The sequence below is a fragment of the Saccopteryx bilineata genome, chromosome 4, assembly GCF_036850765.1.
Source record: "Saccopteryx bilineata isolate mSacBil1 chromosome 4, mSacBil1_pri_phased_curated, whole genome shotgun sequence".
NCBI lineage: Eukaryota > Metazoa > Chordata > Mammalia > Chiroptera > Emballonuridae > Saccopteryx > Saccopteryx bilineata.
This window is the reverse complement of record NC_089493.1, coordinates 206,696,083-206,768,171: the sequence shown is the minus strand read 5'-3', so window position 1 is coordinate 206,768,171 and position 72,089 is coordinate 206,696,083. Positions and strand designations below refer to the sequence as shown.

The 72,089-nt window shown below is 40.4% G+C and overlaps 2 protein-coding genes across 4 annotated transcripts; one reads left to right on the top strand and one right to left on the bottom strand.

The window, feature by feature from the left end:
• The first annotated feature begins 18,386 nt into the window (after positions 1-18,386).
• Positions 18,387-53,534, top strand: ACOT12 (acyl-CoA thioesterase 12). Its single transcript, XM_066276805.1, is given in 10 exon segments — positions 18,387-18,501; positions 36,009-36,110; positions 37,576-37,757; positions 45,663-45,794; positions 47,253-47,266; positions 47,800-47,916; positions 48,433-48,461; positions 48,464-48,537; positions 48,797-48,873; positions 48,875-53,534. Coding segments are annotated over 10 exon segments (906 nt in total). The 3' UTR covers positions 48,939-53,534.
• Positions 53,535-54,475: 941 nt separating this feature from the next.
• On the bottom strand, positions 54,476-67,647 carry ZCCHC9 (zinc finger CCHC-type containing 9). Of its 3 annotated transcripts, none has more exons than XM_066273694.1 (6): positions 67,470-67,647; positions 65,739-66,145; positions 61,258-61,408; positions 60,924-61,016; positions 58,443-58,511; positions 54,476-55,060 (listed from the first exon to the last, which is right to left on the bottom strand). In XM_066273694.1, the coding sequence occupies exons 2-6, from the start codon at positions 66,117-66,119 to the stop codon at positions 54,942-54,944; spliced, it is 813 nt and encodes a 270-aa protein (XP_066129791.1). In that variant the 5' UTR covers positions 66,120-66,145; positions 67,470-67,647; the 3' UTR covers positions 54,476-54,941. The 3 variants fall into 3 exon arrangements, with proteins under 3 accessions (XP_066129791.1, XP_066129789.1, XP_066129790.1); XM_066273692.1 differs by lacking the exon at positions 67,470-67,647 and adding an exon at positions 67,181-67,400; XM_066273693.1 differs by lacking the exon at positions 67,470-67,647 and adding an exon at positions 67,062-67,186.
• Positions 67,648-72,089: the final 4,442 nt, after the last annotated feature.

The window sequence follows — 72,089 nt, the reverse complement described above, 5'->3', positions numbered from 1 at the left end:
GATCACTTTAGGAATTAATCCAATTCTGATTATAGCAGGATGGTGAATTTAGTGTCTGGAAAAAACTAAAATTTCTGGATAAAATATTTACAAACATCTTTACAAACATATCTCAGCAGGTAGAAGGCTAGAAATAAATGCAGCAGTGTGAGGAGGCACAAGGACTGGCATTTGCTTTTGGGAGGCCCTGTACCTGTTAGAAGACCTTGAGCTTGTGTTTAATGGGCCTGAAAGGGCTCCAGACTCTAAGCCAGGGGTCTGTGTTAGCTGGAGAGTTGGATCAGAGGGCCTTACCTGAAGCTGCAGCCCCAAGAGATGATATCCTCAGTGAATCAACTGTAGAAGTCCCATCCCTGGGAGAGCTCTGTTAGGAATGTTTTCCTGTCTCAGATTTGGCCTAAGTGAAATGAGAAAAAATAAACAAACTGATTCTCTTTAAAAATCCAGTCAAAAGCACGTGCACACGACCTGTTTGGCCAGAAGCAGACCGAGTGAAATTGCACTGTGTGCAGGTACCCACAGGTGACTGCAGCCACAAATGCTTATCTGCTGTGCAGAGATGACTTTAAAGCCAGCCCTCAAGAACTCCCACAGGTGCAGGTCCCAAGAATATGAGCTTCTAGTCAAAAATCATAAAAAATAATCAAGTCACCCAAATCCAAAAGAAGCATCAGACAATAGAGTGAGGCCCACAAAGACTACAGATGCTGAAGTTATTACATAAACAATATAAAGTGAGAACTTTGAAATATCTTAAGAAGTAAAAAAAAAATCAAAAGTATTTTGCTGCAACAAGAAAACAACCTAGAAGACTTGACAAAGAAATAAAGAGAATGTCAATACAAAAAGAATATGTAATAATTAATATTTAAAACTCAGTGAATGAATTAAACAGCAGGTAAGGCAGTGAACTAGAATACAGGTCTGAAGGAGTTACTACAATGGCAGATGGATAGGCAAAGGATGGCAACTATACGAGAGGTCAAAGGCCATTGGGAATGCAGTGAGAAATCTAACAAGCGTCTAATCAGACTCCCAGAAGGAAGGACAAAAAGAGTGGGAGAAAAGTAACGTGAAGAAAATGCCATAGATATTTAAGTAAGAGTTAACAAGCAAGTTTAAGGTACACATGAAAAGGTGTCAGGTGTCATTATTAATCAGGGAAATGCAAATTTTAACCAACATGAGTTACTATTTCATGGCCACAAAGTTGGGGGAAAAAAAGCGTCTACAATACTGTTTAAGTGACAATGGGGAACAGCAGAACTTTAATAAACAGACAGAAGTATAACTCAGTCCAATCATTCTGTTACCTAAAAGTATTCTGTTGATAGTAAGGACTAAGAATGTGGACTGTATCAGCCAGGTTAAGTTTATTTATCTCTCCATTCAATAAGTATTTACTGAACACCCATATTCAGGAATTATCTTAGAATTTAAAAAAAATCAATCTTTCTTCAAAGGAGCTTAGGATGCAGGGGTCCCCAAACTTTTTACACAGGAACCCAGTTCACTGTCCCTCAGACTGTTGGAGGGCCGCCACATACAGTGCTCCTCTCACTGACCACCAATGAAAGAGGTGCCCCTTCCGGAAGTGCGGAGGGCCGGTTAATGGCCTCAGGGGGCCGCATGCGGCCTGCGGGGCCGTAGTTTGGGGACGCCTGAAGTGGGTCAGATAATCAAAAATCACACAAACTTAAATCTATAACTGTGGAAGAAAGGAGCATGTAAAAACTCTAAGAGAGGGTGATGAGCTGTGGAGGTCAGAGAAGGCTTTCCTGGCAGGGTGATGACTGTGATGATGACCGGGAGAGACTAGGAGGTAAAAGAGAAAAGGGGGGGGGGGCGGCGCTAGGGCAATTGCTACTGAAAGAGAAGAGGGACTAACGTGTGTAATTGCTCTGATGTTGAAGGCAACATTTAGTTGCATGAACTGAAAAGAGGCATTGTGGCTGGAACAAGGAGAGGGAGAAATGGAGAGAGCATATGCTGGGGGATGGAGAGGGGCCAGTGGTGATCAGACCAGCTGGGGCTGGAGAGGGAGGCAGAAGCCAGACCAAGAAGCAAGGGCTTGGGGCAGTGGGAAGGGACTCATACTGGGGCAGTGGGAAGGGTCTCATACTGGGGCAGTGGGAAGGATCTTATACTGGGGCAGTGGGAAGGATCTCATACTGGGAAGGGTCTCATACTGGGGCAGTGGGAAGGATCTCATACTGGGGCAGTGGGAAGGATCTTATACTGGGGCAGTGGGAAGGATCTCATACTGGGGCAGTGGGAAGGATCTTATACTGGGGCAATGGGAAGGGTCTCATACTGGGGCAGTGGGAAGGATCTTATACTGGGTCAGTGGGAAGGATCTCATACTGGGGCAGTGGGAAGGATCTCATACTGGGGCAGTGGGAAGGATCTTATACTGGGGCAGTGGGAAGGATCTCATACTGGGAAGGGTCTCATACTGGGGCAGTGGGAAGGATCTCATACTGGGAAGGGTCTCATACTGGGTCAGTGGGAAGGATCTTATACTGGGGCAGTGGGAAGGGTCTCATACTGGGGCAGTGGGAAGGATCTTATACTGGGGCAGTGGGAAGGGTCTCATACTGGGGCAGTGGGAAGGATCTTATACTGGGGCAGTGGGAAGGATCTCATACTGGGGCAGTGGGAAGGATCTTATACTGGGAAGGATCTCATACTGGGGCAATGGGAAGGACCTCATACTGGGGCAGTGGGAAGGATCTTATACTGGGAAGGATCTCATACTGGGGCAGGGGGAAGGATCTCATACTGGGAAGGATCTCATACTGGGGCAGTGGGAAGGATCTCATACTGGGAAGGGTCTCATACTGGGGCAGTAGGAAGGATCTCATACTGGGAAGGATCTCATACTGGGGCAGTGGGAAGGATCTTATACTGGGAAGGATCTCATACTGGGGCAATGGGAAGGACCTCATACTGGGGCAGTGGGAAGGATCTTATACTGAGAAGGGTCTCATACTGGGAAGGATCTCATACTGGGGCAATGGGAAGGATCTCATACTGGGAAGGGTCTTATACTGGGGCAATGGGAAGGATCTCATACCGGGAAGGATCTCATACTGGGAAGGACCTCATACTGGGGCAATGGGAAGTTACACACTTCTTTTTAAGTGGGGGACTGAAATGATCAGTAGGATGAAGGTGAAAAGAAAAAAAAACCATCAATGAATTATACATTCTAAAATTCTGTTAAGAAATGGAGTTAAAAGTCTCTATAACCGACTCCTTGGCTCATTGATATGTGACGGCAAAGAATGGCCTCATTCACAGTTCCCAACAACAGGTAGGCACATCTGTGCTCTCACACTGCAAGTTCAGCTCTGCCTCTGACTGGACAACTGGAACGGTACCCGCTGATTTGGAAGTCTTCCCCCACTGCCTCAACAACAGCAAGTGAGATTTAAGCCAAGCTGGTGATTCACTTGATGTAGAAAGCATAATTGAACACATTTATGGCTTTGTAGCCAGAATGAATGATTTCTCCATTGTTGAGAATAAAAACCAGTTCTTCAGTAAATGAAGAAGATATGATTCAAAAGAAACAGAAGGACACTGAGAAGTACAATGTATTGTGTCTTTTCTGTTTGTGACTGTAAGTGACTGAATTTGTTACAAAACACTAATAATGGGAGGGAGGCAACGTTCCTGTTCTGAAGTTTATATAGTGCAGTAAACTATTCCAGATTCTCAGTATCTTTGGCCCTTTATAGCTCCAGGTTCTTTATTTTGAACAACTTTATTGACATGATATTTAAAGTGTACAGTTTAATAAGCTTCGAGTGGTCACCTAATGCAATTTGGTAAATTTTGAGACATGTATATACCCATGAAGCCATCACAGCAATCAAGATAATGACATATTCATCAATCCCCAAATTTATTTCTGTCCCTTCCTGACTTGATCTTTTCTGATCACCCCAACCAACTCAAGTTTAAATTTAATCATTTTTAATCAAAGTTTTGGTTGGCTCGTAAAGTAGGTAGGAATCTATTCTCTGAAAAGGCCTTTCTAGAGAAATGACGTCGTGAGAAGAGCGACAGACAAATCTCCCCAAATTTTCAACAAGTTCATCAACCTGAGACAGAAAAATCTATCCTTGGAGCGTCTTGGAGTCCCACACACTGAAAACAAAGGTATGATCAAGCAAAAAATTGACTAAATATATAATCAACTCTGAAGGAAATAAGACGGAGAAAGGAACACTCTGCCTTCCTCACTAACCTGAGCATGGGCTGCTTTCACTTGGAACTGAGAGTCAGGGGGCTAAGGGTGTGGAGGGAGCTAGGCTGCAGCACAGACATTTGTTCAAACTGAGGAAAGAGTGTGCCTGTGGTGAAAAAGCCCACGTGAGCAACCGCCCACATACGCCACAAGCAGCAACTGCCAGCAGCATGCAGGGAGTGCGCCAAAGCGAACTACCCTATGCCCGAGCTTCTCTGGGCCAGCGGGGTGCCTCACCCAGCCATTCAGGCTAACAATCAAGTGTCGGGGGAGGGGCGCACAGGCAGCTTCAGTCCTTCTTAGAGCATTTCGGCAGATACAATTGCTGAAATTAGCTTAACCCATGGTCTGCTCAGCTCCCAAATGACCTACATGGCTCTAACTGACAAGATTTCTCTCAGTTCTACGATCTAAGACAAGAGGCGTGATATTGTTTAGTGCCTCTTGCTAAAAGGGTGGGGGAAATTCTGATTGGCAGAGCTTTCATACTCAGGGATGTACGCTAAAAAAAGGGACTTGACAGCTGTTAAGACCTCTTGTACTGAAGGCAGCGACTAAGGCATCTTTTTCCCAGCCAAAACAGGTTACAAAGTGCAAAAAGCCTGGGGAGAGTGGTCCCACAGAGTGCTAGGCATGCTGAACAGCCCTGGAGGCTCACAGAAAGTCATCTTGAGAGCAATTGGCTCCCAGCCCCGCCTGATTACGCTGGCTGCTCTGACTGCCAGAGCCTTACCCAGAGCCCTGGGTTGAGTGGGGATAGAGTGAGGATTTGCCAGCTCTTTGAGTCTCTTACTCCCCAGGCAGAGGCAGCAGCAACCTCATAGCTGGATCATCAGGCTGCTAATTCAGGAAGGAGAGACTAGGAGAGAGGCTCCAGGAAAATGAACTCTCTCATTGTTGGAGCCTGCAAACGCTAACAAGCCTTGACTACCAACGAGACTAAAGCCTAATATATGACATCGCCGTAGAGTCTCAGCAACTGCAAATCTCTACCTAAGCGTGCCACAGGGGCAGAGCCTGGGGAACAGAGTCACCAACCAGGAAGAGAGAGAGGAAAGAAAAAGGAAGACGTTAACCTCTCAAAATCAAGAAAAATCCACAGACTTTATAACTTGTTCCATTATTTTTTTTTTGTTTCTTTCATCTTCTAGCCTTTATTATTATTATTTCTTTTTCCTCCACCTTGGTCCTTTTATTGTCTGCCTGTCTTATTCTTTCCTCTTCTTGAACTACACTACCCATAAGTGTTACATTTCCCATTTTATTTCTTTTCTTCTTCCTTTCTCTCCATGAGGGTTACACTCCAAAACCCTTAATTCTCACTCTCTCTCTCTCTTTTAGTTTTATTTTTATTCATTTCCTTTTCCCCTTTTTCTTTTTTCTCCCTCTCTATTGGTTTCTTCTTTTTTCCTTTTACTTTTCCTCTCATTCAATCCTCAAACACGAACAAATTATTTTATTTGGGACTCAACTTGGGGTTTTTTTTGTGGCATTTTGGGTGCTTTTTACTTTGCTTTTTAACACATTAGCATTCCTCCCAACCCAGGCTCTCCATTCTATTTAGTTTTTGCTCCACTTAATACAATAGTAATTTTTTTTTCCTGTTTTCCTCTTATTCCTCTAATTATATCTCTTAGTCAACCATCACTTACAAGCAAATCATTTTATACTTGACCCAAATTTTTTCCTTTTTTGCATTTTGTGGGTCCCTACCTCCTTTTTTGCCCCTTGAACACTTCCCCCCAACTCAGGCCTTCTGTTATAAGCAGTATTTGTTACATTTAACATAATATAACTCACAGTTAATCATGATATTTTCCTAAGGAGGAGAGGAGAGGAGGGAAAGAGAAGAAAAAAAAAGAGGGAAATAATAAATTATTATTATTTTATTATTATTATTATTTTATTCCAATTTTTTCCATTTTTTTTACTTTTTATTCTTTATTAATTCTCCTTAGTGCTATCAACAAGACCACTCTCAGATGCCATTAAGAGAAAGGAAATCGAATATCATGGATACAAAAGATAGAGCAGTAGCACAGATAGATGTAGAAAAATCTATGGAGAAAAAATTTAATATATTGGAAACCTTGGAGCTAAATGACAGAGAATTTAAAATAGAAATTCTAAAAATACTCAGAGATATACAAGAAAACACAGAAAGGCAATTTAGGGAGCTCAGAAAACTCAACAAACACAAAGAATATATTACCAAGGAAATTGAAACTATAAAAACATAATGAAACAGAGATGAAAAACTCAATTCATGAACTGAAAAACAAGGTAACAAGCTTAGCTCATTGAAAAGGCCAGATAGAAGGTAGGATTAGTGACATAGAAGATAAGCAACTTCAGACACAACAGAGAGAAGAAGAGAGAGACTAAAAATTTTTAAAAATGAGAAAGCCCTTCAGGAATTGTCTGACTCCATCAGAAAGAATAACATAAGAATAATAGGTATATCAGAGGGAGAAGAGATAGAGAAAATGGAATGGAGAATATATTCAAACAAATAATAAACGAGAACTTCCCAAGCCTGTGGAAAGAACTAAAGCCTCAAATTCAAGAAGCAAACAGAACACCGAGTTTTCTTAACCCCAACAAACCCACTCCAAGGCACATCATAATGAAATTGGCACAAACCAACGACAAAGAAAAAATTCTCAAGGCAGCCAGGGAAAAGAAGAATACAACATATAAAGGAAGGCCTATTAGTTTATCATCAGATTTCTCAGCAGAAGCTCTACAAGCTAGAAGAGCTTAGACCCCAATATTTAAAGCCCTGAAAGAGAGGAATTTTCAGCCAAGAATACTCTATCCATCAAAGCTATCCTTCAAATATGAAGGAGAAATAAAAACATTCACAAATACAGAAAAGATGAGAGAATTTATCATCAGAAAACCCCCACTCCAGGAAATACTAAAGGGGGCTTTCCAACCAGATTCAAAGAACAAAACAAAACAAAACGACAAATAAAAGCTCCACCAAGGGACCCGGGTTCGATTCCCAGCCAGGGCACATAGGAGTAGTGCCCATTTGCTTCTCCACCCCCCCTCCTTCCTCTCTGTCTCTCTCTTCCCCTCCCGCAGCCAAGGCTCCATTGGAGCAAAGATGGCCCGGGCGCTGGGGATGGCTCCTTGGCCTCTGCCCCAGGCGCTAGAGTGGATCTGGTCGCGGCAGAGCGACGCCCCGGAGGGGCAGAGCATCGTCCCCCTGGTGGGCAGAGCATCGCCCCTGGTGGGCGTGCCGGGTGGATCCCGGTCGGGTGCATGCGGGAGTCTGTCTGACTGTCTCTTCCAGTTTCCAGCTTCAGAAAAATACAAAAAAAAAAAAAAAAAAAAAACTCCACCAAGAACACCATAAAACCAAATTTAAACTGTGACAACAAAAAACAAAAAAAGGGGAGAGGATGGAGGCTAACAGTAGCAAAGGATGATGGAGTGCAGAAACACTCATAAGATAGAGTACTACAATGAATATGGTAGGTACCCTTTTCATTATTTAATGGTAACCACCCTTGAAAACACCACCACAGAAGCACATGACTTAAAAAAAAGTAGAAAAAGAGGAAAGAAGTATGGAATACAAACAAACAAAAACAAAGGATAGAAAAACAAAAGAGAAGAATCAAACAAGACACAAAACAAACAGAAAGCAATTTATAAAATGGCAATAGTGAACCCACAAGTGTCAATAATTACACTAAATGTAAATGGATTAAACTCACCAATAAAAAGACACAGAGTAGCAGAATGGATTAAAAAAGAAAATCCAACTGTATGCTACCTAAAAGAAACACATCTAAGCCACAAGGATAAAAAACAAATTCAAAGTGAAAGGCTGGAAAACAATACTCCAAGCAAATAAAAAGCAGGTGCAGAAATACTCATATCTAATAATACTGATTACAAGACAGCAAAAGTACTCAGAGACAAAAATGTTCATTTCATAATGATTAAGGGGACACTGAATCAAGAAGACATAACAATCTTCAATATATATGCACCAAACCAAGGAGCACCAAAATATATAAGACAGCTACTTATTGACCTAAAAACAAAAACTGACAAAAATACATTCATACTTGGAGACCTCAATACACTGCTGATGGCTCTAGATCGGTCATCCAAACAGAAAATCAATAAAGATATATTGGCCTTAAAAGAAACACTAGAGCACCTGGATATGATAGACATCTACAGGACACTTCATTCCAAAGCGAAAGAGTATACATGGAACATTCTCAAGAATTGACTATATGTTGGGCCACAAAAATAACATCAGCAAATTCAGAAAAATTGAAATTGTACCAAGCATATTTTCTGATCATAAAGCCTTGAAACTAGAATTCAACTGCAAAAAAAGAGAAGAAAAAACCCCACAAAAATGTGGAAACTAAACAACATACTTTTAAAAAATGAATGGGTCAAAGAAGAAATAAGCGCAGAAATCAAAAGATATATACAGGCAAATGAAAATGACAAGATGACATATCAGAATCTCTGGGATGCAGAAAAGCAGTAATAAGAGAAAAGTTCATATCACTACAGTCCTATATAAACAAGAGAGAGCCCAAGTAAACCACTTAACTTCACATCTTAAGGAACTAGAAAAAGAAGAACAAAGACAACCCAGAACCAGCCGAAGAAAGGAGATAATAAAAATCAGAGCAGAAATAAATGAAATAGAGAACAGAAAAACTATAGAAAAAATTAATAAAACAAGGAGCTGGTTCTTTGAAAACATCAACAAAATTGACAAACCCTTGGCAAGACTCACCAAGGAAAAAAGAGAAAGGACTCGTATAAACAAAATCCAAAATGAAAGAGGAGAAATCACCACAACCATCATAGATATATAAAGAATTATTGTAGAATACTACGAAAAACTATATGCCACCAAATTCAACAATCTAGGAGAAATGGATAAATTCCTAGAACAATACAACCTTCTTAGACTGAGTCAAGAAGAAGCAGAAAACCTAAACAGACCAATTAGCAGGGAGGAAATAGAAAAAACTATTAAAAACCTCCCTAAAAATAAAGTTCAGGCCCAGACAGTTATACTAGTGAATTCTATCAAACATTCAAAGAAGACTTGGTTCCTATTCTGCTCAAAGTCTTCCAAAAAATTGAAGAAGAAGCAATACTTCCAAACACATTTTATGAGGCCAACATAACCCTCATACTGAAACCTAGCAAGGACGGCACAAAAAAAGAAAACTACAGACCAATATCTCTAATGAATACAGATACTAAAATACTAAACAAAATGCTAGCAAATCGAATACAACAACATATTAAAAGAATAATACATCATGATCAAGTAGGATTCATCCCAGAATCTCAAGGATGGTTCAACATATATAAAATGGTTAACATAATACATCATATCAACAAAACAAAGAACAAAACCACATGATTTTATCAATAGATGCAGAAAAGGCATTCGATAAAATACAACACAACTTTATGTTTAAGACACTCAACAAAATGGGTATAGAAGGAAAATATCTCAACATGGTAAAGGCCATATATGATAAACCATCAGCCAACATCATATTAAATGGGATAAAGCTGAGAACTTTCCACCTTGAATCAGGAACAAGACAGGGTTGTCCACTCTCTGCACTCTTATTTGACGTGGTGCTAGATGTTCTGGCCAGAGCAGTCAGACAAGAGAAAGAAATAAAAGGCATCCATTTTGGAAAAGAAGAAGTAAAGGTATCACTTTTGCAGATGATATGATACAAGCTGGGGGTATTACAATATCTGACTTCAAACTATATTATAGGGCCACGACAATCAAAACAGCATGGTATTGGCAGAAAAATAGACACTCAGACCAATGAAAACCCCAAAGACTCCACAAAACATTACTAATAACAATAAACCAATACAGTAAGGTCGTAGGATACAAAATTAATATACAAAAGTTCATAGCCTTTCTATATGCCAACACTGAAATATTAGAAAGTGAACTCAAAAAAATAATCCTTTTCATGATTGCAACAAAAAAAATAAAATACCTAGGAATAAACATAACAAAGAATGTAAAGGACCTATATAACAAAAACTACAAAGCATTGTTAAGGGAAATCAAAAAAGATACAATGAGATGGAAAAATATTCCTTGGTCTTGGATAGGAAGAATAAATATAATCAAAATGGCCATATTACCCAAAGCAATTTATAAATTTAATGCAATTCCCATCAAAATCCAATGACATTTTTTAAAGAAAAGAAACAAAAAATCATCAGATTTTATGGAACTATAAAAAACCCAGAACAGCCAAAGCAATCCTAAGGAAAAACAATGAAGCTGGGGGTATTACAATATCTGACTTCAAACTATATTATAGGGCCACGACAATCAAAACAGCATGGTATTGGCAGAAAAATAGACACTCAGACCAATGGAACAGAATAGAAAACCCAGAAATAAAACCACATATATATGGTCAAATAATTTTTGATAAAGGGGCCAACAACACACAATGGAGAAAAGAAAGCCTCTTCAACAAATGGTGCTGGGAAAACTGGAAAGCCACATGCAAAAGAATGAAACTCGACTACAGCTTGTCCCCTTGTACGAAAATTAATTCAAAATGGATCAAAGACCTAAATATAAGATCTGAAACAATAAAGTACATAGAAGAAGACATAGGTACTAAACTCATAGACCTGGGTTTTAAAGAGCATTTTATGAATTTGACTCCAAAGGAAAGAGAAGTGAAGGCAAAAATAAATGAATGGGACTACATCAGACTAAGAAGTTTTTGCTCCGCAAGAGAAACTGATATCAAAATAAACAGATAGCCAACTAAATGGGAAGTGATATTTTCAAACAACAGCTCAGATAAGGGCCTAATATCCAAAATATAGAAAGAGCTCGTAAAACTCAACAACAAACAAACAAACAAACAATCCAATAAAAAAATGGGAAGAGGACACAAACAGACACTTCTCCCAGGAAGAAATACAGATGGCCAACAGATATATGAAAAGATGCTCATCTTCGTTAGTTATTAGAGAAATGCAAATCAAAACTACAATGAGATACCACCTCACACCTGTTAGATTAGCTATTATTCACAAGACAGGTAATAGCAAATGTTGGAGAGGCTGTGGAGAAAAAGGAACCCTCATTCACTGTTGGTGGAATGTAAAGTAGTACAACCATTATGGAAGAAAGTATGGTGTTTCCTCAAAAAACTGAACATAGAACTATCTTATGACCCAGCAATCTCTCTTCTGGGTATATACCCCAAAAACTCAGAAACATTGATACGTAAAGACACATGCAGCCCCATGTTCATTGCAGCATTGTTCACAGTGGCCAAAGACATGGAAACAACCAAAAAGCCCTTCAATAGATGACTGGATAAAGAAGATGTGGTACATATACACTATGGAATACTACTCAGCCATAAGAAATGATGACATAGGATCATTTACAACAAAATGGTGGGATCTTGATAACGTTATACGAAGTGAATTAAGTAAATCAGAAAAAAACAAGAATTGCATGATTCCATACATTGGTGGGACATAAAAACGAGACTAAGAGACATGGACAAGAGTGTGGTGGTTACGGGGGGTGGGGGAAAGGGAAGGAGAGAGAGGGAAAGGGGCAAGGGTAGGGGCACAAAGAAAACTAGATAAAGGGTGACAGAGGACAATCTGACTTTGGGTGATGGGTATGCAACATAATTGAATGAGAAGATAACCTGGACATGTTTTCTTTGAATATATGTACCCTGATTTATTGATGTCACCCCATTAACATTAATTAAAATTTATTTATAATAAAAAATAAAAATAAAAGGCCTTTCTGATCTGTTATCCAATTCACCATAAATATCCACCATTCAGATGAAAGTCACTCTATAGAATAAAACATATTTATTTCCTCAGGAGTTTTAAGTCTTTGGGAATAATTTAATTTTGCTAAAAATTTTATGACTTGAAAATACTATTGAGAAGAAAACGCTGTGTACTCAAGTCCTGTGGGGAATTTCGTATCATGAATGTTTACATCCACCTTTCACATCTCATTTGTGATGAAGAGGAAGGAGCAGTTTCCACCAATCACACCTCTGCTCCGAGCACTGAAGTGGGCCTCTGACCTCTTGCAAACCAACATGAAAGTACATTTGGTGTCCAGATTATGGTTTGGATGGAGATGGTGGCTGCAATTTCTGCAAGTCCTTGGTTTTGACCTTTGGTATGTGACGTTGGAACCAGTGGAGAGAACGTAGAAAGGGTCTGAGATCCAGTAACTGGGCAAGTCAAGGTGACCAAGAGAGGACAGTGTTTATCTTTTAGCAAAATGAGAAAATGATAAGTCATTTACCTGTTTAGCTTCGGATTAACCTATCCTTTTGTTTGTAGGTGGATATTTAAGTCCTTAGTTCAAAAATCAAAATAAAATAACAGTTCTTTTACTTTACTCTGAATTAGGAATGTTGATCTTGTGACATTGCGACTTCCTGTAATAATACAGTGTGTCCGTAAAGTCATGGTGCACTTTTGACCGGTCACAGGAAAGCAACAAAAGGTGATAGAAATGTAAAATCTGCACCAAATAAAAGGACAACTCTCCCAGTTTCATACCTATTCAGTGCAGTTCGATGTGGGCTCACACACAGATTTTTTTAGGGCTCCTTAGGTAGCTATCTTGTATAGCCTCTACAGACTCGTCACTGACTGATGGCCTACCAGAATGGGGTTTCTCCACCAAACTGCCGGTTTCCTTCAACTGCTTATCCCACTGAGTAATGTTATTCCTATGTGGTGGCACTTCGTTTTAAACACACCGATATTCACGTTGCACTTTGGTCACGGATTTGAATTTAGCGAGCCACAGAACACACTAAACTTTCCTCTGTACCATCCACATCTCGCCTGGCATGGCTGTGGGCTTCTCCGCTGTATACATGGTGTTATGTCATCATCTGCGCATGTGCACATGCTGCCACATCATCCTACAGAAACTGGTAAGGGTCTCCTTTTATTTGGTGCAGATTTCACATTTCTATCATCTTTTATTGCTTTCCTGTGACCAGTCAAAAGTGCACCATGACTTTACGGACACACCGTAGTTATGACAAAGTAGATGCAGAATAGAAAGAGAAAACAGCCTTCATACTTAAAAATAGTCAAGTTGCAAACTTTTTTTTTTGTATTTTTCTGAAGCTGGAAACTGGGAGAGACAGTCAGACAGACTCCCGCATGCACCCGACCGGGATCCACCCGGCACGCCCACCAGGGGCGATGCTCTGCCCACCAGGGGGACGATGCTCTGCCCCTCCGGGGCGTCGCTCTGCCGCGACCAGATCCACTCTAGCGCCTGGGGCAGAGGCCAAGGAGCCATCCCCAGCGCCCAGGCCATCTTTGCTCCAATGGAGCCTTGGCTGCGGGAGGGGAAGAGAGAGACAGAGAGGAAGGAGGGGGGGTGGAGAAGCAAATGGGCGCTTCTCCTATGTGCCCTGGCTGGGAATCGAACCCGGGTCCCTTGGTGGAGCTTTTATTTGTCGTTTTGTTTTGTTTTGTTCTTTGAATCTGGTTGGAAAGCCCCCTTTAGTATTTCCTGGAGTGGGGGTTTTCTGATGATAAATTCTCTCATCTTTTCTGTATTTGTGAATGTTTTTATTTCTCCTTCATATTTGAAGGATAGCTTTGATGGATAGAGTATTCTTGGCTGAAAATTCCTCTCTTTCAGGGCTTTAAATATTGGGGTCTAAGAGAGGAAGGGGGGGTGGAGAAGCAAATGCGCGCTTCTCCTATGTGCCCTGGCCGGGAATCAAACCCAGGTCCCCCGCATGCCAGGCCGACACTCCACCGCTGAGCCAACCGGCCAGGGCCAAGTTGCAAACTTTTTAAAAGGCAATTTATGACTGGGCCTGACCTTCAAAGGTTTGTTAGAGTCATTTTGGCCAAAGGACTAACTGGAAAATAAGAGGAGAAAGAGGGAAGAGCTTAGAAGAATACTTTAAAATATACCTCAGTTTCAAAAAAGGTTATTTTATTCTTAGTAGAACATGTAGGCAATTCAGCAATTTTAAAGAACATGTGTAGTCTGAAAATGCAATTGAACAATATTTGCCCTTCTGACAATTTTTGTAACCACTGAAAAATGTTAAGGTTTTATTTCCTTCAGACTACAAGAATTTTATTATAAATGTGCTGGTAGTTATGATTATAGTTAGAAACCTGTAGTTATCCTTCCTATAAATTATGCACAAATTAAAGAGAGCTTGTTTTTAAAATGAGACTGTCATTCTTAATGACCGTGAAGCATTTGAACCTGTTTACAGTAAAAGCTTACAGTATAATGAACTGTGGCAGAGCCTGTTCTCTGAATGTTTGCACAATTCTTTAGAGTAATTGAATGACTACAGTGGGGATCTAAGATGTAGAAAATAATGGAAGTAACTTTCTCAGCTAAAATATTCTTTATAGATATTTCAAAATTTCACACACACACAAATTGTAAAATGTGTACTTGGTAGCCTTTCAGGCTTTGTGCAGCAATCTAGGCAATTTTCCTGTGGGGGAAAACAGTCTTTTGTTACGTGGAAGCTAAGGGACTGGTGTGAAAGGCACCGACTGGCGGTTCTCTTCACTGTGCCCCATTCCACCCTAGAGTCACCGCTTCCTGTGATTGTGGTCATGAGCTGCCAGGATGAATATAAACCTCAAATTAGATTGAAAGGCACTGGCTTGTGTTTTTGGAGAGACTTTCATGGGGAATAAAACAAAAACAGGACTGTTACCGCAAGAGCAGAAGCACCAGCATTTTGGTAAAGACTCCACAGCTTGGGGACATAGTATTTCCTAAAATATTTGCAGGAACTGTACAGAACACTCAGGCACAGGATCCAGTCATTTAGCTCACTAGAGTTAAAAGATGTTGACAGATAGTACACTGGACACTGGTTGGTGCACCTGTTAAGTGAATCAGCAGTTACTGGAAATATTTTGGAGAATGATCCATTTCTTCTCCCTCTCCTTCCTTTTGTTTCATCAGGTGCCTCTGAGGAGCACATCTGTTTATGAAGTTTATGGATGTGTTTCACTTCCAAGGACCGTCTACGATGGGAGACCATCTTGTTTTCAGTGCCATTGTCACCAATACATTTCGGACCTGGTAGAGTGTGTCTAGTGCTCTTAAACTGCTATAGACGAATTCAAACTTGCACATAAATATATTTTTACTTTTTATTTCAATTTGGAAGTGAATATAAGAATATAAGGACTCTTTTCTTTTGAATTTTTCTATTGATTTAAGAGGAAAAGAGAGGGGAGGAAACACAAGAGAGAGAAGCATCAACTCATTTCACATAGTTCCAGTTGGTTGTGCATTCATTGATGCTTCTCATGTGTGCCCTGACTGGGGGTGGGGGGTAAACACCCCACCTCTGGTGCACCCAATCACCTCTTTATCCACTGAGCCACCCTGAAAATAGGGATTTTTTTTGAGAGACAGAGAGAGAGAGAGAGAGAGAGAGAGAGAGAAGCATCAACTCATTGTTTCACTTAGTTGTGCCATTGATTGCTTCTCATATGTGCCCTGACCAGTTGGAAGAAGCCCGTAATCTCAGGATCAGTGGCTCTGGACTAAAGCCAGTGACCCTGAGATTAAACATGGGATTGAACCAGTGACCTCCATGCTCCAGGGCAGTGCTCTATGCACTCTGCCACTGACCAGGGATGGACTATTTTAAAGTATACTTTTTCCTTCTATTTTTTTATTACTCTTTATTACTCATGTTCCTTCTATTTTTTTCATTACTCTTGATACAAAATGAAAATATTTAATTTAGTATTTTTTATTTTTGTTTATTTATATATCTTTTTTGAGAGAGAGAAAGGGAGAGAGAAAGAGAGACGCCTCAACTCATTTTTCCATTTAGTTGTACCATTGATTGCTTTTCATATGATCGCTGACCAGGGCTCAAACTGGTGACCTCAGGGTTGAGGCCCTGACCTGGGGTTCAGCTCCCACTCTTGGGATCAAGCCAGTGTCCTTGGAATCGAGCCAGCGACATGAGCCAACCTAAGATCAAGCCAGTGACCTTCAAATTGGTGACCCCAGGGTCAAGCCAATGACCCCAAGATTGAACCAGTGATCTCAGAACTACGGATGACATTCTATTCACTACACCACTGGCCAGGTCTAGCATTTTTTATTTTTAAATGTAAAAAAGAGTGTCTGTATTTCCTGTCCAATTTCAGTGTTTGGATACTTTTTAATTATAGAACTATTATTTCAAAGGGAGAAAGCTTGACTTCGTCACAATTTAAACTCCCCTTCTCGTCACCAAAACATGTAGATACATAAAGTCACAACTGGTCTTTTTTCCACCTGAAAGTGGGAAACTAATGCAGATATACCCAAGGGCTTGCACACCAGACCTATCAACCTGGAGAAATGGATTTTAACAGTTGCATAGATTTGCAGACAAAGAGGAAAACCTAGGGCCATCGTTCTCTTCCCTGGATGAAGGAGTAGGTGTTGGTAGGAGGCAGACAAAGCCCAGCATGCCTCTGCAGCGTCAGAGTGGGGTGCAGGTGGAGGCCTTTGACTGCCAAGTTGTCTGAGGGCCAGGGCGCCACATCAACAGTGTTTTCTCATCTATAATGCTGTCAGTGATAAGGAGGAACTGGTCACATTTCCCAGAATCAAACCCATGTCAAAGGTAAGTTATTGGCCTAAGGGGCTTTTTATTTTTTTCCAAATAACTCTAATCCAGTGGTTGGCAGCTGCGGCTCATGAGCCACATGCGGCTCTTTGGCCCCTTGAGTGTGGCTCTTCCAGAAAATACCATGTGCGGGAAGACAAGATGGTTCTGGAGTAGGCAAATGTACCAACTCCCACCTCCCAGAACCAAAGTGGATTACAAACTAATTTTAAGAACTATCATCTGGAAAAACCAACTTTGGACTAAACTAAGAGGACTCTTCAAACAAGGAACACTGAAGAAGACACACTGAGACTGGTAGGAAAAGTTGAAATGCGGAGAGGGCTGCCCAGCTCCCTGGAGCGAACGGCAGCCGGTAGAGACTCGCATGGCGGGAAGTGAGTTTAGCAGAGAGGGTAGGGTCCTGAGCCCCAGGAACAAAGCCCCAGCCTGCAGCCCCAGAGCCTAGAAGAGGCATATGGACAGTATTTAGCTGGAAACAAGACAGGATACCGTTTGTGAGAAAGAGACTGATTTCTCAGACCAAGGATTCTTCTTAAAGGGACCGCACAGAAAATCTCTCTCACAACCACTCATCCGGGGAAGAACGGGGAAAGAGGAGAGGACCAGAGTAGCAGGAAGAGAGTGTAATCTAGGAGGCACAGGGAGAAACATTTTGGGAGACAGCCACCCTAACCCCTGGGAGGAGTCACTCCCCAAATCTGAAGTGAATATTTCCCCTGGAAACAGCAATACCAGCAAAGGGAAGCAGGACACCAGCCAAACGAGCACTCCTGTGGCACTCAGAGCAGAGTCACTTAGAAGGAGAGAAGTTTCAGGTCTACAGTAGTGAGTGTTAGGGTCTGAGCTGCAGCGCCCCCACCCACACAGCTAAGGGCTCACCAGAGGGTGGGCGGCAGCGGGACGTGGAAGTGCGGTTTTTTTGGCAAGGGTGGAAGCCGGCTGGCCACCACTGAGGCCCAGGTGTGAGCTCCGCCTTGCCTGGCTGGGGAGGAGGGGGTGTGCAAAAGTGGTCAAGCCCAGCTGCAAGCTGCCTGTAATCCAGACTGTGGGAGAAGGGCGGGAACCCCAGAAGGGGTGGAGACCAGCCCTTGAGCAAGGGTGCAGGAGCATAGCCTTGCCCCGCCCATGGAACCGAGGCTTGTGGCCTGACTTGGGAGCCTCCTGGAGGGTGGAGACAAAACCCAGAACAGGCAGAGTCCCACTACTGAGCGTGGACACACAGTCCCCCTGGCTGGTAGAGCCAAGGCTTGCAGCTGTCCCACAAGCAGGCTCCTCCTGCAAGAGCGGGTGAAAGCCCTGAAACAAGCGGAGACCCGCAACTGAGCAAAGGTGCTGCCACTGACCTCAGGGCCAAACGGGGGTGGGGCAAAGGCCAAAGCCACCAAGGCCTGTACACCCAAGCACGTGATCATAGCCACCCCATGAAGGAAAGGCGGAAACCACAGCAACAGCCCCAGTGGGAAGGCATCAGCAACCCCCATACCCAAACGCCCTATGCAGCAACAGCAGAGGGGGTGGCGGACCTGCAGACAGACCGTACCTAGGGAACAGAGGCCTCACCCAGTGGACTCCAGTGGCCAAGACCTTCTTTTACACAGAGAAGATAAGAAGGCAGAGAAATGCAATACAAATGGATCAAGAGAAATCCCCAGAAAAGGACCTGAATAAAACAGATATAACCAAATTACCAGGTGCAGAGTTTAAAATAACGATTATTAGGATGCTCAAAGATATTAAAGCAACAAGAGATGGTCATTACAAACACTTAAAGAGAGCAGATATAAAAATGGACATTGAAATAATAAAAAAGAATCACTCAGAAATGACAAATACAATATCAGAAATGGGCCCTAGCCAGTTGGCTCAGTGGTAGAGCGTTGGCCTGGCATGCGGGAGTCCCAGGTTTGATTCCCAGCCAGGGCACACAAGAGAAGCACCCATCTGCTTCTCCACCCCTCCCCTTCTCCTTCCTCTCTGTCTCTCTCTTCCCCTCCTGCAGCCAGGGCTCCATTGGAGCAAAGATTGCCTGGGCGCTGAGGATGGCTCTGTGGCCTCTGCCTCAGGAGCTAGAATGGCTCTGATTGTGGCAGAGCATCGCCCTCTGGTGGGCATGCCGGGTGGATCCCAGTCGGGCGCATGCAGGAGTGGGTCTGACTGCCTCCCCGTTTCCAACTTCAGGAAAAAAAAAAAAGATAAACAATATCAGAAATGAAGAACACAATGGAAGGAATTAAAAGCAGGATGGATGAAGCTGAGAATCGAATCAGCGAGTTAGAGGACATGATAAATAAAGGCACAGAAACAGAGCAGAAAAAAGAAAGAGACTCAAAAAGTCTAAGGAAACTCTAAGAGAGCTCTGTGACAACATGAAGAGAAATAACATCCGCATCATAGGGGTTCCTGAAGAAGAAGAGAAAGAACAAGGGATAGAGACTTTGTTCAAGTATATCATAGCTGAAAACTTTCCTCAATTTAGGCAAGAAAACATCTCACATGTTCAGGAAGCACAGAAAATTCCATTAAAGAGAAACCCAAAGAAATCAACACCAAGACACATCATAATTAAAATACCAAAGCTAAGTAATAAAGAGAAAATATTAAAAGCTGCTAGACAAAAAAAAGACTATCACCTACAAAGGAGCCCCCATAAGGATGATTTCCGATTTCTCAACAGAAACACTTGAGGCCAGAAAGCAATGGCAAGAAATATTCAAATTAATGCAGAACAAGAGCCTACAACCAAGACTACTTTATCCAGCAAGACTATCATTTAAAATTGAAGGAGAAATAAAAAGCTTTCCAGACAAAAAAAAACCCTCAAGGAATTCACTACAACCAAACCAAGGCTGCAAGAAGTGCTAAGGGGCCTGTTGTAAACAGATCTAAGGAAAAAAAGAATACAGCAAAACAGAAATACAATTTTAAAGAATAAAACAGCAATAAAATTACATATTAATAATAACCGTAAATGTAAATGGATTAAATGATCTGATCGAAAGACACAGGGTAGCTGCGTAGATAAGAAAACAGGACCCATATATATGCTGTCTACAAGAGACACACCTTAAAAAAAAAGATGCACATAGACTGAAGATAAATGGATGGAAAAAAATATTTCATGCAAATGGAAATGAAAAAAAAGTTGAGGTACCAATACTTACATCAGACAAAAGGGACTTTAAAACAAAGACTATAGTAAGAGATAAAGAAGGTCACTACATAATGATAAAGTGAGCAATCCAATAGGGAGATATAACCATTATAAATACCTACACACCTAATATAAGAGCACCTAAATATATAAAGCAGACTTTGATGGATTTAAAGGGTGAGATCAACAGCAATACTATAATAGTAGGGGATTTTAATACCCCACTAACATCACTAGATAGATCCTCAAGAAAGAAAATTAACAAAGAAACAGCAGACTTAAAGGACATACTAGATCAACTTGATTTAATAGATATCTTCAGAACCTTTCACCCGAAAGCAGCAGGATATACATTTTTTTCAAGTGCTCATGGTACATTCTCTAGAATAGACCACATGTTAGGGCACAAAAGCGGTCTCAACAAATTTAAGAAGATTGAAATCATATTGAGCACTTTCTCTGATCACAATGGCATAAAACTAGAAATCAACCACAACAGAAAAACTGAAAAATACTCAAACACTTGGAAACTAAATAACACGTTATTATATAACGAATGGGTAAGCAATGAGATCAAAGAAGAAATTAAAAAATTCCTAGAAACAAACAATAATGAGCATACATCAACTCAAAATTAATGGGACACAGCAAAAGCAGTCTTGAGAGGGAAGTTCATAGCATTGCAGTCATAGCTCAAGAAGCTAGAAAGAGCTCAAATAAACAACTTGACCCTACATCTAAAAGAACTAGAAAAAGAACAGTAAGTAAAGTCCAGAGCTAGTAGAAGGAAGGAAATAATAAAGATCAGAGCAGAAATAAATGACATAGAGGCTAAAGAAATAATACAGAGGATCAATGAAACCAGGAGGTGGTTCTTTGAAAAGGTAAACAAGATCGATGAACCTTTAACCAGACTCACGAAGAAAAAAAGAGAGAGGACTCAAATAAATAAAATTAGAAACGAGAGTGGAGAAATAACAAATGATAAAACAGAAATACAAAATATTGTAAGAAAATATTATGAAGAACTGTACGTCAAAACACTAGACAACCTAGATGAAATGGACAAATTTCTTGAAACTATAATCTTCCAAAAATTAATCTGGAAGAATCAGAAAACCTAAACAGACCAATTACAACAAATGAGATCAAAACAGTTATCAAAAAGCTCACAAAAAAAAAAAGTCCTGGACCTGATGGCTTCACAAGTGAATTCTACCAAATAGTCAAAGAAGAACTAACTCCTGCCCTTCTCAAGCTATTTCAAAAAATTCAACAGGAAGGAAGACTTCCAAGCTCCTTTTATGAGATGAGCGTAATTCTGATTCCAAAGCCAGGCAAAGACAACACAAAGAAAGAAAATTATAGGCCAATATCCCTGATGAATTTAGATGCTAAAAATCCTCAACAAAATATTAGCAAACTGGATCCAGCAATATATGAAAAAAGTCATACACCATGATCAAGTGGGATTTATTCTTGGGAGGCAAGTCTGGTACAATATTCACAAATCAATCAATGTGATTCATCAAATAAACAAAAGGAAAGATAAAAACCACATGATAATCTCAATAGATGCAGAAAAAGCATTCGATAAAATCCAGCACCCATTCATGATCAAAACTCTCAGCAAAGTGGGAATACAGGGAACATACCTCAACATGATAAAGCCATCTATGACAAACCCACGGCCAACATCATACTCAAGGGGCAAAAGTTAAAAGCAATCCCCTTAAGATCAGGAACAAGTCAAGGGTGCCCCCTTTCACCACTCTTATTCAACATAGTTCTGGAAATTCTAGCCACAGAAATCACTCAAGAGAAAGAAATAAAAGGCATCCAAATTGGAAAAGAAGAAGTAAAACTATCATTATTTGCAGATGATATGATATTGTATATAGAAAACCCTAAAGTCTCAGTCAAAAAACTACTACACCTGATAAATGAATTCAGCAAGGTGGCAGGATATAAAATTAATACTCAGAAATCAGAGGCATTTTTATACACTAACAATGAACTGTCAGAAAGAGAAATTAAGGAATCAATCCCCTTTACCATTGCAACCAAAAAAATAAAGTACCTAGGAATAAATTTAACGAGGGAGATTAAAGATTTGTACTCGGAAAATTATGAAACATTGATAAAAGAAATCAAGGAAGATACAAACAAGTGGAAGCATATACCGTGCTCATGGTTAGGAAGACTAAACATCATTAAAATGTCTATATTACCCAAAGCAATTTATAAATTCAATGCAATACCAATTAAAATACCAATGACTTACTTCAAAGATATAGAATACATATTCCAAAAATTTATATGGAACCAAAAGAGAACACGAATAGCCTCAGCAATCCTGAAAAGGAAGAATAAAGTGGGAGATATCACACTTCCGGATATCAAGTTATACTATAAGGCCATTGTACTCAAAACAGCTTGGTACTGGCATAAGAACAGGCATATGAATCATTGGAACAGAACTGAGAACCCAGAAATAAACCCACACCTTTATGTACAACTGATATTTGACAAAGGAGGTAAGAGCATACATTGGAGTAAAGACAGCCTCTTCAACAAATAGTGTTGGGAAAATTTGAAAGCTACCTGCAAAAAAATGAAACTAGACCACCAACTTACACCATTCACAAAAATAAACTCAAAATGGATAAAAGACTTAAATATAAGCCATGAAACCATAAGCATCTTAGAAGAAAACATAGTCAGTAAGCTCTCTGACATTTCTCGCAGCAATATATTTGCCGAATTGTCTCCACAGGCAAGTGAAATAAAAGACAGGATAAACAAATGGAACTATATCAAACTAAAAAGCTTCTGCACAGCTAAAGACAATAAGAACAGAATAAAAAGACAAACTACACAATGGGAGAATATATTTGACAATGCGTCTGATAAAGGATTAATAACCAAAATTATAAAGAACTTGTCAATCTCAACACCAGGAAGACAAACAATCCAATCCAAAAATGGGCAAAAGAAATGAATAGACACTTCTCCAAAGAGGACATATAGATGGCCAATAGGCATATGAAAAAATGCTCAACATCACTAATCATTAGAGAAATGCAAATTAAAACCACAATGAGATATCACCTCACACCTGTCAGAATGGCGCTCATCAACAAAAGAACACAGAATAAGTGCTGGCGAGGATGTGGAGAAAAGGGAACCCTCCTGCACTGCTGGTGGGAATGCAGACTGGTGCAGCCACTGTGGAAAACAGTATGGAGATTCCTAAAAAAATTAAAAATCGAACTGCCTTTTGACCCAGCTATCCCACTGTTAGGAATATACCCCAAGCACACCATAGCACTGTATGAAAAAAAGAAATGCACCCCCATGTTTATGGCAGCATTGTTCACAATAGCGAAGATCTGGAAACAGCCCAAGCGTCCGTCTGAGGACCAGTGGATTAAGAAGCTTTGGTACATATATACTATAGAATACTACTCAGCCATTAGAAATGATGACATCGGATCATTTACAACAACATGGATGGACCTTGATAACATTATACTGAGTGAAATAAGTAAATCAGAAAAAACTAAGAACTATATGATTCCATACATAGGTGGGACATAAAAATGAGACTCAGAGACCTGGACAAGAGTGTGGGGGTTACGGGGGAGGGGGGAGGAGAGGGACAGGGATGGGGAAGGGGGAGGGGCACAAAGAAAACCAGATAGAAGGTGACAGAAGACAATTTAACTTTGCGGGAGGGGTATACAGCACAATCAAATGTCAAAATAATCTAGAGATATTTTCTCTCAACATATGTACCCTGATTTATCAATGTCACTGCATTAAATTTAATAAAAAAATATTAATATTAAAAAAGAAAAAAAGAAAACCAGTTCGAAGGTGATGAAAGACAGTTGGACTTTGGGTGATGGGAATGCAGCATAAGCAAATGGCAAAATAACCTAGAGCTGTTTTCTCTGAACATATGTACCCTGATTTATCAATGTCACCCATTAAAATTAATCAAAAAAAAAAAAGAATTTGTCTCAGGGCTAATTCAGGCAGTTAGAAGAATAGTATAAGGATGCCAATTCTGCTTCTCAGGCCACATCCTGCAAAAGAGGCCCCAAGAAAATTGGTGATTTGGCTCTTCTGACTTTGCCAATTGGATTTAAAAAAAAAATAGGTCAGGAACGGCCCTGAAATGGAACTAACAATACATGGGCATAAATTTAAAGGACCTTTAGATACTGGAGCGGATGTATCTGTTATTGCTAAGCTATATTGTCCTCCTTCCTGGCCCACTCATGCAGCAGCCACAGAGTTACAAGGTATAGGGCAGAGTAAATCCCCTCAACAAAGTTCTAGTTTTTTACATTGGGAAGATTAAGAAGGTCATTCTGGATTTTTTTAAGCCTTATGTGCTCCCTGGATGGCCAGTTAATTTGTGGGGTAGAGATGTTTTGAAAAACATGGGAGCATTGCTTGTCAGTTCTAATGGTTTAGTCAGTACTCAGATGCTTGATTGGGGATTTTTGCCTACTAAGGGACTAGAGAAAGAACAGCGAGGAATCCTCACCCCCATAGAAATGGCACCCAATACCAGAAGGTGTGGATTAGAATATCAAAATTTAGCATAGGGGCCTTGATAGCTCCTGCTACCTCAACAATGCATTGTGCAGACCCAATTACTTGGAAATCAGATAATCCTGTATGGGTAGACCAATGGCCCCTTTCTCAGGAGAAACTTAGGGCAGCTGCTCAATTGGTACAAGAGCAGCTACAGCTTGGGCACAATACACTTCCATATTTTGATCTTGTTGCCTTCTTGATTATCAAGGGGCATAGGCGACCCTTACAGCTTATAGGTTTTGAGCCTCAAAGTTATTGTTGTTCCTTTTTTCAAAGGATCGACAACAATGGCTCTGGGAAACTTCCACTAAATGGCAAATCGCTTTTGCAAATCAATAGACAACTTTATACTGAAATAGTCAACTTAAAATCAGCTCAAAGACTAGAAATATATGCCATTATCATGGCTTTTCAGCATTTGCCATATTCCTCCTTTAATCTATATACAGACAGCAAATATTTACTATGGTTGTTTCCACTATAAAGACTGCTGTCTTAGGGACATCTGCTGATGAACTATTTCAGCAGTTCCTCCTTCTTCAAAGACTTGTATGTCAACATAGAGCTCCATGTTTTATAGGACATACTCGAGCTCACTCCATGCTCCCTGGAGCGTTAGCACAAGGGAATGCCCTTGTTGATCAAGCTACCCAAAAGAAAATTATTTGGAGCAACCATGACAGATTGAGCAATTCGGTCTCATACTATTCATCACCAGAACGCTGCAGCCCTGTGTAAACAGTTTCAACTTTCTCGGGAAGCAGCACGGCAGATTGGTAAATCCTGTCCAAGGGGTCCTATACTACAATCTGTCCCTTCATTTGGAGTTAACCCTCAAGGACTCCTGTCAGGACAACTTTGGCAAATGGATGTTACTCATATACCTTCATTTGGCAAACAGTCTGTTGTCCACGTTACAGTGGATACTTATTCTGGATTTATAGTAACCTCTGTCAGAACAGGAGAGGTTGCTAAGCATGTTATAGCTCATTGTCTGTATGCATTTTTCTATTATTGGATTTCCTAAACTGCTTAAACTGACAATGCTCCTGCATATGTAGCAAAAGCATTTACTGTATTTTGTCAAACCTCTCGAATTATGGGTATCTCTTACAATCGTTTAAGTCAAGGTATTATTAAAGTGTACCCAGCAAATATTTTAAGGTCAATTAAAAAAAAAATTTAAAGGGGGGAGTCATATCCTGGAACTCCTATGGGCCTACCATACCATGCTTTTTACTTTAAAATTTTTAAATTTCTTTTGAATGCTGATGAACAGGAGACGCCAAATCTTCTCCTGCAAACTTCTACCTCCTTTTATTTGATCCAGCTAATAACATTGTTTTGTCTTTTTCCAAATAGTTCCAGAGTGGTGGCGCAGTGGATAAAGCGTCGACCTGGAAATGCTGAGGTCACCGGTTCGAAACCCTGGGCTTGCCTGGTCAAGGCACATATGGGAGTTGATGCTTCCAGCTCCTCCCCACCTTTTCTCTCTCTCTCTCTCTCCTCTCTCTCTCTCTCTCCCTTTCTCTCTCCTCTCTAAAATGAATAAATAAAATTTTTAAAAAAGGAGAACCAAATAGCTCCAGATATACGGAAAAGGTTTATATAGGCGGATGGGGATCCTCAAACCCCTCAGCGAGATCTTCTTAGCATGGCCTTTGTTAGATTCAGTAAGGGGTGCTGAGACTGCTAGAAGTAATTATTGAAGGAGCCAGAACAGGGAGGTGCTGATAGAGCCCCTCTGAGGCTGAGAACAAAGAAGATCAGCACAAAAGAGGAAAAACATTTGCATTCCATTGGTCAGAGACCCTTATCAGAAGTTTATGTTTGAAATTCACCACTAAGCTAAACCCAGCCCCTGTTGCTATGCTGTGTGCAGACCCCTTAGTGAATAGTTAACCACCACATCTGCTTCTGTGGAATGCTTGCTTACTTAGGATATATAAGGACCTGGCTGTAAGTGCCAGGCGTGACTCCCATTTGCATCTCCCTGTGAGTATGGTATCTCAGGACACTGGGGAGTTCGCCCCTGCGCAGGTTAAACTTGGCCAATAAAGTACTATCTAAGCTCCTGAAAGTCTCCGATGTTTGTTTTCGTACCCAGTGGATCCAATAGCCTTTAAAGTACCAAGAGGCAGAAAAAGCCCAATAGAGATCAGGTGAATTACCAACTTTTAGGATATGCCCTTAAAGGCTCCAACACTCCAAAGAAGTCTCATAGGACTTGGGTCCATCTGGGTCCTGCTTCAATAGTGAAAAGGAAGGTCATTGAGCTAAAGCCTGCCAGGCTTACATGCCTTTGCTGTGAGGAAAGGGGACACTGGAAGGTAGGCTTCCCCCTCACTCCTCTAAGGGAGGGTTCAGTCTCTTCCAGCCCTGCTCCAGCCACCTATGACCTAACCTTGCCCAGAATGCTAGGGTTTGCCACTGAAGGCTGAAGGGGCCCAGGGCCGTTGGCCCCATCTATGACACTGTGGATGAGCCTAGGGTATTTCTTCCAAGAAGCAGGTAAACTGATCTCATTTGCACAAGGGCCACTTAACTATGTCTTGCCTGAATAGTCAGGTTTTTTTATTCTTCCCTCAAAGATCTCTGTTGTGGGTGTTGATAGTCCTATTTTCTGCTGTTTTGTTCAATATATAGTGTTTCCTTTATTCCTCGTACCTCAATGCCCCATTCATATTTCAGGCTGGGACCTACTCCTAATTTAGAGCTCTCTTTCCCCCTTTTGCCAACTTCTATTGTGAAATTACCTTTTCCACCCAGCTTAGTGTATCCCAAGGTTCTCTTTACCAGGCCACAGTTGCAGAGCTCCAGGGAAAAGCACCCTGGTCTCATCTCTCCAGGCAGAGAACAGAAGCTCCATCTTCATACATGCTGCAGATGGCTTTTCCAGTCTACCTGAATCTTTACCAGCTAGAAGCAGCGGTCTTTGGGACTTGGATATGAGCTGCAAAGTATAGAATTGTGACAACAATTCCAGTGCCATGCAGACTTTTCCTGGAGACATCCTTGTGACAGCTCCTAACAGACTAAATTGGTGTTGGGTTGCATTCACAGGGATTTGGAATGGTGTTGGTGCCAACTTGGACTTGGTGAACATGTTAAGGACACTACTCTTTTATGGATTCTTTTTGTATTGGCCAAGACTTTGCTTAAAGGCTTTAATCACAGTAAAAAAAAAAAAAAAAAATATATATATATATATATATATATATATCCAGATAAAGAAGATGTGGTACATATACACTATGGTATACTGCTCAGCCATAAGAAATGATGACGTCGGATCATCTACAACAAAATGGTGGGATCTTGATAACATTGTACGGGGTAAAATAGGTAAATCAGAAAAAACCAGTAACTGCATGATTTCATACATTGGTGGGACATAAAAACGAGACTAAGAGACATGGACAAGAGTGTGGTGGTTATGGGGAGAGGGAATAGGAGGGAGAGGGGGAGGGGGAGGGGCACAAAGAAAACTAGATAGAAGGTGACGGAGGACAATCTGACTTTGGGTGATGGGTATGCAACATAATTGAATGACAAGATAACCTGGACATGTTTTCTTTGAATATATGTACCCTGATTTATTGATGTCACCCCATTAAAATTAATAAAAATTTATGTATAAAAAAATACCATGTGCAGGCACTACCTCGATAAGGAATGTACCTACATATATTGTTTAAGTTTTAAAAATTTGGCTCTCAAAATTTGGCTTTCAATCATTGTAGTTGATATTTGACTCTGTTGACTAATGAGTTTGCCGACCATGATGACAGATTCTTAAGTCTCAATGTCATAGAAATGAGCAATGAACTCAATACAAGATCAAGCAGAGAGCTTATTTAAAAGAACTTACACAGAGGGAGTTGACCAGAAAAGAGAAGTTGAGCTCCCAAAGCATTCTTGTGTTTGGCTTAAATATGGGCCTTGGAGTGGGTGAAGTACTTGGGAATGAGGATGAGGCCAGCTGTCCCACCATTGTCATCTGGCAGCAGTTGATCCCAGAGTAGTCACAGATGTCTCCCATGCCCAGTGGACCACTCAAAGAGACTGTAAAATAATGCTTGCGCAAATATTCTAGTTACCATTCAATTGACAAAAGAACTATTGCAGAACATGCTGTTAAGAAAGGATGTATTGTGTTTGAAGGATGTCTTTAAGGATGTGATTAGGTTCATTTCAACTATGGAATTTTACTGAAGACAAGAAGTCATAGGCCTCTAAGATAAAGTTCCTTTGGTCAAGATGGAGTCCAGTATTACCCCTCTCCTGTCTCTGGGGGCACCCTGAAGACCTCACCTCAACTGGGTTGTGTGCTGCTGTTGGGAACATACTATCTTCCTGTCCCATTTCTGACTTTCTTCTCCTCTATTCAGTTGGTTCTCTGAGCCGAGCTTATTCACCAGAACTACTTGCAGTTGCCTTATGGCCAGCTGTCACCTGAGGAGCGTTCACACAGAGACGCCAGGTCCAAGTTAGCCTGTTGAACTGACTCAGGAGAGAGGGAGAGATTTAGATTATAGCACTAAAATATTAGAAATTTATGGATCTTACTTTTTTTTTAAAGGATGATTTTTCAATGGTATCCTGGAGCTATTGCACACAAGAGAATTTGCTTAGGCAGATAAGAAACTAGGGTGTAAGGATTTTACCCTGTGAGGTCTTATCTGAAAAATTACATAACAAAGAGCTGCTCTCTGGGTCTCCATTACCACATAATGTAAAAAGAGAAGGCTTTGATGTTTTCTGACTGTGGAGGCTACTGTGATGAAAATTATTCTTCTTGAGTGTTCTACCAGTAAAAGCAGCTTTTTAAAATTGCTGTCATAGTTACTGTTGTCTGCTAAATGCAAGGAAGAAAACTTATTTAACTTTTTTTTCCCCCAGAAAATATGTTATTTCCCACAAGAGGTTCCACTTTGCGTACACGGGGATGTTAGCAACCAGGTGATAGCTTTATGATTTGGAGCTTTTCATGTAAAGATCCCATCATTACACAAATGGAAATTCTCTTGTTTAACTGACTCAGGTTGTGCCTACACAGGTGAGATGAAAGATGAATTATAGCAAGCAGTCGTCTCAAAATGAAACAAAACCAAGCTATCAGGAACTGGTTACCAGCCAGTTGCTCTGCTGCCTGGCTTGCTTATATGTACAGTTCCCAAATTAGACTCAGGATGCTCTGCTGTCTGGCTTGCTTATATGTACAGTTCCCAAATTAGACTCAGGATGCTCTGCTGCCTGGTGCATTGAAGCAGCACGGGATACTGAGATCTGGTGTCTTGGCAAGTTTTTGCTGAATGACATGCCCACAAGCTTGCATTTTTATGACACAACAACAAAATCTTTCTTTCCTTTTCTTTTTTAATGTGTTTTGTTAAGCCTAATCCGGAGGGACCCCGAAACATTGAAGACGTGAACAAAGTCCATCGATTCCACACCGAAGCTTTTTTGTCTAGCTTGGCCAAGCGACGGCAACTCCGACAGAAGTCTGAGGGAGAGCATGCCGGCCTTTTGTTCTACCTAGTTTTTATAGTTTTGAAGTGGGAAGTACAGAAGCAAAAATTGCAATTAGGTGCCTTTTACCACTATTGGTTATAGTCATATGTCCTTTAACATGATAGGACCATGTTCAATTTGCAAGCCATACATCGTTTTGGAGAAAACAAAATTTACAAGTCAACATAATGGTAGAAAGATGTCTCTTTACGTATTAAAAGGCATTCCTGCCTGACCAGGCGGTGGCCCAGTGGGTAGAGCGTCGGACTGGGATGCAGACGACCCAGGTTCGAGACCCCGAGGTCGCCAGCTTGAGCGTGGGCTCATCTGGTTTGACCAAAAACTCACCAGCTTGAACCCACGGTCACTGGCCCCAGCAAGGGGTTACTCGGTCTGCTGAAGGCCCGTGGTCAAGGCACATATGAGAAAGCAATCAAAGAACAACTAAGGTGTTGCAACGTGCAATGAAAAACTAATGATTGATGCTTCTCATCTCTCTCTGTTCCTGTCTGTCTGTCCCTGTTTATCCCTCTCTCTGACTCACTCTCTGTCTCTGTAAAAAAAAATAATAATTAAAAAAAAAGGCATTCCTATAGTGTTTAATTGCTATCTCTCTGTCCAGAGTCACACACATTAACCACATGCATTCACATAGGAGAGGTAGTTTCCCTGGGGACAAATACCCGCAAATGGCTCATTGCTATAAGAAAAGGTTTATTTTGGCTTTTCTCTTCCTGCACCAGGCTAGCCATTCACCCTTTCCCCACAGGTGTGGTGGAATGTCTGGAAATCCATGTTTTCCTCCCCTTGCATTTACAATACAATGCCAAGGGCCATCCTGGTTATGCCAATCACACAGTACAGAGACTATTCTCACAATTTCTCTGCACACCTTAACCCAAATTAATAAAATGTTCTTCAAGCATCTTAAAATATTAATATTAATTCTGCAGCTTTTGGTACTTTACAATACCTGTGGCTGAAGTGGCGCAGTGGCTCCTCAGTTTGGCTTTAAAATGTGAAGGGAAATCCAAATTTACTTTAAGTCATACTAAATGGTAATCTTGTCTTTGCTCAAGACACCTGTTGGGCAGATAAAATATATTATGCTCACTTTGTTAAAGATGGCGCTGCCCACGGGGAAGCCCGTCACCCAGGTGATGGTATTGGTTGCCCTTCTCGCTTGGGATGCGTGTGATTATATTAATGTGTTTTGGGGGCGGGCTGTGGGCAGGCAGGATCCTTGTAGCCTGGGGCTTGGTTTTAGGACTAAGCCTTTCCCACCCTTTTTGATGTGGGGTGGTGCACTCTCATGAGGAATTCCATTTATGCCTCAGATAAGTGACTTTGTATCAGAGACTTCCTTGTTTGTATATTGGATTAAAGGTTTTGATTTCTACTATAAAAGGGGGCATATGTAGAGCCAAACATTGTCAGTACAGCAATACTCACGCTGCAGTGTGTGGTATGTGACTGGAAGCGAGTTCCAAGTTTTGACAATCAGCTGGTCTGCGGGTTGAAGTTTTTTCATTTCTCCCCACTTGTGTTTGCTCACCAACTCTGCTTGCTGTCATGCAAGTCTTTCCAAATCTTTATTCAGTGACTTGAACTTATTTACCCACATGTCTGAGGCCTTCAGGTCAGCAGCTTGTAGCTCAAAATCTCTGACAGAGCCACCAGGGTTGTAACTCAGGTCGGCGCTGTCCACTGCACATCCGTATGGATGGGTGATGAACTTAAAAAGACGAGTGCGCTCACAAAATTCTCCAAAGTGCGCTTTGAATGACTGCAGGAGATTAGATGTGAAGCCCGCTAGCGGCTGGAGATCAAGATGTTGAGCAGGGTCACTTGCTGTGCATGCATCTTTAAACTCTCCCAGTTTTTCAAAGTTTAGTAAATGACCTGTTTCAATGTCGGCAACGAAGAGTTCCAGCTTGTTTTCTAATGCAAACATTGCTTGTTGAAGGGATAAGACTATATTTCCAACGCCTTGCATTTTCACATTGAGCTGGTTGAATGTTCAGTCATGTCCATGAGATAGTAGAACTTCAGGAGCCACTCAGTGTTAGCTAACTCAGTATGCTTGACGTTTTTCTTTTCAGGAAAAGTCCGGATTTTATTCAGACAAGCTGCGGAACAGCTGAACACCTTCCTTCTTAACAACCAATGCACATTGCTGTGCAGAAGCAGACCAGGATAATTATTCCCAACTTCATCCAGCAGTGTTTTAAACTGGTGATCATTTAAAGCTCAGGCAACAATAAAGTTGACCACTCGAATGACCAGTGACATTACCTCACCAAGCTACTCGCCACACATCTGAGCACAAAGTGCCTCCTGATGTAGGATGCAGTGAAAACTTAGGATGGGTCTCTTTTTTGTTGTTGTTGTTTTGTTTTTTAATAATTTTATTTTTTTAATGGGGCAACATTAATAAATCAGGATACATATATTCAAAGATAACAAGTCCAGGTTATCTTGTCATTCAATTATGTTGCATACCCATCACCCAAAGTCAGATTGTCCTCTGTCACCTTCTATCTAGTTTTCTTTGTGCCCCTCCCCCTCCCCCTTTCCCTCTCCTTCTCCCCCCTCCCCCCGTAACCACCACACTCTTATCAATGTCTCTTAGTTTCACTTTTATGTCCCACCTACGTATGGAATAATGTAGTTCCTGGTTTTTTCTGATTTACTTATTTCACTTCGTATAACGTTATCAAGATCCCACCATTTTGCTGTAAATGATCCGATGTCATCATTTCTTATGGTTGAGTAGTATTCCATAGTGTATATGTGCCACATCTTCTTTATCCAGTCATCTATTGATGGGCTTTTTGGTTGTTTCCATGTCCTGGCCACTGTGAACAATGCTGCAATGAACATGGGGCTACATGTGTCTTTAGGTATCAACGTTTCTGAGTTTTTGGGGTATATGCCCAGTAGAGGGATTGCTGGGTCATAAGGTAGTTCTATTTTCAGTTTTTTGAGGAACCACCATACTTTCTTCCATAGTCGTTGTACTACTTTACATTCCCACCAACAGTGTATGAGGGTTCCTTTTTCTCCACAGCCTCTCCAACATTTGCTATTACCTGTCTTGTTAATAATAGTTAATCTAACAGGTGTGAGGTGGTATCTCATTGCAATTTTGATTTGCATTTCTCTAATAACTAACGAAGATGAGCATCTTTTCATATATCTGTTGGCCATTTGTATTTCTTCCTGGGAGAAGTGTCTGTTTGTGTCCTCTTCCCATTTTTTTATTGGATTATTTGTTTTTTTGTTGTTGAGTTTTATGAGTTCTTTGTATATTTTGGATATTAGGCCCTTATCTGAGCTGTTGTTTGAAAATATCACTTCCCATTTAGTTGGCTGTCTGTTTATTTTGTTATCAGTTTCTCTTGCTGAGCAAAAACTTCTTAGTCTGATGTAGTCCCATTCATTAATTTTTGCCTTCACTTCTCTTGCCTTTGGAGTCAAATTCATAAAATGCTCTTTAAAACCCAGGTCCATGAGTTTAGTACCTATGTCTTCTTCTATGTACTTTATTGTTTCAGGTCTTATGTTTAGATCTTTGATCCATTTTGAGTTAATTTTAGTACAGGGGGACAAACTGTAGTCCAGTTTCATTCTTTTGCATGTGGCTTTCCAGTTTTCCCAGCACCATTTACTGAAGAGGCTTTCTTTTCTCCATTGTGTGTTGTTGGCCCCTTTATCAAAAATTATTTGACTATATATATATGTGGTTTTATTTCTGGGTTTTCTATTCTGTTCCATTGGTCTGAGTGTCTATTTTTCTGCCAATACCATGCTGTTTTGATTGTCGTGGCCCTATAATATAGTTTGAAGTCAGGTATTGTAATGCCCCCAGCTTCATTCTTTTTCTTTAGGATTGCTTTGACTATTTGGGTTTTTTTATACGTTAGGTTTCTCCTCTAAAAATCATTCTCTTCTGTTGGCTTCTTTCCTTGGTTTAGTGTAATAATTAATATCTCTATGGTCAAACACCTTTTATTCTGGGTGCTAGTTAATTATCTGTCTTATCTTTTTGTTTTTATTGGTGCACAAATTTCTGGATTTTTCTGAAGTAGTCTTAATTTTGTAATTAGTACCTTGGCTATTAAATATGGGAGGAGTGGCCAGTTCACAGAAGACCACATTATGTTGTCTTTTAAAGCACTTTCAAGAAGCTTATGGAGACGGCCATAAATACGGAATTAAATGGTCCAAGAAAAGGCTACGCTATCTCTGTGAATCAGAATGGCCGATTTTAGGGACAGGATGACCATTGATTGGAACTTTTAATCTCCAGCTAATAGAGGAAGTCTGGAATATCGTAACTGAGGATCCAGGCTACCCTGATCAGTATATATATAGTTCCATATAAATCTGATGATTTTTTGCTCCATTTCTTTAAAAAATGTCATTGGAATTTTGATGGGAATTGCATTAAATTTGTATATTGCTTTGGGTAATATGGCCATCTTGATTATATCTATTCTTCCTAACCAAGAAAGGATGGGTCTCTTTTCATGTTCACAAAAAGTGCTACGAATCCTCTGTTTTTCCCCACCATGCACGGAGCACCATCAGTACACACCAAAATAAGTTTATCCATCGGTAGCTTTTTTTCTTTAGCAAACTCAGTGAAGGACTTGAATAAATCCTCCCCTCTTGTTGTCTCTTTCATAGGCAAAACAGCAAGACTTTCCTCACATAGTGTGTCACCGACAGCATACCTTGCAATCACGCTGAACTGGGATAAATGGCTTACGTCTGTTGACTCATTCAAAGCGAGAGAAAAGAATGGTGCTGCAATTCTGTCCTTCACTTGTGTTGCCTCAATTTGACTTGCCATCATGATGGTATGATCGTGAACAGTTCTTGCCAACAGAGGCATGCCTTTTATTCGTTTGATTATCTTGTCTTTATCCAAAAAGTCATCAAAAAGTTCATTGGCAACATCAAGCATGAATGTTTTGGCATACTCCCCATCTGTGACTGGCTTTCCGTGTCTCACAATTGCTAAAGCACCAGCAAAGCTAGCCAAATTCCAGTCACCCTGTTGGGTCCAAACATGGAGCTGCTGCTGACTAGCTTGCACTCTGCACAGTAGCTCTTGACATGTTTTCTTCCTGTTGTCCCCCACTGGATATTTTGATGCAAATGCAGTATGGCATGTGTCGAAGTGCCGCTTTATGTTTGACCATTTCATCGATGCAATTTTACCATTGCATATTAGACACACTGCAGAACCTGCTCTCTCCACAAAGGTGAATTCCTCTGTCCATTCCTGCTGAAAAGTATGATACTCCTCATCTTTTTTTCTTCTAGCCATCTTCTTTGTCAAAAGGTTTCTCCAATTAGCTAGCTGACTATTTGATTAAAAGAAGGGAAGTTTACTTCCTGACCTCACAATGCCCAGTGTATGTTACGCATTATCCAATAAAAATTTGGTGTTGTCCCAAGGACAGCTGTGATTGTCTCCAGCCACCTGCAACCATGAACATGAGCGGTAGGAAATGAATGGATTGTAATACATGAGAATATGTTATATTTTTAATGTTACTTTTTTTTTTATTAAAGATTTGTCTGTGAGCCAGATGCAGCCATCAAAAGAGCAACATCTGGCTCATGAGCCATAGGTTCCCGACCCCTGTCTTATAGGCTGGAGAAACACTTTCCCGGTCATAATCCCTATTGCAATACGTACATTGATTTATTTCTGAGTTCTAATTTTTTCTCTTGAATCTCTTTTCTGTCTTAGATATAAGTGTGGCAGGACTAGGAAGACGTATCACCCTTTTTATATTGGACAAGCTTTTAGCCATTGTGGTGGATCTAATGTTAAATTTAGCCATTGATCAATGTATGGAAACTGATCAGGATAGCCTGGATCCTCAGTTACGATATTCCAGACTTCCTCTATTAGCTGGAGATTAAAAGTTCCAATCAATGGTCATCCTGTTCCTAAAATAGGCCATTCTGATTCACAGAGATAGCGTAGCCTTTTCTTGGACCATTTAATTCCATATTTATGGCCGTCTCCATAAGCTTCTTGAAAGTGCTTTAAAAGACAACATAATGTGGTCTTCTGTGAACTGGCCACTCCTCCCATATTTAATAGCCAAGGTACTAATTACAAAATTAAGACTACTTCAGAAAAATCCAGAAATTTGTGCACCAATAAAAACAAAAAGATAAGACAGATAATTAACTAGCACCCAGAATAAAAGGTGTTTGACTATAGAGATATTAATTATTACACTAAACCAAGGGAAGAAGCCAATAGAAGAGCATGATTTTTCGAGGAGAAACCTGACAGGGCGCCCGAAGCAATTTGAGATCAAAGAGAGAACAACAATTCTCCACTTAAAATTGCTTTTTAGTCAGTGGCTTCCAATTTTGATACAAAAGACTCAAGGCATGCTTTAAAACAGACATATTTTAGACATTAAACACACACACACACACACACACACACACACACACACACCAGTGTGTTTTCATAGACAAGGGAAGGGCTCCATCTCATGGCCTCTCAGGTGTACGCAGGCCGCATCCCTTCAAGGACTTTAGACTTTAAAACCAGGAATTTTTTTTTTAGACAAAAGGAAGGCGAACAAAGAAGAATGAGATCTCAATAAATACAAAGGTGTCTCGACTCAGGTTTTTCTTTGAGAGCATAACACAACTAGCTGCCTCTGGAAGTACAGGGTCTCTACTCCGTCCCCTTTAATTATCTTCCTCAAGAAATATATAAATGTGCAACACAAAATTGTGATAGAAGCTGATGGACCTGGTCACTTTAGGTCCCATTAATCGTCTTTCCAGAGTACAACTAAATACATCCCAGAGAATCCTAACTAAGACCGACGGATCTCCTACCGATGTCTTGGCCTTTGGAGAGTCCACAACGGGACTGGATTCAACTCAGTAATGCTGGAAAGCTGGCTTTACCTACATACTTCCAAAGTTACAACTCAGCAATGCAGACAATCTGTTTTACCTACACACCTCTGGAGTTACAACTCAGTAAAAGCAATGGCATTGCTTTACCTACAAAATTCCAGCAAAACAAAAGATCTACATCACCTACAATTTTTTGGAGTTTCAGCTCAGCAAAGCAGCTTTGAAGGCCCTACTTACATCACTGGAGTCACAACTTCGGCGTCAGTGAAGCCCCCAAATTACCTACATTCTAGTCCCAAACCAATTTGATCAGTACCAGTCTCAGTCAAAAAAGTGAAAGCAAGAGTTCAGAGGAAAACTAGAGAATTTAGCAAAGCAAAAAGAGTTACTTTACTTACCTCCTTGACTTTTCTGCCAAATAGTGCAAATTGTCAAATTTGGGAACTGGGGGTATCTACCGGGAACTGTCCAGACCCACAGGAAGATCGGGACCCCTGACAACATTTCAGGCGGCATGCCTCTCCTCGGGACTCAAGCGGGACCGGGCAGCCTCCTGGAGAGATCAGCCGATCCGGGGTGCCTCTACCCAGTGATACAACACACCGTAGGCCCCATGTTGGGCGCCAAATGTTGTAAAGTACCCAATCCACAATTCCATGGGTTTTCGTAGAGGCACATTGTTGCTCAAATAAGTTTGTAGATATGATATATATGTTTGCTCGCTTGTGACTTGTATTGGGTGTGGGGAACAGGCTATAAGCAGGCCAGGTCGTTGTAGCCTAAGGTTTGGTTTTAGGACTAAGCTTTTCCCCACACCCTTGACTGATTGTATGATCTGGGTGGTGCACTCTCATGAGGAATCCAATTATGCCTTGGATGGGTGACTTTGTATCAGAGACTTCCTTGTTTGTATATTGGATTAAGGGATTTTGGTTTTCTACACTATAAAGTGGGACAGACCAGGAGCTTGCTCACTCAGTTCCAGCTATCACGATTGCAGGGGCTTCCCTGATCCCTTGCCCTTCATGGGAAAAGCTGGTTTTCTGCTTTTCCCTTGTCTTCTTTTGTGGTTTGCCTGTCTTGGTGAGACACCAATAAATAGGATGGCCCACTATCCTCCGACTCCGCTGTTTCTTTACCATCTGCCCGAATTCAATGGGAACCTGCATGGGCCAGGCGGCTGCTTTGATAGTGACAGCCATGGCTCCTGGCCTTACACACATAGTCCAAATAAATTTTTGAAAAGTTTTATTAAAGGAGAAAATTTATTAAATATGTCGGCTGCATATATCTTACATGGGGCCCCAGTTTCAAATCATGTGTCCCCTTAATATTCTAGGGGCTGGTTATATACTGTTAATTATACATGGGTGGGGAAAAAACCTAACATCATGGTATAAGACTATACCTTTTGTTTTCTCCTATACAGGTTTGGGGAAAGGATGAAGGAGGGGGATGGGACACAATTCATTAGCAAGTTTATAACATCTGTCTATAGGATTCATAAAAAATGTTTCTACATTAAAACTTACAAGGCAACACAATGGTAAAAATGTTACTTTACATACTAAAAGACATTCCTATAATTTCTAGTGTTCATTTCCTATTCCTTTGTTCAGAGATACATACATTACATGCTTTCAGGAGGGGAGAGGTAGTTTCCATGGGACAAATGCCTAAAAATGGTCCATTAGTATAAGAAAAGGTTTAATTTAATCTTTTCTCTCCCTACACCTGGCTAGCTATTCACCCATTCTCCACAGGTATGGGGGAAGGTCAGAGAGTCCAAGTCTCCTTTCTCTTTCTGCATTTACAACACAATGCCATCGGCCATCTTGGTTTTATGCTAATCACACAAGTACAGAGATCATTTACAAAATCTCTCTGTAGACCTAGCCCAAATTAATAAAATGTTCTTTAAGCTTCCTAAAATATTAATATTAATTCTGTAGCCTTTGGTACCTTACAACACTATGGAAAAGGTAGGAGACATCCAGGTAGATAGATGCACAACTCATTGTACATAACAAATAGTTTTCCAAAAAGATTTTTTACTTTCTTAAAAGCAGCAGAACAAGCAGTTCTTGTTCTGCTTATTCTGTTGCTTTTAAGAAAGTAAAAAATCTTTTTGGAAAACTATTTCTAAAAGTCAAGCCTCACTCTTACCTCTTAGCTTAGTTCTCTAGCCCACCTTTCTCCTCCTGTCCATCTACCCAAACCCTACCTGGATAAATGCTCCTTCATAAAGCCACTGCCATCACCCCTGACTGGAGGAATGTTTCCTTCTAGGAACTCCTTTAACAATTATTTCTTTAAAATTAATTTGTCAATTATGCACTATCTTGTGACATTTCTTCTATACTACATTGAACTGATAAAAGTCTTAATAGTAATAAATCTTGTTAAACATGGTCTTCTCCCATAATTAGGTTATGGGCTTTTTAAGAAAGAAGCTTGTCCTCTTTGTATCTCTTTTAACTCCTTTTATAATACTTTGTGTCATCAAATGTAAATGAACATGCATTACTTGTATTTTTTTTTTTTTTTTTTTCATTTTTCTGAAGCTGGAAACAGGGAGAGACAGTCAGACAGACTCCCGCATGCGCCCGACCGGGATCCACCCGGCACGCCCACCAGGGGCGAAGCTCTGCCCACCAGGGGGCGATGCTCTGCCCATCCTGGGCGTTGCCATGTTGCGACCAGAGCCACTCTAGCACCTGGGGCAGAGGCCACAGAGCCATCCCCAGCGCCCGGGCCATCTTTGCTCCAATGGAGCCTTGGCTGCGGGAGGGGAAGAGAGAGACAGAGAGGAAAGCGCGGCGGAGGGGTGGAGAAGCAAATGGGCGCTTCTCCTGTGTGCCCTGGCCGGGAATCGAACCTGGGTCCTCCGCACGCTAGGCCGACGCTCTACCGCTGAGCCAACCGGCCAGGGCGCATTACTTGTATTTTAACTGTATCTAGTTTCAGAGGTAAATCAGGAGGCCCTTGGAAGCTGATGCGCACACTAACTAGACTACGAGTGCCCCGAAGGCCGTTTTGCTCACGGTTGTATTTCTGGAACATAGCAATGGCTGGCACTCAGGAGATGCCTAGTAATGCCAGCTCTTCATGCTCCTGTTTCTGTGTGTACTGTTTTCCTTATCAGTAAAGCAATAGCTTCTAAAATAGAGTAAGCCTGTGTTCTGCTTTTTCTGAGGTGGTCCTAGTAGTCCCATCATAATTATTACTAGTGCCTCAGTGTTCCAGTTCAAATAATAAAATATATGGTCATTTACCCTGAAATCAAAGCAAAGTCAGATACTACTTTATTGATTCTTTTCAAATCTGATTTTGACCTCCTCTGTATGTTTTGCTCTGGGTTGTTGGTTTTCATTATGTCTCTGTTCTCACTTCTGAGTCCTCTTCAGGAGTCTTCCTTATGCCCTTTGGATCCAGTTAGGTTTCCAACTATGCTTGGTTCAAGGATGCAGAAAAACAGGTTTTACATAGCAAAGTTACTGCTTTTTCTTTCTCTCTTATAAAAGATGCTATAAGACTTTGTTTTCTTTATAACTATGAAATCTGCTTCTTGCATCATTACTGGCATCTGAGCATTCATGAGCATCTGAGCATCTGGACAAGCCCAGATAAGGCACAAGCAAAAAGCAGCTATGCTTCCCACGCCCCCCTCCCCCACCTTTCTCTCTCTTTTCTCTAAAATCAATAAATAAAATATTTAAAAAAATTTTAGTTCTAAACAAATAAATGGTATATTATCCAGTATCTAAGGAGAGGCATCAATAATTAATTTTTTGTAGATATACTTATTAGAGTATATTGTATAAGTAAAGGAACATTCTTATTTTATCTCTGTATAATTTAAATCCCTCCATTTTTTAGATTATATTTATGATAAAAATCTGATATTTTTCTTTCCGAGTTATCCTTTTTTCTCTCCTTTTTAAAGCTTTTATATTTTTTTATTTTAAAATGCAGCTTTCTTTTCTGTCATCTTTTATTTGAATAACTCTTACAACACAATGGTCTGTTAAGAATCTTACTTATTTCAGGGTTTAAAATCTATAGTTACTTTGATATAAATTAGTGAGTTGGCAAAAGTTTAAGATTTCTAGTATTTGTAATGAAACTGGGCAATGTTTACTGCTTTAACCTTTATTTCATTTTCAGTATACAATGATAAAATTAATAATAGTCATAATACAGGGAGCAAAAGATGTACTCTCATCTTAAAAGAGCTTATAGTCTATTTTGGAAACATCACATATATACATGAAACAACTGAAGAATTATTTGAAGATAGTTTTTAAACAAGTGAGAGATTGTAGTGTTTAAACTGGTAAGGCCAAATATATTATGCTCATTTTGTTAAAGATGGTGGGGCCCATGTGGAAGTCCGTTGCCCAGGTGATTGCTTGGGATGGGCGTGATTATGTTAATATGTGTTGGGGGAGGGCTTTCACGCCAAAAGGTTTTAAAAGGAAGAGAGATCACGTTGTTCTGAGAGGAGAGTGATTACTTTCTAGGAGGAGCCCATGCTGTGAGAGACCACGTAGAGGAGGCCGGGAGAAGCAGCCAAGATGGCGGAATGCTGGGGGAGAAGCCAGTTTGTGCAGAGTTTGTGCAGAGAGAAGGAGATGGGGAACATCTGGCTGGTGAGCTAGAAATCTTTGATTCTAGGAAAACTCGGATAAGTCAGTAGCTTTGTGAACCCTGAATGAGTGGGTTTTGGAGCCCAATGTGTGTTTTTACTTGCCTTTTGGGTGCAAGCTAGGATTAAAGCTAATGGCTCACCAGTTCTTGGCTCTGTTGTTTCATTACCATCTGTACGAATCCAATGTGAACCTGCATGGGCCAGGCGGTGGGATGGTGGCCGTGGCTACTGGCTTTACAGTCAGCTCTTAGGCAATTCAAAGTAACTCAAAGATAGTGACATAACTTTGGAGAAGGGCCATTCTGTTCTCCTGGAAGACAGTGTAAATCAGGGGTCCCCAAACTTTTTACACAGGGGGCCAGTTCACTGTCCCTCAGACCACTGGAGGGCCGGACTATAAAAAAACTATGAACAAATCCCTATGCACACTGCACATATTTTATTTTAAAGTAAAAAAACAAAACGGGACCAAATACAATATTTAAAATAAAGAACAAGTAAATTTAAATCAACAAACTGACCAGTATTTCAATGGGAACTATGCTTCTCTCACTGACCACCAATGAAAGAGGTGCCCCTTCCGGGTGTGTGGCGGGGCCGGATAAATGGCCTCAGGGGGGTGCATGCGGCCCGGGGGCCGTAGTTTGGGGACCCCTGGTGTAAATAGATGGTTGGAGGGGTAAAGGGAGCTTTCTAGGCAGAAAGTGGCAAGGACTACTTGAAAACCTTTACAGAGGACAAAACCCAGTACAGCTAGTGCTCGACTTACGACAACGATTGGTTCCAATAGACCAGTTGTAACACGATTTGGTCGTAAGTGGAGTAGGCTATATGTACAGTACTGTGAAATATGTTATAAAAATCTTTAAGTCATATTTTATCATAATTTTCTTTCATTATTATATATCATAATTTTCTTTGTTCATTTTATGCCATTTGTATCATCTCTACACCATTTTGTTTCTTATTTTTACATTTGTCAGGTTTAAGTAAAACACTGCATTACCAGTACAACTGGTTTAATATTTGCAAAGACAATTTCCTCTTGGTAGACATCTTGAGAGGGGTTTGATGAAAAATATCCAAGACACAAAACACAAATTGCTGTACCAAGTCTGGGATAACAGTTGAAATGGTGCACGCAGAGATGGTAGTGCTGCCGGAAGCTGGTCCGCACTGTTGTATGCCCAGCTGGGCAACGCTTGCACTGCCAGACGCGGAGCAGTCGTGGCTAGCTATTGTGGTTGTAAGGGCGAATGGTCGTAAGTTGCATAGGTCCTAAGTCAATGAATATTTGTATAGGAAGGATAGCAGCCACTCCCATAGAAGCTGGGAGGGGCTGGCCCCAGAGCCGCACCTGACCAAGTCCCGCCCCTTATCCCCTGGGGCCATCCCCAGGCACTTCCAAGGACAGTTCACCACCCTCTTCCCAGGCCTCTGTAAAAAATACTTTTTTCCCCCTCACAATGTAGTCTCAATAACATATTTGTCAACAGATATTACAAAATGCTAAAATTTTGAGTTATTTCCTCTTGTGCTATTTATAGTATCCAAACCCATTAAACAGACTCTTACTGGTATGGAAAAAAATATCATTAATAAAATTAATCTGCAAGCCCCAGCAGATTTTGAGCCTATTTACTTTAAACTTCATTTCATACAATAAAATTCTTCAGGTACCAAATGGTAAAATATTTGAGTTGATTGCAAAGAGAATTTGACCTGTATTCTTCTGAACATGAAAGGAAATTTGTTGCCTTGGAGAGTTTTTTCACTAGGCAAACGTTGGCTTTTCTGAAATAGTATGGTTAAAGGAGAGCCAACACCAACCACTGCCTCACCTGTCTGTTCATCTGCATCATTGTCATTGATTATGACAGCAGAGCAATGAGAAAGCTCTTCTGCTACCTTTGCCTTCTAGGTGGAAGGGCCAAAATATCGTGCATTCATGCAGCCCTGTACTCAGCACTGGGTAAGTCTAGAGAGATCTCTAAGGGCAGGATTTTTTTTTTTTTTTTTTTGTATTTTTCTGAAGTTGGAAATGGGGAGGCAGTCAGACAGACTCCCACATGTGCCCTACCGGGATCCACCCAGCATGCCCACCAGGGGGCGATGCTCTGCCCATCTGGGGCATTGCTCTATTGCAACCAGAGCGATTCTAGTGCCTTAGGCAGAGGCCATGGAGCCATCCTCAGTGCCCAGGCCAGCTTTGTTCCAATGGAGCCTTGGCTGTGGGAGGGGAAGAGAGAGACAGAGAGGAAGGAGGGGGGGAGGGGGGGAGAAGCAGAAGGGCGCTTCTCCTGTGTGCCCTGGCCAGGAATCGAACCCGAGACTCCTGCACGCCAGGCCGACGCTCTACCACTGAGCCAACCAACCGGCCAGGACCTGTAAGGGCAGGATTTAATGGTGGCTACTTTGCATGACGTTTATTCTGGCTCTAGGGTAGGAAGCAGCAGCATGTGTCTGCGACCTGATTGGGTAGCTTCCTGGGAAAGTGCTGTTATGGTTTCCTAGAACTGCCATAATAGTACCACAAATTTGGTGACTTAACCAGCAGAAATGTATTGTCTCGCAGTTATGGAAGCTAGAAGTCTAAGTTCAAGGCAGAGCCCCAGCAGCCTGTCTTAGAGCCACATGGCCACCAACCTTTGATAAGGTGACTTCCCTCTGGATTTACACTAATGAACTTCCTTCCACTCCTGCTGGGCAAGGGGCAAGTTAAGCATGCCCATGCTGGGTGAGTCTCAGCCACCAACTGGAGCCCTACCCATGTTTTCCTTCCTGTTCTGTCTGGTAAGTGCTCAGAGCAGGTCTTCCTTTGCAGGCTCTGTTGAAAGACAGGTTTGGCACAAAGGTCAGCCAGAGAAGTAAAATGGCATAAGCGAATAGTCAATTTTTTCTTTTCTAAGTCACTTTCAGTCAGTTTCTCATTTTTTCTTTTTCTTCTTGAAGATAGTTATGTTTCACTAAAGGATTTCTCCCTCCCAGCCTGACTTTTCCATCTGCTTGATTCCTACAGTGAAGTCTTAACGCTATGTTTGTCTCCTCACAGGTTGTTGCCATGGGAATTATTATAAGATGGTAAATTTCAACATTAACTTCAAAACAACTTAGAAGAGATGGAGATTTGAAATGGGCAGGATAGAAACGTGCTCTTAGCAAAACACACATCTCTAATTAGTGACGAAAGCACAGTAGGTGGAAAGTTCAGATTAACAAGGGAACATTAATGTTTCAGTCTATGTCACATGGCTCCGCAAGACAGGGCTCCCCTTATCTAAGGAATAATGAACATCAGAAAGACACCCAGGAGTTGGCCTGCCTGTAGGATGAGCCCTGTGATTCACAAATGAAAGAATGCTTTGTGCTAAAGAAACATGGCACTTCAGTGGCCCCACCGAGAAGCTGCGTTGGTTCTAGAGGTGGTCAGCGTGCTCCTCGGGTCACCTCAGCCTACCTGAAGGTGTAGCAAGTGGCCTTGGCTCCCAGGCTTTAGCGGGGAGACAAAGCCCAGCAGTCTGATGCTATTTCCTGTTGTTCCTCAGAAGCAGAAAAACATCAGAAGGGGACAACAGAGAAAGGGTATTTTTTGTTTTTTATGAGAAAAACTGTTGCACATATAGTCTTCCCTCAAGTCACATACTGTTTGGAAGCCACGGGAGGAAAGTATCCTGATCAGAGCTCTGGACTTGCAAGTGTTTGAAAAGAAATTGCCATCATTGGCTTCATTGTCATCCGGGGGCAAAGCTGCCTTAGCTAGTGCCATCAGCCTATGACTACATATATGTCTGTGGTGTTTTAAGTAAAAACATCCATTTTTCTCCTTTGTAATTTATTTTTCTTGTTATTATCTTTTAGATAAAAATAAATACTCTGGAAGAACATGATATTTTATTGGTTTGGGTTGAAAAGCATGTGGAAAAACCAGCACACTTGGTTTACCATCTCTTGTCCAACTTTACCAAGCGACCTTTGTGGGACCCTCACTATGTGTAAGAATAAATTTAAAATAGTTTCTTAACCAATCTTGACACCATGGAAACGATGGTGTCAGTACAGCTTCGTATTTCAGTACAGCTTCATTGCCCAGCATGTGACCTCTTGTTTTACAATTAAAGTGTTTTTAAAAAATTTGTTCTGCACAGAGAACTGTATCAAGTGCTATTAAGAAACATAAAACCAGCCCTGGCCAAGTAGCTCAGTTGGTTAGAACACTGACCAGATATGCCAAGGTTGTGGGTTCAATTCCCCGTCAGGGCACATACAAGAATCAACCAAAGAATGCATAAACAAGTGGAACAACAAATCAATGTTTCTCTCTTAACCTTCCTCTCTCTCTGCCTCCTGTCTCTCTCAAATTCTATAAGTAAATTTAGAAATTTAAAAAAAAGACACAAAACCAAAATTATTATAATCACTTATTTATCATCTCTGTCGAGTTGACATGCTTTACCCACATATATTGTAATCCCACCAGTAACTCTCCTAGTTTGATAGTACTTTCACTTAAGGACAGAGGTTGCCAAGATTGCACAGCAATAAAGTGATAGAACCCAAACTGGAGCCCAGGCCGTCAGGCTTAGACTCCAAGCTCTTGTACTTGAATTTACAGAATCATTACTCTTGAGGAAATAATTATTGAATTGTTCTTCTCACTTCCCACTCTTGATATTTAATTGGCAGTTCCCTTTTTTCCTTGTAAAGTCTCACTCCCTGCTGAGAAGCTGGGAGGATGCTGTGTGAGCCAAGGTGAAAGGCACTCCTCCCTGCTCTCCCTGTGTGATCAGAGGCCACTCTGTCAGCCTGCATCTCTTACTTCTGTGACTTCCTGTCGCCAGCATCCCTAATTCAGTCTCCTCCACTCGCCTCCTTTCCTGGAATATGGAGTTGTGCACCTTGTCAAATGAACTAATAGGGACTGACCGCAGTCAGGCCACACGGCCTTCTCCAAGGAGTTCCAGTTCTGGGCGCACTCAGCTTCTGGAACACCTTGCTGAAAGGGGAGAATTGTCCTGTTATTTTAGGCTTTACTGTTTACTTCCCAATCTTGATGAGATAGAGGCTTATTTTTTAAAATGGCTAAACCTTATTATGATTAATACCATGTAATAGTCGTTTAATACCACGAACGTGAAACACTGCTGGGGTCGTGTGTTATATTTGCATGGATGCCAGAGTGATACAACATGGTTAACACTATCATAATAAAACACTCCAAGAGGAGACGCAACACCATGATTTTCTGAAATCAGTATTGTAGATACTCTGTAGCTACAAAGCTTTTAATAAGAACAAAGCCTAAACTTTGATGTTAATTCTTTTCAAATGTTCCCCTCACTATTTTCTATGCCACCAGACATTCTAGACAAATTGAACTGGAATGAATGAAATAATGAATGAATGAATTCTAATTCAACTTACTTTTCCTATGCACCTACTGAGATTCAGGTACTGTGTCAGGTGTTTTCATGTAATCACCACAGTAACCCCATAGGTATTATTATCTATATTTTACAGATAAAAAAAAATTAAGTGACTTGCCTAACATATCATAGCTACTAAATGGCAATTTGGGATTCAAAAGCAAGTTGTTTGATTCCAAACTTAGTGCTCTTTCTAATATACCATATTCCTTTACCTGAGTTCTTCCTGGACTGTCCATATAATTCACTAGTCTTCAAAATATCATTACTTGATCCTATAGAAAAATAATTTTGTTGAAAACAGCTCACTGCTCTCCTCTGCAGTGCTGAGGCTCCTGGCCTTTGCATCGGGTGGCCACCATTCTCACCGCCACATGCAGAATTACTTCTTCTGACCAAACACCTTTCTAAAGATAGGCTTTGAAAAATGACACTGGATTTGGAGGAATGGTTATGTGAGCAGAAGGATGAATATAGACGTCAATAATGAAGTTATGCAAGCAAACATAAGAAATGATTGCCTTATTCTTTCAAATAGGAAAGTACACTGTTTTATTTACACCGGTCCTGAGTGTCATATGAGTGAATGAAGATGATTGAATATACTATATCACTTGTCCTATAGCGAACGGTGCCAAACCCAAAGACTTGGTTGTACTTGTATCGTGAAGGAGGCCTCTTAAAGATAGGTGAGTAAATGAAATTCAAGTGTTATAGCAATGTTTTATAGTATTGAGTAGAAAGAAAAATTTGATAAAAATAAGAAAGTGTGCATTTGCTTACATAATGCCATGTAAAGAGGTCTGGAGGGTACACGTCAGAATGCTGAGATCATCTCTCGGGTGGGAGTGCATGGTGACTAGGGTTGAACGGAAGTAAAACTTTGATGTTCTAGTCTGCAGGGTTCCCTATTGTTTGAGTTCTTTAAAACAATAGGGTTTATTTTATCTCCATTAAAAAAGGAGTCTGAAATTACAACCCATTAGGGCACAATAAAACCAGTTTGGACATAGATTCCAACTTTGTGGAATTCTGCAAAGTATATATAATTTTTAGGCAGAAAACTCTTGTGGCCTTTATTACTTATTACTGTGGTTTGAATGTAACCATAGAGAATATCTTCTAATTCATAACTAGGAATTTATTTTTTAACAACTATTCTTCATTTCTCACAGGAACTTAGAAAATGTCCTTTTTCCTTTCAGTAACACGTCCATCGTGGCAGCGACATCGGTGGTCCACAGTTCATCAGAAGCGGAATCACATGTGCCGGCTTTCTCGTCCATCCTATTGACAGCAGGTCATATACTGTAAGTCTGATGAGACATCTGCAGGTTAATTTGCTCCTACAATTTTGAGAAATCTTTCATTCATATTTTTCCTAATTAATTGTAATTCTGCAATGTGTGTCCATACCAGGGGATCTCAAGGTCATCCTTCCAGATCCATTCCAGCAGGGCCCCAGAAGAGTAGGGTTACCGCCTCCTCTATACCATCGAGATTCAGTTCTCTGATTGGAAAAGCTCCGTGTCAATGAGAAATTGAAATATTGCATTGTTTTGGAAACAGGTATCTTATTTTTGCCAGGTCTCTGATAGCCTCTTGCATTCCTTTGCTGGAAATCTTGGTGGCTGATCCAAACCCATCGGAGACAGCAGCTTCCTGTGCACAGTTCAGAGAATGCTGCTGCTGCTGCTTGAGAAGCATGTGAAGTGCTATGCTAACCTTTCAACTCCCCGTAATTGATCTCCCACTTTTAATTCCACGCACCCTTATCCTTGACATGGCAAGCTTTGGGGCCAATAAATAATTTTTATATTGGCCTAAGCAAAATGCAGTTAGGAAGAGGTTAAAAAAGAAAGTGTATCTCAGGTCAGATATCATTGAATTGTATTAGCATTTAAAGAGCTTTGGAACTACAGTGTGTCCATAGTCACGGTGCATTTTTGACGGGTCATAGGAAAGCAACAAAAGATGACAGAAATGTGAAATCTGCACCAAATAAAAGGAAAAACCTCCCAGTTTCTGTAGGATGATGTGGCAGCATGTGCGCATGCACAGATGACGACGAAACACTGTGTATACAGCAGAGCAGCCCACGGCCATGTCAGTCGAGATGTGGATGGTACAGAGGAAAGTTCAGTGTGTTCTGTGGCTCGCTAAATTCGAATCCATGACCAAAGTGCAACGTGAATATTGGTGTGTTTATATCAAAGCGCCACCACATAGGAATAACATTACTCGGTGGGATAAGCAGTTGAAGGAAACCGGCAGTTTGGTGGAGAAACCCCGTTCTGGTAGGCCATCAGTCAGTGACGAGTCTGTAGAGGCTATACAGGATAGCTACCTAAGGAGCCCTAAAAATCTGTGCGTGAGCCCACATCGAACTGCACTGAATAGGTATGAAACTGGGAGAGTTGTCCTTTTATTTGGTGCGGATTTCACATTTCTATCATCTTTTGTTGCTTTCCTATCATCGGTCAAAAGTGCACCATGACCTTATGGACACACTGTATTTTAGATTGTCCATGGCTCTGCCCCCTTCCAGGGATGCAGGCAATAGAAAACTGCCCCTATGCAATATTGTGTGTTCTGTTCAAATATGGTTAAGATGATCATAAACATGTTTAGCCTGCAGACCTGAAATGTGTTCTATTTGAAATTTTATAAAATTTTATAAAATCAAAAATGATAAGTTGGCTAGTTGATTAATAGTGTGGGATTGTTTCATGGACAGCAGGTATCTGTGTGTCAGGAGCATCTGACAAGATGTATTACATGTTTTAGAGCTTTAAATTAGGAAGACATTAAAACATAATGGGACCCAATCAATTTTAGTAATAGGAACTACTTTACTAGTGTCATTTAACATATATTCAAGGTGGCTGACCAGTTTAGTATCTATTGCTATATATACACTTGAAAAGGACCTGCAAAATGTGTTATTGCAGAGAAAGAGATTAGCCGAGCTCTTCTTTCATAACCATTATATTAGCACTTTATTCCCTAGACTTTGATATTCATTATTCCACTGTCTGTGATTTGTCTTAACTCATAAGATGAACCAGCATATGTCAAGTCAGTTTCCTTTACAGCATAACTTTTAGACACTGAAGGACTTCTCCATTAGAGTTTAGAGTACTTAAGAAGTTAGATACATCCTGCTGTTCATTTGTTAAATCTCTGTCTGCTCAGCAAATCTTATAGCTCTATGTTGAAAATATAATCAGACCTCGGCCCTTCTAATCAAATTCACCACTATAACCCTAATCCAAAACACTAGTTTATCTCACCTGGATTATAATTTTGTTTCTGTTCCTGCTTCTCCCTTCACTCTATGCTCAGTCTAGCAGTCAAATGATGTCATGTTTCTTCTCAAAACTCATAAACAATCGTGCATATCACACAGTAACAGTCCAAACCGTCTAATGGTAAAACTGTGTGGTATATTCTTCAGAAATATTCACTGCCTCAGCACCATCCCCACGTCCATGAATGGACGGTACTACTCTACTACTTGTCTTCTTGACCATGTAATTCGGAATGTTAGCAGACATGATGCAACCAAAGGCTTGCAAAGTGCTTTTACAAACACTTGCTCTTACATCTCTGCCACTGTTATGAGAACAACATGTCAGGGCTAGCCTTCTGGTCCCAGGAAAAGGAAGAGACATGTGGAACAGAATTGCTTCATCTGAGCCTAACTTAAGTCAGCTGACCCCTAACCAAACTTTATATAGATGTGAGCACGCCCAACTGAAATTGTAGCAGAGTGGTCCAAGTAAGCCCAGCCTAGATTTGACCCAGAACCATCAGCTAAGTAAAGGTTTATTATTGTATTCTTCTGAGATTCTGTGGTCATTCCACAGCAGAAACTAACTGGTAGAGCCTATAAACTATGACCCGTTAACTATCTGACTTTCTCTTACTAGTTTATGCCTCACTCTTTTCTAGTCATATTGGCCTCTTTGCTGTTTTCCAACTACCCAGGTATGCTCCTTCCTCAGTATTGCTTGCTTCATGCCAATATATCCAAGGCTTACCCCTATATACCTCCCTGTGTACCTACCTATACAATGGAATATTAGAGATGGACCTTGAAAACATTGTTACGTGAAGGAAGCCAGTAAAAGCCACACCTTTCTGCCCCTCAACTGTGACAAGTCCATTCCCTCTTTAGCTTTTGACTATTCCCTTTCTCTACATGCTGCTTCCTGTTATCTTCACAACTGGTTTCTGTCATTCAGATTCAGCAGAAAAATCTCCCACTCAGAGGCCTTCTTTTGTCTAAAGTAGATACATAGTCATTTGCAACATCTATTAATTCCCTTTATATCACTTATTTCTCTCAAGAAAAAAAGTGGATGTTACTATGTGCTAATAAGTACTTCTCAGAATATAGTAATGAGCAAGTAAAAATTCCCGCCTTTATATAACCTGTAAGTTGGTGGAGAGGGGACAAATAGTGTCAGGTCAGAATATAAATTATGGAGAAAATTAAGAGTAAGAGAATGAAAGTTACTGGGATGTGGAAGGAGCTATTTCCTGTAAGTCTGGCCATAGACTCCTAAGCTGACTACAGAGCAGAGGCCTGAAGCAGATAAAGGAGGGTTGACCATGGGGTGGGAACTGGGAACATCAAGAAATGAACAAGTTGAGATTCCAGCCTAGTGGCCTGGAATATAATTGTAGCCAAAAAAAAAGACAAGAAGGGAAATTATTTTGGGGGGTTGGGGTGGTTTCCAGGGAGAAGGATGAAGATTATTTAAAGCCACATCGAGTTTCAGGTGTAAGTGTAATGTCCAAGTGGAATGACCAGCAGGCAGGTGAGAATACAGGACTGAATCCAGGGTAGTAGGGCTCGATGTAGACTAAGGGGTCGAGCATAGAAAAGTGAAAGACAAGTGATGACATTTTCAAAGGACTGAAGGAAGAAGAGTGCTAACCACCAAGTCTTAGGGGATTCAACAAGGTATTTTTATTGATTTTTTTTAGAGAGAGGGGAGAGATAGAGAAGGGGGAGGAGCAGGAAGCATCAACTCCCATATGTGCCTTGACCAGGCAAGCCCAAGGTTTCGAACTGGCAACCTCAGTGTTCCAGGTCGACGGCTTTATCCCATTGCACCACCACAGGTCAGGCACAACAAGGTATTTTTAAAGTGTCCCTTTCTGATATTATTTTTCTGACATACTATATATTCTGATATTTCTGATAGGTATTTTTTCCTGAAGTCTCCTTTTCATTCTTCAGCCCTGTTGGGCAAATAAGTTTGTAACATGTGATTTTTGCATTTGCTCACTTTTATTGTTAAAAATGGCCGCTGCCCAGGTATGTGATCTGTAAAACTGTTAATTACCTTCCTGTTTGGGAAGGGCCATTGTTGTGCTAATGTTGTTGGAGGAGGTGTTTTCCCACCAAAATGTTTTCATTGTGACACCTTAGTTGTTCATTGATTGCTTTCTCATATGTGCCTTGACCGCAGGCCTTCAGCAGACTGAGTGACCCCTTGCTCGAGCCAGCGACCTTGGGTCCAAGCTGGTGAGCTTTTGCTCAAACCAGATGAGCCCGCGCTCAAGCTAGTGACCTTGGGGTCTCGAACCTGGGTCCTCCGCATCCCAGTCCGACGCTCTATCCACTGCGCCACCGCCTGGTCAGGCCCCACCAAAAAGTTTTAAGAAGAAAGAAGAGGAAGCAGTCAAAATGGCAGGATGCTGAAGGGGAAGCCAGTTTGTGCAGAGAGGAGAAGGGAGAAGGTGTGCAGATGGGAACAGAGGTGTGGGCTCTTGCGAGCTCTGCTGAGACTGGTGGGGCCTTTGATTCTAGGAAAATCCAGAGAAGGTTCTCCTGGTTGTGGAACCAAAGTGGGTTTTGGTGCCCTGTGTGTTTTTACTTGCCTGCTGGGAGCGAGACTAGAATAAAGGAACGGCCCACCAGTTTTTGGTTCCGCAGTTCCATTACTGTCTGACCGAATCTAATGTGAACCTGCACCTGCCTGGTGGCTGTGATGACAGCGGCTGCTGGCCTTACAAGCTCCACTAGAATGCACGTGGCCTTGTTTGTCCTATTCACTGGCACAATTCCATGTGTCTAAGAGAGTACCAGGAACACAGTAGTTTCTTAGGAAATAATAATGAATAAATTAAAACCTTTCCTTCTTTAATTATTTGTTAACAAAGAAAATAAATATCTACAATTCCTTTCAAGAAATACACAATATCTTAGGATGTCAGAATTTGTCTGGTAAATTTGACAAAGTGTCCATATACTTTTTTAATGTTACATTTGGTACCTGCAATTATTTTCTAATGGTTTCACTAATTTATAGATCATTAAAATGTAAACAAAGTAACCCAAGGAAAACAAAATGGACACTAACATGTCTGCATTCAAGACTATATGAAATACATTAGACTTAACTTGCAGCTGACAGGTTTTTGACTCTCCAGAACCTTTTGCTCCTAATAGGAGAAGTGAGTCAATTTGGGTGTGTTGGGACTAAATGACTAAGGCAGCAATGCTGTCCTTTCCAGCTGTATGACTTGTGCGTTTCCTGTTAAATGACACTCATTTCCTTAAGCCTGGGATGCTGAGCCACATCCTGCAATGTTTTCCTCTCACTGAAAAGAAAAGAACAGCTCCTATTAAGAGTAGAACTGTTGCGTTATGCAGATATTAAAACAGAGAAAAGTGTTTCTTATTTGGTAAATATTTTGCTTTTGAAGCATCAATAACTAATCACAGATGTTTTCTTTACTTACAAATGTATTCAATCAGGTAAAATTCCAAATTAGCTTCACGATCCATCAGTCATTCTGTTATACTGTAAAATGGGAGCCTAAGCCTTGTGAAATACATGTATTAAGTATGCATGTATTCATCAAATCAAACAAAAAAGCTAATGGTCTCTGATTAGTATTCTAACTCCATTATGGTAATACTTGCATCTCACCCTGACTCATCTAAAACATGAGAACAAAATGCTATTAAGTATGATATACAATCTGTTATATGCCATCATTCTGGTTAAATACTCCAAACTGAATTTTGGCTCAAATTTCTTTCTTGACAACCAAGGGCAAAGAAAGAGCTGCTAAGGTTAGGTACTTGTCAATTTTAACCTCAAAAATATGTTCTTCTTTATGTGAAAACTGAAACAAAAATTAACCTAAATTAATTTCATTTAGGATTCATAAAGGGTCATGATCCCAAGGAGACTATTAATGTACAATGGCTAGTTAAATCTTGAATTAGGTATTCAGAAAAATAGTAAGTTTTTATTAAGTAGTTTTAAAAATACAGATTTTGTGACAATTTATAATCTGATACTCTGAACCTAGAAAACTATAACCAAAAATTCATTTCCAAATGCAAAGCACTTACCCCTTAGTTTAGAGGTGGTTCAGATGAAGGCATAATTTTAACAAAAATGATTGTTACAATTAGATATATAACCATTTAGTTATATTTAGGTTCTATCTGTTAGAAAAGGTCTTTTAAAGAATCCAATTTAAACATCTTATACTTTTCTTCAGTGATTTCTCCAAGCAGAGTAGTACCCCTTGATCGACAGAACTCAGAAACTATTTGAGCACACAAAGATCACACCGGTTCTACAATGTAGGCCTCTCCAAGGGAGCCCAGCTCCGACTTGTGAAGAAGACCCTGTTCAGAATGCACCGATGACATGGTAACTTACAGTAGTTCTAATCATTATTAAAAATGAACAACTTTAGCTATCTTTGTTTTGGGTTTCTGTGGTTCAGGCACATCCAAACTTTCTTCATGGTCTGCACTCATTCCTTTTGCCCAGCGACCAACTGTAATCATTCGATCTGTAAAGGGACAGAAAAGTCAGAATGTACAAAAATCAGTAATCAAATACACCCACCTAGATTGGTTTTGGTTTTGCAAAGAATTAGTTTTAACATGAATAATTACAAGGAGGGAATAATCCATCAATAAAGGAAAGTGAGCGATTATAACCTTTGATTTCTGAGTACCTAAGGCAATTTCTCATCCCAATTAGGGAAATGCAGCAACTGCTTTGCAAGGCAAAAATTGATGAGACAGTGCTTTCATTCTTATCCAGAGTTCATCATTATAGAGTCAATGAATTCCAAGAGTCTGTAAACAGCAAGACTTACGAAAGGTCTCTTTTAATCTTTTTTTTTTTTTTATTCATTTTAGAGAGGAGAGGGAGAGAGAGAGAGAGAGAGAGAGAGAGAGAGGGAGAAGGGGGGGAGGAGCTGGAAGCATCAACTCCCATATGTGCCTTGACCAGGCAAGCCCAGGGTTTTGAACCGGCAACCTCAGCATTTCCAGGTCGACGCTTTATCCACTGCACCACCACAGGTCAGGCCCGAAAGGTCTCTTTTAAATGCTCAAGCTTCCACCTGTGAAATTCTACAACATCTGCTTGTTAGTCTTGTCATTTGTGAAGTGGCAGTCCTCCCAGGAAGGAGAATTCAAATTCTACTTCATCATTGCAATCTCACTGCCTACAGCAGTGGTTCTCAGAGTGTGCGCCAGGGAACACTGGTGCGCCCTAGAAGGGTTCCAGGTGCGCCCTATGGGATTCCAGAGAAATATGTGCCTGTTGGGGATCAAAATACCAACAGGGTTTTTGGAGTTGAGATTTTTGTGGGGGACAGAGGTGTGGGGAATTGGCTGTAAGCTGACAGTCTGCCCAACCCCCCACTCACTTGCCTGGTTAGGTTGCAAAAGGCTGTTAAGCTGTGGTGCTGGATTGTTTACACTACACCTCCCCCCCGCCCCCCATGTTCCCCGGAAAGACTGGAGGCAAGGTTCTTCTATCCTTTGTTTGGTGTAAAGTTAAGATGATATGTATGGTGGGGGTTTTGGATTGATGATTAAACATAAGGAATTGTCTCTTGAAGGCTTTTGATTTCTATAAAAGAATAATATGTGACAATATCTAAAAAAGCTTTGAACATTTTACTACAATTTTCAACATTCTATTTATGTGAATTAGGATTTTCTACCCTCAATACAATTAAGAGTAAAAAAGAGAGGAATTCTTCAATGTATTGACAAGGAAATGAGAGCTTGCCTTTCAAATATATGCCCAAACATTGAAGAAATCGTTAGGACACATCAGGCTCATGTTTCTCATAAACACAAAAATGAAAAAACACATTCGTGGCAGGACCTGCTAAATTTACTAAATCTTATTAAGAATGTATCTATATATATAAAAAGATAACTTTTTGTCATTTTTTTATTTTTTAACCCCTTTACAAATTCTAAAAAGTATAACAAAGAAATATAACATAAAAATATTTTTAATGTCAGAATAAATTTAATTTTGTCATTTATTTGTTTAATTAGCATAAAAGTACACTTGGACTTTATATTTTTTTCTTTAATATTTGACTTAATTATTATATTTCTCAGAAATTTGTATATAGTGCGCCTACAATTATTTGTAGGATTTTAAATGCGCCCCGACTTTAAAAAGTTTGAGAACCACTGGCCTAAAATGTAGTCAAGACTATCTTCTGGACAAGATTATAAACAAGAACTCTTGGTTTTCAAATGACAGGGAACAAGTAAAAATGGGCAGATTTGTGTACTACTATAACTATCTGAAATAAATATTTTTCCCCTGTGAAGCATTACTGAGCTATCTTATTGTCTTGTGTTCTTTCCCACAGGATTATCATCATTCTAGTCAAGGCAACCTAATAATGGTCTCCACTTCCTCCCAAATATGCCATGGGTATAGTAAAAATTTATGAAGTTTTTGATGTCCAAGGGTAGTACACTGCTCACAAAAATGAGGGGATCAGGGAACATGCAGATACTCCAGTACTTTCAGCTTTTTGTATAGTGAGTGCATTTTCACCAAAGAAAGAAAGTCGGTTTTGCATCTCATTTGCATAATCAAACAACTTTCTTTGACTTGTTGCTTGCTTTTCTGATATTTAATAAAAAAAAATCAAATGCTTCTCTTTTTTTAATCACTTCATATTCACTTTGAAAGATTCCCTAATTTTAGTGGGAAGTATATTTCATTAGAAGAAAATATAACTGGGCAGATACTAAGTGGATAATACAATTTTAATAGTTTTAGCATTTTTTGTGACCAATTCTGAATCCTTCAGGTACACACCAAGGAAAGCATATATAAGGATACTCAATTATAAGAATATTGAAAGTTTAAATATTTCTTATTTTCCTAGTGAATCCATACTTTTTCTAAAGTAACAGAATTGGCTCTATTATTAAATTAGGTAGCAAATACAAATGTTTATGAATAAGATACTTTATAAGATCAGGGTCCTCTAGGGCTTACTGGTCACTTTTTTGACCTACCTGGCAATAGCAGCTAATGCTTAATTAGTACTATGTCTACTGCTAACAAAGAAATGGTTAAGTCATCACTGCAGCAGAAAACCAGATTGCCTTAAAATCAGTAGTATCTCAGCCCTGGCCATTTGGCTTAGTGGTAGAGCATCGCCTGGCATGTGATTGTCCCAGGGCCAATCCCTGGCCAGGGCATACAGTAGAAGCAACCATCTGCTTCTCCACCCCCTCCTCCAGCCGTCTCTCTCTCCCCCATGCCCCCCCTCCCCATAGTCATGACTCAATTGAGATTGATACCAGCAAGTTGGCCCCTGGCCTGGGGGCTGAGGATGGCTCAGTGGCCTCTTGCCTCAGATGGGCAGAGCATCACCCCATAGGGCAGGGGTCCCCAAACTACGGCCCGCGGGCCACATGCGGCCCCTGAGGCCATTTATCCGGCCCCCACCGCACTTCTGGAAGGGGCACCTCTTTCATTGGTGGTCAGTGAGAGGAGCATAGTTCCCATTGAAATACTGGTCAGTTTGTTGATTTAAATTTACTTGTTCTTTATTTTAAATGTTATATTTGTTCCAGTTTTTTTTTTTACTTTAAAATAAGATATGTGCAGTGTGCATAGGGATTTATTCATAGTTTTTTTTTATAGTCTGGCCCTCCAATGGTCTGAAGGACAGTGAACTGGTCCCCTGTGTAAAAAGTTTGAGGACCCCTGCCATAGGGAGATTGCTGGGTAGATCCCGGTTGGGCACATGTGGGAGTCTCTTCGCCTCCCCACTTCTCACTCAATTAAAAAAATCAGTAGTACCTCAATGAATATTAGTAACAAAATGCAACAAAAACATAGAGGATTTCTCATCTTACCCCTTCTAAATAGAAGCCCTGAGATCTTACCTGAATTCTGACTTTGAGGGCAATCTTTCTTAAAATGTTCTGCAGAGCCACAAAGTCTACAACCACCACCTAGTAAAAGAAAAAAAGTCATTAAAAACCTCTCACACTTACATGTCTAAAAGCGCTTTCATATCTTATTTGGTGCTCACAACCTCGCAGCCAGGAACATAAGTGGGCGCCACCATTCCTATTAATAAGTTCATTCTTCATTCTTGACCTTACAGAGCACTGAACTGCACTTTTCTATTTGTTGCACCTGGCCTTCAGGGGAGAAGTGAGGAGAAGGGAGATAAAATGCGAGGCACTTGTCCTCTGGAGTGTCCCAAGAGCCACTGCACAGAAGCCTGGACTGTGGTTAATAGGCGAGGGTTCATGAACTCTTAAGCCTGTGAGCAATATTTGTGTGCTGATGCACTCATTGAGGATGTTCACAGTTTTTATTCTAATGATCAATGACACCACCCCTCGCCTAAAGTAGATACTATAAGGTTAGAACCCACTGCTCCGCTGCACAGGTCAGATGGGGATGAGCAGTTACAAAAAGAATGAAAATCAACTTGTTTCTCGGGCCTTCTATTTGCCAGGTACCCCAGCCCTAATTAAAATACCCATTCTGACTACTTTCGGCAACATTACAGGACTGTGAATTACAACACACGTGGTTTCTAAAATGAGTCTTTTGCATAATCATCAAGTATTATCATGATCATGCTCATAATGTTAAGTGACCGACTCAGAAAAATTTCCTACAAAAAAAAAACCTAGCTGAACTCTCACTTCTATTTGATCTACTCTTCTTTTTTTTTTTTTTTTTACAGAGACAGAGAGAGAGTCAGAGAAAGGGATAGACAGGGACAGAGGGACAGACAGAAACGGAGAGATGAGAAGCATCAATCATTAGTTTTTCATTGCGCGTTGTAACACCTTAGTTGTTCATTGATTGCTTTCTCATATGTGCCTTGACCGCGGGCCTTCAGCAGACCGAGTAACCCCTTGCTCGAGTCAGCGACCTTGGGCTCAAGCTGGTGAGCTTTTGCTCAAACCAGATGAGTCCGCGCTCAAGCTGGCGACCTCGGGGTCTCAAACCTGGGTCCTCTGCATCCCAGTCTGATGCTCTATCCCCTGCGCCACCGCCCGGTCAAGCATGATCTACTCTTCTTGCTATACTTTTTCTTATATCTAGTCATTCTGGTTGACCATCCAAAACTATCTTTGTTTATTACTCATGATATAGTATCAGTTTCATAAATTCAAAACTGAAAGACATTTTTGAGCATTTTTCTAGGCTTGGGTCTCTATGCTCTTTGTAGAGCCACAGTGAAATAATATATTTTAATCCTCACAACTCTTCAAAGTAGATACTATAATTCATTAAATCTAAGATACTATTAATTTTAAGATGTATCTTTTTTTACATACTTCTCAAAAAAAAGACAACATGCCAATTATGTGGGACCTACTAATGGTAAGGTAAATCAAATAAATAAAATTTTTAAAAATTGGAACTCTTTACACTGTTGATGAGAAGATAAATTTGTACAGTTGCTACGGAAAAAGATATGACACATATTCAAATATTAAAAACAAAATTGCCATTTAAAAAAAAGTAAGTTAGGCCTTGGCCGGTTGGCTCAGCAGTAGAGCGCCGGCCTAACGTGTAGGAGTCCCGGGTTCAATTCCTGGCCAGGGCACACAGGAGAAGCGCCCAGCTGCTTCTCCACCCCTCCCCCTCTCCTTCCTCTCTGTCTCTTTCTTCCCCTCCCGCAGCCAAGGCTCCATTGGAGCAAAGTTGGCCCGGGTGCTGAGGATGGCTCCATGGCCTCTGCCTCAGGCACTAGAATGGCTCTGGATGCAACAGAGTGACGCCCCAGATGGGCAGAGCATCGCCCCCTGGTGGGCGTGCTGGGTGGATCCCGGTCGGACGCATGTGGGAGTCTGTCTGACTGCCTCCCGTTTCCAACTTCAGAAAAATACAAAAAATAAAAATAAAAAATAAAAATAAATAAAAAATGAAAATAAAAAAAGAAAGTTACATGACCCCATTCTAGACAATTAACTAAGGAAAACATTCAGAAACAAAAATTACTACAAATATGAAGTGTATATAGCACCCTTCTACACAAAATGATATGCTAGGCTGAGATTAATTCACAACACTATGTTATAAATCTTATTAAAATCTTATATTAGTTTGAGATATAATCCCTTTGCTTGTGTTTAAAAATATAAATTTAAAATATATTCTCATAACGATGCTAAAGCAAGCAGGGTTTGAAAGTCACCTGAGTTTTTTCTGATTTATTAATTTATCAAGTTATATTTCCCAACAAGTCCACTACATAGAATAGCACTTGATAAAAATGACATTCTCAAGGTTTTGCTACTTATTCAAAAATTTATTCAAGAACTGATTAACAGTATAAATTAAATATAATTCTCTATGACTCGCCATTTTTGACATACAAGGGTAACAGTACTCACCATCAGCATACACTCCTTTGGGATTATCAGGACAAGATCTGGACAGGTGTCCCATTTCCCCACAAACAAAACATTTTGCAAAAGGAAATTCACCTGTAAGGATCAAACCGTTCCTGTTAAGTTGGTTATATACATTACAAGTAATATAATTATTTTTTAAAATACTCTGAGAAGAAAACATGTCTTTACAGAATTTGAAATTTAATCTCATGATTTCAAAAGAGTGGCACACTCATAACTCTGTCAACAGAAAAAAACACAGTTGGCTACTTATTGGCCACCTTCCCATTTCTGATTAAGTAAATCAAAAACTGAAGAGGAAAAAAAAACATACCAAGAGCTGGGTCTACTTTGGCCTTGCACTTGGTTATTTCGTGCTCTGTAGATCCACACCGGTAACATATTCCAGTGCACATATCTTGATTCTCAAGGGCAGCGGGGCAATCTGCAATCCCATGACCAGGTTTTCTACAGTGAAAACATACCTGGGAAAACACAACGTGAGTTTCAACACTGCAAAATTGCATTGTCTTTTATCAATTCTTATTATCAAAAACATCTTTAGAACATTTCCCACTTTAAGGTTATCTAGCACTTTGTCTCAAATCTCAAATTTTATCTGTAGAAAAGTGTTTCACACAATCCTAAAGAATAAGAAATGTCATTTCCATGGAGATTTTTTTTTTTTGTATTTTTCCAAAGTTAGAAGTGGGGAGGCAGTCAGATTCCCGCATGCACCCAACCGGGATCCACCCGGCATGCCCACCAGGGGGCGATGCTCTGCCCATCTGGGGCGTTGCTCTGTTGCAACCAAAGTTATTCTAGTGCCTGAGGCAGAGGCCACAGAGCCATCCTCAGTGCCTGGGCCAACTTTGCTCCAATGGAGCCTTGGCTGCGGGAGGGGAAGAGAGAGACAGAGAGGAAGGAGAGGGGGAGGGGTGGAGAAGTAGATGGGCGCTTCTCCTGTGTGCCCTGACCGAGAAGCGAACCCAGGACTTCCACATGCCAGGCTAATACTCTACCACTGAGCCAACTGGCCAGGGCCAAGAAATGTCATTTCCATCAGGGTCTCAGTGTTTTTGAAATCCCTCAGTCCATCAATCTCAGACACAAAATTATAAGTGGTTTTGTAGGAGATAATCACTTAAATGAACTAAGCAACTATGGACTATATATTTCATTAATGAGGATGTCTGAATAGAATATCTAAGTTTTCTGGAGTAGACAATTACCATAAAAATTATCAATCAAAAATACTTGAACTTTTAAAATTTATATAACTGAACGAATATGAGTTAAATGATTCTACAAATATTGATCAACTTACGACCTATGCAACTTACGACCATTCGCCCTTACGACCACAATCCCTAGCCATGACTGCTCCGCATCTGGCAGTGCAAGCGTTGCCCAGCTGGGCGTAGGACAGTGCGGACCAGCTTCCGACAGTGTGGACCAGCTTCCGGCAGCACTACTATCTCTGCGTGCACCATTTCAACTGTTATCCCAGACTTGGTACAGCAATTTGTGTTTTGTGTCTTGGATATTTTTCATCAAACCCCTCCCAAGATATCTACCAAGAGGAAATTGTCTTTGCAAATATTAAACCAGTTGTACTGGCAATGCAGTGTTTTACTTAAACCTGACGAATGTAAAAATAAGAAACAAAATGGTGTAGAGATGATACAAATGGCATAAAATGAACAAAGAAAATTATGATAAAATATGACTTAAAGATTTTTATAACATATTTCACAGTACTGTACATATAGTCTACTCAACTTATGACCACATCGTGTTATGACCGGTCTGTCGGAACCAATCTAGGTCGTAAGTCAAGCACTAGCTGTACTTAAATTATGATTCAAATAATAAAATATCATTTCCTACCAAAAAGTATACCTTTACAGTTTTTATATCTTTATAATATATGTTCTTTATATTAAAAAATAGATGTTTCATTTTTAGAATGCATACACAATTCATTTTAAAGGAATAATTGTAAGATGAATTATGTGGCTCCAGCATAACACTGAACAATGGTTTGCTTGTTTTACACACTATCTAGCAATTTGGAGGATATTTTTTGTTGCAATAAATGAGAACAGTCATAATCAAAGATGGTAGATATACAAACTATTTCATTTAAACAACAAAAAAAGAAAGATATATACAGTTCTTGGATAACAAATAGTTCATCTATGAATTGTTTTTTTCCTTCCAAAATAAGCATGGGTTTTAAAACAAATTCAACAGGCAAAATAAAACATAGCATTTTACCCTATGTCCTTACTTTCTTTTTCTCCTGTTTAATAACAATGGAAAAAGAATGAATCCCTTTGTTCTTCAGTACCTTCTACCTTTAAATGAGCTGGTACAAACAAAAAAAATGCTTTTATTCTACAATTGCAGGAAAAGCTAATGCTGAATTTTGGATCACCAACATAAGTCTTAGATTTTTGGTGAAGTTAAGGTGGTCTCTAATAACCTGACAACTCATTGATTATTTTTTATGTAAACTTCAAATACAAGTGTCTTTAATAATCCTTAAATTTAATGTAGATGGGATTGTGGAGAGTAGACTTGTAAATTCCTATCTTAATTTATTAGCAATTACAGTCGTCCCTTGCCATATCACATGTAACTTTTTGTGGTCTCACTGTGTTGCAGATTTTTAAATTGTGTATATCTAATTCTGTATTGCGGATTTTTTGCTATACCACAGGATTTTGTGATGTATAGGTATTTTTATATATTTATTATTGTAATTATTTTTGTGGTAAAATCATTTTCTAGTCTAAAAAACTGAAAATATAAAATATTAATTAAAACATTAAAAGAATATTAAATGGAAATAAAGCCTTAAAATATATATAAATAATAAAATAAATATATGGTCGCTAAGTTGCAGATTTTCGCCTATTGTGGGGGGTTCTGGAACCCAACCCACCGCGATAGATGAGGGACCACTGCATACTATTTAAAATATATGCTTTGCCCTGGCCAGGTAGTTCAATTGGTTGAAGTATCATCCCCATGTACTAAGGTTGTGGATTCAATCCCTGATCAGGGCACATACAAGAATAAACCAATAAACTCATAAATAAGTTTAACAACAAAATCGATGCTTCTCTTTCTCTAAAAAAGCAATAAAAATAAAGTATATGCTTTAATATAAAGCTTTCCTTTTAAATAAGTCTTTCCCCTTTAATTATAAACATAAAACTTTTCTTAAAAAATCACAATAGTAAACATTTTTAAACAGTATGCAATTCACCATACTGTTTATGTCAATGAAATTATCTTTCAGTTAAATTATCTTCAAGTTAACTTGACTTTAAAATATTTAAAAATAATTGTACAATCTAAACAAAACTATCCTAATCCAAATACAAATGATTATCTTTTCTATCCCAATTTATCCATAGGAATGTCTCATCAGTATTATCTTTAAATATGACATTGTACAGAACTCATCCTGCAAATGTCAGAAGCTACATTAATGGTGGCTATAACATTTCAAACCTGCACTGGTATAAACTGTGCTCTTACATTTAGTAATTCTAGCAAAAAAAATGAAAACATAAAATGATAACAAATCCTGATTCTACTTTTTATCCTGCTAGAAGAAGTAGGTAAATTCATTTACAGAAGGTAAGATTTATACTATTATTTCATCTCCTGTGGCTGACAAAATTTAAAATCTAGGGCTGGACACCACAGAAATAATCCTGCAGCCCCCAGCATTCTGAATGTAAAATGGGGAGAGGAAGCAATGACTAGGAAGTCATATGGAGTTTTAATTCTGCTGCTCTATTACTTACTACTGTGATTCTTATTAGATCTTTATCTTGTGTCTGTTTCTCATGGATAAAGAAAGACAAAAATACATCCTTTCGCCCTGGCTGGTTGGCTCAGTGGTAGAGCATCAGCTGGCGCATGGAAGTCCCAGGTTCAATTCCTTGTCAGGAAACTCAGGAGAAGCACCCATCTGCTTCTCCACCCCTCGCCCTCTCACTTCTGTCTCTCTCTTCGCCGCCTGCAGCCATGGCTCAATTGGAGCGAGTTGGCCCCAGGTGCTGAGGATGGCTCCGTGGCCTCTACCTCAGTCACTAAGAAGAGTTCCGTTGCTGAGCAACAGAGCAACACTCAGATGGGCAGAGCATTGTCCCTTAGTTGGCTTGCCAGGTGGAACCTGGTCAGGGCGCATGTCTGTCTCTGCCTCCCCTCCTCACACTGAATTAAAAAAAAAAAGTACATCCTTTCCATGTAACAGGAACTACACATTAACCTGTTTTACTTAATCCTCCTACTTATTTTTGTCTTTTTAAAAAATGGCTGTTTGCAAAAAGGCTATTTGAAGGCAGCTGTGAGAGCATAGGTTTTGAAGTCAGACTCTGGGTTTGAAAAAAATTATTTTGACTGGATTGCATAGTTAGCAACCCATTTAGGTTGATATATTTATTAACAACACATATTCTTATATAGTGCCAGCCAGTATTCTTAAGTAATCACATATTAACACTGGGTTTGAATTTCACATGCACTACTACTAGCTAAATGGCTTTCAGCAAGATATTTAACCTGTCTACATGTTAGTGTTTTCTACCCATAATATGGGAATGTGACCATGTTTGTTTGTAAGTGTTGGTGTGATCAGTATATTAAGTCCCTAGCATATAGTTATTACTAGCCCTCAAAAAGATGCTTTATAAATTTAGTACATAATAGTAATCAGACTACTAAAATGAGTATATGATTACTAGCTTCTAGCTATACAAAGTTAATATTTTCGTAGATTAATGATAATCTTACCATTGCATTTTTCTTTGCTGCTTGTCTTTTTACTCGTCTTCCTTCCCTGCGACTATCTTTCTTTAAAGCAACTGCAATTTCTTCCCTTATTTTCTGATTGTCTGCTGCTATTATCTCCCCATTGTGAACCATCTGTGAGTTCTGTCTTAGGTATTCCATGAATCCATTCACATCTTCATTTAAGTACTCCTTTTTCTTTTTGTTTTTTTTGTGTTTTGCTTTGGGTGCATTTTTAAAGGACAGCCTAGTGGCTTCAAGTTGTTTAGTCTTTGATCGGTTTTGGCTTTTTTCTTCAAAGGACCCCTTCTTCATATCCTCCCATGATGTTGCAGGCAAGGGTCTTTTGTTAGATGTGGTGGTAACTCGTGCCCACCTGGTCATGGTTTCACCAGAGGTATCGTATCAATCTTTAACACAAGCATGGCAGTTAGTCATCATTTATAAGAAAAATACTAAACTAAAGATACATGCTATATAACAATATCACACATACTCGTATGTTCAAGTTTTAATTATTAAGATTTTTTAATTTATATATAATTCTATAATGTACTACATAGATATGCCTGTAATGTAAATCCAGCCCTTACCAGAGAAGCTACCACGACAGTAAAAAAACAAAAACAAAAACATGCCTAATATAAATATTTGCTTAAAATTGGAAAATATTAAGAAACCAAATGATTTCGCAAAATTGAATGACAAAGTAATACAGTGAATGAAATGACTCTTCCCAAACTTTGCAGTTTTCCTACGTTTAATTTCCTGTCTCTAAGTCCCAGGGCTACTTCTTCCAATCTTCTCAACATGCCACTTCATCGCCAACACTGTGCGTTGGCACACTGTACACAGAAATCCTGTTTTGCTGTGGTTTGTCATTACAACTCTTTCCAGCAGACTGACAAATAAATACAAGTTCAGTCACGTGATGACATCGGGTCTACCAAATCATTCTGTTATTACGCTGCACCAGTCTAAAGGCAACGTCACGTGCAACAACTACTGTTAAAACCCTCTGCTACTGTGGTCGAGAACACACATTCCTTCAACACAACTTGAGCGGAACCAGTAAACGGCTATGACACGACCTGCGCCCCTTCAGCGCGCGCACTCGTCCCTGAGACCCTGCGACCGGCCAGGAAGGCGGACGGCCCTGCCCTCAGCCCGTCGGAAGGGAAAGCTCTGACGTCAGGCCCGGAGACCCGCTCCACTCGCACCGCCGGCCGAGCAGCCAGCGCGCAGCCTCCGGCTCGCCCGCGCCGGCGTCCTGGGCAGGCCGCGCGGGCCCGCTCCCAGCCGCTCCTGGCCGGGGCCCCTGGGTACCTAGTGGTCAGTCCCTCCGTTCTCCCGCCAGGTCCCAGGGAATCTCGGAGCGCACTCTACCACCCTCGGGAGGAGGGGGCGTCCCTGGGGCCCCTCCAGTCCGCCCGCGCGCATCTCACCGTGCGTGAGTCCTCCAGAGCAGCGGAGTTAGCATGCCAGAGAAGCCCACCCCCTCGCGGCGGCGGCAGCTCCCGAAACCGGAAGCAGTTCCTCTCGGAGAGCAGGTCACTTCCTGGGAGGCTACACTAGGACTAGTTCGCTGTGCCCCGACTGGCTCGAGGGGCTCTTCCTGGGCGGGTGAATGTGGCTAAGTGAAAGTGTGCGGAGCGCTCGGATTGGAAGGGCCCTCGGCTGGACGCCTGGGACACAAAGCTGAAGGGTGCTCCCTCCGTGCTGTCTAGAACTCACCGTGTAGTGGTGCAGGGATGGGAGGGTCGTGGGGGTGGGACGTGGGGGAAGGCTTCCTTGTGAAGGTGACTTTGAACTTCGAGAAGCAGAAACCTGGGGGAGCCAGCCGCGGCAGGGAATGAAGGGCTCTCCAATCAGAGGTAGCAGTGTTAGCGCAGTGCGTGGATAGCAGCAACGGCACGCTGCAGAGGAGTTTCCGGGCCCTGAGGGTAGGGGGCGGAGCTCCACGGCCCTGCCCAATCCTAGGCAAGCATTCCCTGAAATTCTACGCTGTAGCCCGAGTTGTTTTTAAAAGGAAAGCCCTGGCTTTCCAAACACCTCAGCAACCCTTCCCAAACGGCTGCCGTCTCCACCTGTACCTCGTGAGAAACAGGGCATTGGGGCCGCTGCTCCCATCCCCGTTATGCTCGATCCATTTTATCACTTCAGTATCTGTCCACTTTGTCTCTACTGCTACTTCTCTCGTCACAGGTGTCAACATGTCTCACTTGCTTTCTTGACAGCTGGTCTAGGCATTCATACTTGCACTCCCTCAAGTCTGTTTTCCATGCCAGGCAAACATGTGAAAATGTGACTCAGCTGTTGCTCTGCAGCTTTAATCCCTTCTAGAGTTTCCCATTTTTCTTAGGATGAAGTTCAAACTCTTGAACCTGGTATTAAGTCTCTGCTGGCTTCACTAGCCTCGATTTGCACAATCTCCCTCTTCTCTGAGTTCCGTGATTGGCACCTTTCCTCGTTTTAGCAAATGCCCCCTGTACCTTGCTATCTCCAGGCCTTTATTTACTCTGTGCTCTTTGTAGGGCACTCGTTTTCTTTCCATTAATTTCTACTCACCCTTCAAGGCTTTTTAACATTATTAGTCTAAAGTAATCTTTCCAATTTCCCTCTTTCCCAAACTAGGCTAGTTCCCTATTGTATGCTCGTGTTTATACTTCCCTATGGCACTTTCAAATATGTAGTTATGTAAAAAGTTGTTTGTTGTAGCCCCATTGCCCAGTATGTAGTTGATGCTCAAGTCATTTTTGATAACTGAATGAAGAATAGGTACTTTGTAATGATAAAGCCAACTAGAAAGTAACCAGATTTTCTTTAAGAGGAAAGAATAAAGCCAATACTGTGGAAGTGGTGGAATTTGGAATCGTAAATATCACAAATATCCTAGGTGGGGAAATTTTTGAAAGACAAATCCAACTCTTGAAGAGTGGGAGCTTTTTAAAAGATGTAGGGTAATGCTGTTCGTACCATAACGTTTTTAATCAGCTGGCTTCCGTTTCCTAGCATTAACTTAGTGCTATTTCATAAAGGAATTTTCTTCACAGAAGCCAGGTACTTTCACATATCATATACCACTAGAGGGTGCATTCAGCTAAAATGTGTCCTTTTAGTATTGTGCTGAATTTTAAACTGTAGAGGGCGGTTCGTTCCTGGAAGTGAAGGAACATGATCTCAATTTGTTTTTGTCAAAGTACATTAAATAAAGATTAATAAACTGAGTAAATAGGTTGTAGAAATCTTTGGAATTCTGGAGAAAATATTACTATAACCACTAGTAACAGCTCACTTTGAACATTTTATGAGTACCTAACACTGTGCATAATGCTTTACATTCATCCCCTCATTAACCCACCCAATATCCTGAGAGTAAGTACTATTGTTTTCTCCATTTTACAATGAGAAGAAAAGCTTAGAGAGTTTAAGTAACTTATCCAAGGTTACACATCTAGTGAGAGGAAGAGTTAGGATTTGAACCAAGATCTCCATCGCAAAATGTGGACTCTGCTACTTTGAAGTACTGCAGAGGAGTGTTTGCTTGCTTGAACCCCCTTTATAACAGACTTTACTAAGTTATCTTTGCTTTTCTTTTTTAATGTATGCACTTTTACAATTCAAAGGATCATCTTTGTATTAAAATTTTTCATTCTCATATTATTGAAATATATATTATAAATGTGTATCTCCATAATAGTATTACCCACAGGGTAAATTATGTGAGGATCTAGAGTTTTGGTTATGAAGATCTGAAGTACCTCATTTTTAGAAAATTGTGTGTTATGCATATAGAAAAGGATGTGAAACATGAAGTAATTATAAAACACATGTTCATATAAACACTACATAGTGTGAAAGCTGACCATTGCCAGATAGTTTTTTAAATTATCAAAGTAATTTTTTACACAAGCAATAAATGTTATGTTTTAAATCAAAGGACTTTATTATGATGATATAAGATTTCTACAAAGTATCTAATCATGATAACTATAAATTCTGGACAAAATATAAAAAACAACTACCTGGGGATTCTGAAAAGTAAATAAAAGCAGACTCTTGTAGAGGGAAGTCAGGATCTGAAGAAGCAATTAACACATGGGTGAGTGTCCCTCTGTGTGTATGTATGTGTGTGTGTCTTTACCCTGAGGGTGGGCCACAGTCACAAAGTGCATGAGCAGCTATAACTAATAGAAAGCCAACTATTATCTTTTTGGCTGAAGGAACCAGAGAAAAAAACATGCAACAGCCATACCTATATAGAGAGGGAGAATCCTGGAAGAAAGAGAGTGACAGATAATTCCTGTACTTCTGTATATAAATCCCTCACAAGTCTCAAGTTGGTCTCTGAACCCACATGCACAACACAAACTCAGAGGTTTTTAATTGCCATCTGCCAAAAGACAAAGCCTATAACACAATTCTCAACAAGTTAATTGCCTGCTTAAATTTTTTTCATGAAGAATAAAACTCAAAGTATATACCAGGGGTCCCCAAACTACAGCCCACAGGCCACATGCGGCCCCCTGAGGCCATTTATCCGGCCCCCCGCTGCACTTCCGGAAGGGGCACCTCTTTCATTGGTAGTCAGTGAGAGGAGCATAGTTCCCATTGAAATACTGGTCAGTTTCTTGATTTAAATTTACTTGTTTTTTATTTTAAATATTGTATTTGTTCCCGTTTTGTTTTTTTACTTTAAAATAAGATACGTGCAGTGTGCATAGGGATTTGTTCATAGTTTTTTTATAGTCCGGCCCTCCAACGGTCTGAGGGACAGTGAACTGGCCCCCTGTGTAAAAAGTTTGGGGACCCCTGGTATATACAAAATGATGTCCACAATGTCCAGGATATAAACTTAGAACTGGTTCAGTGGTACTTTGAATTCTAGTCTTCAAGAATTATTCTTCTTTAACTTGCCTGTTGCTGTTTATTTCCCAGAGTCCTTACATAACTGATGTATGCATTATGTTTTACAGCTAAATTCAGTGGGGCACAGAGGGGGAGTGTGCTCAGTCCACCGGACCTGTCATTGGAACTACTACCATTAGAATTTAAACCCTCATTCTTGCCTAGAGTCTCAGAGTAAGAGGTGCACAGCCAGCCTTGCTAAAGTGACCAGCAGGTGCTGCAGGACTAGAGACGTCCAAGGCCCTGCCTAGGGGAGCCAGCTCTCCAGCTGAGTCACACACTAGCATGAGCTGCTTCAAGAAAACCTCTTTAACTGTCGAGTAATTTAGGAGGGAGGATAGTGAATCTAGAAAGACTAGGACCAGATTTTGCCAAATTAGTTTTTTTTTAACCAATGAACTGTCTAGATATTTACTGAACTTCATTTAAATATACAGAAAAATAAAGCAGGAGAGAGAGGAAAGGAATTTATGACCCTGCTATTGAAAACAAAAATGAGATCCAGACGGGTGACATTCTAATAGCTTCTTTCTTAAAAAAAAATTCTGTCAGTGGTTTTCTTACCTGTTTATGAACCCTTACAGTAAATCTCATGGGAAATTGAATTAAGTTCCTTTTCTTTTTCATTTTATAAATGTTCTTTAATAAGTGTTCATTAAAGTTAGAATAATTATTAAAGAGTTTTTTAATCTATGGGAGTTTTGAGATAGCACATGAGAATTTCCAGTTACATATAGATTCATAGAAATACATACTTTATTTATTTATTTATATTTATTTATTTTAGAGAGGAGAGAGAGAAAGAAGAAGGGGGAGGGGAGGAACAGGAAGCATCAACTCCCATATGTGCCTTAACTAGGCAAGCCCAGGGTCTTGATCCAGCAACATCAGCATTCCAGGTTGACGCTTTATCCCACTGCACCACCACAAGTCAGAAATACATACCTTTAAAAATCTTTTTATTGTTCAAAATAAACTTGTTTTGTTACAGGTCAATAAACAAAGTTTCAGAGAAGTTAAGTGATTCCCATAGGGCTTACTCTAGTGATAGTTTTATTACCTGACATGCACATAAAGGCAACTTTATGTTCTTTTCTCTTTTGTATCGTTGGTTTTCTCAATAAGGAAGTTACAAGCAGTAGCTGGTTTTATTGCACTTTCTTGCGCTTCACAGGTGTTGCGTTTTTTACAAACTGGACGTAGACCCTCCACCAACAAAAATATTACAACTCGTTTTCCTACTATACTTGCTTTGTTATGGTGGTCTGTAACTGACCGACAATGCCTCTGAGGTTTGCACGGGCCACTTTATTTCAGAAGTGAAAGAAAACGGTTCCTGAAGCATCTAACAGGAGAAGCCCATTAGTGGAAATTGCTCTCCTGAAGAAGCTTGCATTTTATTTTCATATTCTTTTTTTAAACATGGGGAACAACAGCATTGGAAAA

Bases quoted from the DNA above. Each gene is read 5' to 3' on its own strand.
- ZCCHC9 (XM_066273694.1), bottom strand. From the start codon at position 66,119: ATGACCAGGTGGGCACGAGTTACCACCACATCTAACAAAAGACCCTTG. The intron at 61,017-61,257 runs GTATGTTTTTTT...TGATCCTTACAG, and splicing joins CAAAGTAGACCCAGCTCTTG to GTGAATTTCCTTTTGCAAAA. The intron at 58,512-60,923 runs GTGAGTACTGTT...TTCTTTTACTAG, and splicing joins CAAAGGAGTGTATGCTGATG to GTGGTGGTTGTAGACTTTGT.